Here is a 72,089-nt window from a genome sequence, read left to right on the forward strand (position 1 = left end):
CTGCCTGCTGCACCTGCATGCCTCCTTTTAATGACTGATGTACCATGACACCCAGGTCTCATTGCATCTCCCCCTTTCCTAATCAAAGTGAGTGTAATTGGTGACTGCTCACTGGATTTTAACCCAAACGAAGTATTTTCTGAGAGATGGCTTATCTGGAACATCTGAACTAACATCTGAAATGCTTGTTACAGGCACAGCAAAATAACATGGGGTTAATAGGTGACCCGAAGTCTAGTCAAAATAATGAGGCTTTGGGATGGCTTGGGTTATAAGGGCTGTTTGGAACACGTGCACTGGAAAGCCAATTATGTGAGTGCCAGCGGCAGGGATAAGGAAGAATGGACTCCAACAAAATCCAGAACAGTTTTCAGGACTGAAGGAGGTTCCAGACCTAAATGAGGTGGTGCAAAAAGAATTTAAGCACCCGATGGAAATTTTTGAATTTCAAGTTTTGGGTGAGAGAGATACATTCTGGGCAGTAGGAAACTCGGGTTTAGTTGCTGACTACATTTATGGGCCTTTCAAACTTACGCGACTTTTTCGGCGACTTGCCGGCACCCATCATAGTCGCTGCAGGTTGCCGAAATTTTTCAACATGTTGAAAATCCAGCGGCGACTAGAACAAGGTACGGCTCTTTGGGCGACTACTCACGACCATACAGGGTTCACCCAGGGTGTCACCTGTATGGTCGTGAGTATTCTCAGTCGCCAAAGAGTCGTAGAGTCTTTCTGGTCACTGCTGAATTTTCAACATGTTGAAAATATTCGCCGACCTGCAACAACCTACGACGGGTGCTGGCAGTCGCCGAAAAAGTCACGTATGTGGGACAGGCTCATAAGTGATACTGCCAGCTAGAAGCGAGCTGATCGGATAATTCCCCTATTGATCAAATTCCACCGTTGATCCAATTTGGTGATCATTTTGTTTAAAATGACAGAGTTTAATATCATGCACATAATTTATGTGCAACTCTTCCTCCATTCACTCTATATTTTTTTGATTATCCTCATTTAATTGGAGTTAGTTGCTGTAGTTGGTTTCATTACTTAGTTTGTTATGAATTTGAGAAGTAAATTCATTGGATAGGAATGGCTGGTTAAACATGAGGCGATATTTTATGGGACAGAGTATGAAGTGAGTACTTTCAGGATAGAAGCAGTAATGAGTTTGAAAAGAAAAGGACTGCATCTGAGAGTGAATCATTTATAACCCTAGCTATCACTCGGTCAGGAATGGATAATGGGCAGCTGATAGTTCAATGGAGACATAAGGAGCTGCAGAATTTGGAATCCACCTATATCCCTCCCACTGGCCTTACATTTCACAGCTCATCTCTCCTCATCTGACATCCTTTTGTCTCCTTTTCATTTCTTCCATTTGTCCACCCACCTGCCAATCAAACTCCCCTCACCTGTACCCACCTATCACTTGCAGGCAGAGGTGCGCTGCACTCCCTCAAGTGCTGGAGTAGCTCAGTAGGTCAGGCAGCATCTGTGGAGAAAAGGGATTGGTGAGCTTTCGGTTCGGAACCCTTCTTCAAAGTCGACCCGATCAGGTTCCGACCCGAAATGTCACCTAACTCTTTTCTCCAGAGATGCTGCCTGACCTGCTGAGTTACTTTCCAGAACTTTATGTCTATCTTCAGTATAAACCAGTATCTGCAGTTTTTTTCTATCACTTACAGGCTTTGTCCTGCCCCCCCTTCTACATTTAGTCTGAAGAAGGATTCTGACCAGAAACGTCGTCTAACCATTCCCTCCAGAGAAGCTGCCTGATACGTTGAGTTACCTCAGCACTTTGTAGTTTAATGGGATTGGGGGTTAAGGGAACTAGAAATGGATTTTCTGGAGGACATAAGCAAGCAATTTGAGAAAGGCACAGTGTAGGACCTAATACAAGGAACAAGGCGCAGAGGGAGAACCCCAGAGGGAGAATCCGGAAGTGGCGGCGCTGTGAAACGGCCGCGGCTCGCCTGCAGTCTGTCTGTTTTTGCTTTTTTGTGTTGTTTTTTTTTGGTCTTGTTCAGTTAAACATTTGGTTATTAGGTTGTGTTATGTGTGTGGGGGGGGGGGGGGGGTGGCTGAAACAGGGCTTTCTGTCTCTCCCTTCGGAAGAATGCGACTTTTTTGTCGTATCCCCCTTCTCTTCCCCGTCTGAGCTGAGGCCTAATGGCGGAGCTGGCGGCCTCCAACCTGCGACCGACCTCGAGGCTCCGGAGGTTGAGCCAGCCAGGACTTACCAACGCGAGGCTGGCTGTCTCCGAGCTGCGGCGGCGTTCAGGCAGTGGCACGACTCGGCGCTCTGGTGAGGGCGGACGGCGCGGGACTGAGACACTCCCGTGAGGGCGACCCGGCTCCTGGCTAGAAGGCGCTCCCGTGAGGGCGGCCCGGCTCCCAGCTAGAAGGCGCTCCCGTGAGGGCGGCCCGGTGCGGGGCCGAGACGCTCCCGTGTGGGCGGCCCGGTGCGGAGCTGAGACGCTCCCGTGAGGGTGGCCCGGTGCGGGGCTGAGACACTCCCGTGAGAGCGGCCCGGTGCGGGGCTGAGACGCTCCCGTGAGGGCGGCCCGGTGCGGGGCTGAGACGCTCCCGTGAGAGCGGCCCGGTGCGGGGCTGAGACGCTCCCGTGAGAGCGGCCCGGTGCGGGGCTGAGACACTCCCGTGAGGGCGGCCCGGTGCGGGGCTGAGACGCTCCCGTGAGGGCGGCCCGGTGCGGGGCTGAGACGCTCCCGTGAGGGCGGCCCGGTGCGGGGCTGAGACGCTCCCGTGAGAGCGGCCCGGTGCGGGGCTGAGACACTCCCGTGAGAGCGGCCCGGTGCGGGGCTGAGACGCTCCCGTGTGGGCGGCCCGGTGCGGGGCGGAGACGCTCCCGTGAGGGCGGCCCGGTGCGGGGCGGAGACGCTCCCGTGAGGGTGGCCCGGTGCGGGGCGGAGACGCTCCCGTGTGGGCGGCCCGGTGCGGGGCGGAGACGCTCCCGTGAGGGCGGCCCGGTGCGGGGCAGAGACGGTGCTCCGGTGGCTGAGGCGGCGTTCTGGCGGCGGCGACCTGAATCCGGGGCTTGGCTGCGGGCCAGTGGACGACATCGTCGGGAGCTCGCAGGTCACAGGCTGATGCCTGTTTTCCGGAGCTCCCGTGGCAACAACTGTGTCCGCTGGACTGGAGGGCGGCAGCTTCGACCACCCCCGGGCCGCGGAGCTTGAACCGCGGGACTGACTTACCATCGCCCGGTGGGGTATCGCCTCAGCGCAGAGGGAGAAGAGGAGGGAAGAGACAGTAACCCTAAGACTTTTGCCTCTATCACAGTGAGGAGGTGCTTGGTGAACTCACTGTAGTGGATGTTAATTTGTGTTTATTGTGTGTTGTTTATTATTACATGTATGGCTACAGGCAACGACATTTCGTTCAGACCGAAAGGTCTGAATGACAAATAAAGGATTCAATTCAATTCAATTCGATTCAAAAGATATGAATACTTAAAGAAGTCCACGATTCTTATAATTGATGGAGATATGGTGGAGAGTGTAAGAGAAGGCTATATGGGATTAATTAGTAGTGGAGAAAAGAAGCTGGTGTTGGTTACCCTAACATCCCAAGCTGATCCTGACATGGTGGCCACTTTTAGCAAAAGAAAGTGATAATTGATCATGTTTGCTTTGTTCTAGCCAGGCGAGTGTATCCGAAACATGCAATTCTGCATCCTCTGGATTCCGGGAGAGAAGATGGATCCACACTGAGGGTGAGCAGAAATGGAGACTATCCACGTTTAGGAACAATTGGTGATTAAACAAACCTAGCTGCACATGTTTGTGAATAGACAGTTGAGAATTTAAGGATTCTAGAATTTGCGTTCTTTATTTAATTGCTAGAATGGAAATTGGCCTTAAGAAAATTCCATAATTCGGCCACATGTTTGTAATGTTTCTATTATTTACCCAATGGAAAAGCTTACGAAAACCGTCATAAATTCAGTGAAAGGTACTAAGGGTAAAAATGAAAATTATTTAAAATTGCAAGACAAAAAAATGCTCTTAAGAGTTCCATGGTATTTATTTCTTGAGCTATTTAGCTGAAAAAAAAATCATTACATATCAATCAATATGTATCCAGGGGAATAACCCATCGTAACATTTTAAATTACTTAAAGATATGAAAAGACTCTCAACATTATTGTTGTATAGTGACATTTGCTTGTAACCACAGATACATAAAATTGAAACAAATCCATAAACTGACATCAGTATCTGCGCTCACGTCATCTTTTAATAGGCTTTATCTGCTGCTGCTGCTACTCTCCATTTGGGAGCATTTGTACAATACAAAGAAATTTCCAACATTACACTTTTATATATATATATATATATATATATATATATAAAGAGAATATATATATATAAAGATATATAGAGAGAAATATATATATAAACATTTCTCTCGTATATAAGCTAGGACAGGTTACAACTTTAATACGCTCTGTTATTCCTTTAAGTATCATTACAGTGGTCACACTCTATATATAAACTAAACTATCAGCGTTAATTGACAAGAACATTATTATAGGTTGATACCTACTTGTAAATCTTAGGTTGTGCTTTGGACAATAGACAATAGGTGCAGGAGAAGGCCATTTGGCCCTTTGAGCCAGCACCGCCATTCAATGTGATCATGGCTCATCATCCCCAATCAGTACCCCGTTCCTGCCTTCTTCCCATATCCCCTGACTCCGCTATTTTAAAGTCCTATCTAGCTCTCTCTTTAAAGCATCCAGAGAACCTACCTCCACTGCCCTCTGAGGCAGAGAATTCCACAGACTCACAACTCTCTGTCAGAAAAAGTGTCTCCTCATCTCCGTTCTAAATGGCTTACTCCTTATCCTTAAACTGTGGCCCCTGGTTCTGGACTCCCCCAACAGCGAGAACATGTTTCCTGCCTCTAGCGTGTCCAAATGTGCCACTATTTCATCTCTTATAATTGACTCCAGCATCTTCCCCACCACCGATGTCAGGCTAACTGGGTCTATAATTCCCTGTTTTCTCTCTCCCGCCTTTCTTAAAAAGTGGGATAACATTAGCTACCCTCCAATCCACAGGAACTGATCCTGAGTCTATAGAACATTGGAAAATTATCCACAATTTCTAGAGCCACTTCCTTAAGTACCCTGGGATGCAGACCACAGGCCCTGGGGAATTATCAGCCTTCAGTCCCATCAGTCTATCCAACACCATTTCCTGCCTAATGTAGTTTTCCTTCAGTTCCTCTGTCACCTCAGACCCTCTGGCCACTACTATATCAGGAAGATTGTTTCTGTCCTCCTTAGTGAAGGCAGATCCAAAGTGCCTGTTCAACTCATCTGCCATTTACTTGTTCCTCATAATAAATTCACCTTTTTCGGTCTTCAAGGGTCCAACTTTGGTCTTAACTAATTTTTTCCTCTTCACATACCTAAATAAGCTTTTACTATCCTGCTTTATATTCTTGGCTAGCTTACCTACGTACCTCATCTTCTCTCCCCGTATTGTCTTTTTGGTTATCTTCTGTTGTTCTTTAAACATTACCCAATCCTCTTGCTTCCCGCTCATTTTGCTACATTGTACTTCTTCGCTTTAATTTTTTTACTGTCCCTGACGTCCCTTGTCAGCCACGGTCGCCCCTTTCTCCCCTTGGAATCTTTCTTCCTCTTTTGAATAAACTAATCCTGCACCCTCTGTATTAGCTGTTCTAAGAATCCATCACAAAGGCACTCTTCAAAGACCCTTTCTTGGGGTCAAGTACCAACCTGATTTTCCCAGTTTACCTGCATGTTGAAATCTCCCATAACAACCACAGCATTACTTTTGCTACATGCCAATTTTAACTCCTGATTCAACGTGCCCTATATCCAGGCTACTGTTTGGGGGCCTGTAGATTAGTCCCATTAGGGTCTTTTTACCCTTACAATTCCTTAGTTCTATCCATACTGACTCCACATCTGCTGTTTCAATGTCAACCCTTGCAAGGGACTGAATTTCATGCCACACCAACAGAGCAACCCCACCCCCTCTGCCCACCTGTCTGTCTTTTCGTTAGGAGGTATACCCTTGAATATTCAGTTCCCAGCCCTGGCCCTCTTGCAGCCATGTCTCGGTAATTCCCACAACAACATACTTGGCAGTTTCTAACTGAACCTCAAGCTCGTCCACTTTATTCCTTATACTTTGCGCATTCATATACAGTACTTTCACCTCCGTATTCACTTCCCCCCTCGCAATTGGCCCTGACCTTACTCTGTTGTCCCTTCTCAAGCTTTCCTTCCCATTAATTCGAGAATCTTTTGTTATTTTTCCTGTAGCCACTTCCCCTTCAACTCCACCTTTATACTCCCAATTTGTCAATCCCTCCCCCCCAACTATTTAGTTTAAACCCACACTGTAGATGACATGTGCATGTACCTTTAACACAGTGACCTCACCACTACTAACCACTCCCCATATCACAAGTATAATTACAACCTTCCCACCCATTGATCTCTCTCTCTAGTTCCGGTGACAGACCACGAACAGCTAGGGCAGCAACGTATGTGTATCATGAATAAACAGTAGTAAAGACACAGTGTGTTATGAATACTCTTTACATGGTGTCAGCATCGTGCATTTGCGCCTCCTGTTTGTCGGGTTTTATTTACTTTTGACCCAGTTCCCTATCCTGTGTGTTTTTTTTGCATCTCCCGTGCCATGGCTACTTCTTGCCGCAAGCCCGATATGCTTGTCTTCGACTCAGACATTGCCCATCGGTGGGGTGTCTTTAGACGTGACTTCCAACACTACGTCACAATCGCCCATCCTGCTGCCACCCCTGCGACACAGGCTTCTCTGCTTCTCAACCTGGCTGGTCCCGATGCCCTGGAACGGTCTGAGTTGTTTGTCTATGGTGCAGATGAAGATGCTCGGGACCCGGTATGTCTTATGGCTAAGTTTACCGCTATGTGCGACATCCCCACTAACTGCATCTTAGAGCGTTTTAAAATGTTCACCCGGCGTCAGATCCCTGGAGAGTCAATCGATAACTATATCGCCGCATTGCGGCACCTGGCCAGGCGTTGCCGCCTGGACGCGCTGACCCCCGATCAACTGACCCGGGACATTCTAGTGTATGGCCTTCAGGATGCAAAGCTAAGGGCTGAACTTCTGCGGAAGCACGACCTGTCTTTGGACGAGGCTCTGCACGCCTCCCGCATGGCTGAGGCTGTCGCCTCGGCGGTGTCGCCTGCTGATCATGACATTAGCTTTACCAGTGTTGCTGGCCGCCGGCGGTACGCTGGCCCGCAACGGCAACGGGGTTCCCCTGCACCCGGGGGTAGCAGCCCACAGCGTTGCCCCAACTGCAACTTTGCCTCCCATCAATTTAATGTGTGCCCTGCATTGGGTAAGACGTGTAACTTTTGCAGGAAATTAAACCATTTCTCTGCCGCTTGCCGCTCCCGTGGGAAGCCAGTTCCTGCTCCACGGCGAATGTTAAACAACCTTGCTCAAGCTGATAGCGCGCTTGGTTCCCAGTACCAGCCTGACGAACTCCCTTTGTCTGATACTAGTTCCTCCCAGGGGGAGACCAGCATATTTTCACTGTTGGATGCACCTGCACTGATAACGGACCCTTCGGTTCGCGTTACTGTCAACGGCTCAACCTTCACCGCAAAAATCGACACGGGGGCCGTGGCAAATGTAATGTCAACAAGCCTCTTCAGGAAGATAAGGACTGATGAGAAAGTTACTCCCGACAACTCCCTTTTGCATGCCTACGGGGGAGGCGTGCTCGTTCCTGTGGGGAGGGCTACCCTGCACTGCAAGGTACTGCAGGCCTCTCGGCCCCTCACTTTTTATCTGCTGGATACAAACAACATCACCCTGTTGGGCGCCCGGGCGTGCCAGGACCTTGGCTTGGTCTCTTTCCACCGTGATATCCACCAGGTGCGGACCCTTATGGACCCCCTGCACGATTACCCTGACCGTATTTGACGGCAAACTGGGCAAGCTGCCCTGCAGCTACAAGATCGTTGTCGACCTCGGTGTTGAACCTGTGATCCGTCCACCACACCGCGTCTCCTTCGCCATGAAGGACAAGGTGGAGTCAACGCTGCTCAACATGGTTACCATGGGCATCCTGAAGGAGGTGAGCGATCCCACCCGGTGGGTCTCCACCATGGTTGTTGCTGCAAAAAAGGACAAAAGTGAAATTCACATTTGCATCAACCCCAAGGACCTGAACCTTGCCATCAAACGCCCGCACTACCCCATGCGAACAGTGGAGGACGTCACTGCACAGGTTGGCCCGGCCACTGTCTTCTCGGTTCTCGATGCCAAGAGCTCCTTCTGGCAGATACCGCTGGACGAGCGGTCCTCTTACCTGACTACCTTCAGCACGCCCTTCGGCAGGTTCCGATTCCTCCGCATGCCATTCGGGATCAACTCTGCCAGCGAGGTCTTCCAGCGGACGATGGAACAGCTGTTCGCCGGTCTGCCGTGTGCCATCATCGTTGACGACATCCTGGTCTACGGTAAGGACGTTGCTGAGCACGACCTCCACCTCCGTCAAGTCCTGGACCGGGCCCGTGAAATCAACCTCAAGCTCAACCCAAAGAAGTGCCGTTTCCACGTTCCGGAGGTCACCTATGTGGGCCACGTCTTTACTGCCTCGGGGCTGAAGCCTGACCCGCAAAAGACGGCTGCGGTCTCCGAGATGTCTTCACCCACCGACGTGCCCAGCAAGGACATGTTCGTGGCCGACACGCTGTCTTGCGCACCGCTAACATCCACCGATCGCCATCCATATGAATTGTCTGACCTGATGGTACTTAACGTTAACATTGTGCCTTCACAGCAGATGCAGTCCCTGGTCAGCAACACTGCCAAGGATCCTGCCCTACAGCAGCTTGCCGACGTCATCCGGCAGGGCTGGCCAGACCGTCGTTCATCCTTGCCGGCTGGTGCCATGCCCTACTTCCTGGTCCTTGACGAGCTCGTGCTGCACGATGGCGTGGTCGTGAAGGGACACAAGGTCGTTGTGCCTGCTGCGCTGCGAGACCACTACTTTCAGACCGCCCACCGCGGTCATCCTGGGGCCGAGGCCACTCTGTCTCAGGCCCAGAGTCAGTTCTACTGGCCCGGCATGGCCCAAGACATCCGGGAGAGGGTCTCCGCCTGCTCTACCTGCAATAGCCTCGCTCCCCATCAGCAACGGCAGCCGCTTCTGCAACAGCCTGCCCCCGAGCTGCCCTGGATGGCCGTCGCCACTGACCTTTTCGAGTGGCATGGCAAGCACTTCCTGGTCCTTGTTGACTCGTACTCCAGCTGGTTCGAGGTTGACCAGCTGCACTCCCTCACCTCTTCGGCCGTTATCGGGAAGCTGCGCCGCCACTTCGCAACCTTTGGCTCCCCGGCAAGCCTTCAATCGGACAATGGCAGCCAGTTCTCAAGTGCCGAATTTCGGAGTTTCGCTGCCAGCTGGAACTTCCGACACTATACCAGCAGCCCAGAGTACCCGCAAAGCAAAGGCCTGGCAGAGCGCGCTGTCCGCAGTGCTAAGGACTTGCTGGAACAATGTAGACTGTCCCATTCTGACTTTTACCTGGCCCTCCTCAACCTTCGAAACATCTCCCGCGACCCTGCCTTGGGCTCGCCAGCACAGCGGCTGATGTCTCGCACTACGAGACCTCCGATTCCGGTGACCCAGCGGTCCCTCGTGCCCTCTGTTCTCCAGCCCGCTGCCGTCCAGGAGCGCATTGCCCTCAAGCAAGAAATCCGAAAGCGCTCCCACGACAAGTCCTGCCGTCCCCTCCCGCGTCTGTTCCCTGGCCAAGTCGACCGGATGCAGTCCCCCTCCGGTCACTCCAGGCTTGCCATCGTCGTCGATACTGCTGGTAGCCGCGGTCCTATCTGGTCGACCATGACGGTACCATTTACCGCCGGTCCCGCCAACATCTGCGGCTTGTCAACGAGCCCCCACCACCGCCTTCCGACCCCTTTGCCCCCCCGCTGTCTGCCACGTTGCCTGCCGCTCCACGCATGCCTCGGTCCCTGCCTTCTCAGCTCTATCAGCCCCGCTCTCCAACAGCCAATCCTCCCTCGCCTGCCCGTCTTCCCGCTGCTGCGCCTGCATCCCCTCCTCCGTCTCCGTCTTCTCCTTCTCCTCCCGGGTCCCCGGTTCGCTCACCCGCACCTGCTCCTGCTCCTGTTCTTCCTGCAGAGGGGGGAGATGGCGAGCTGCGTACCCGGTCAGGGCGGGTGGTCAAGCCGCCTGTCCGTTATGGTGATTTTGCTTAACTGTTTGATTACCTGCTCATAGCGTATGAGACGTGGTCGCCCTGTCACTACTGTATTGCTTTTCATTTCCAAGGGGAAGGATGTAGATGACATGTGCATGTACCTTTAACATAGTGACCTCACCACTACTAACCACTCCCCATATCACAAGTATAATTACAACCTTCCCACCCATTGATCTCTCTCTCTAGTTCCGGTGACAGACCACGAACAGCTAGGGCAGCAACGTATGTGTATCATGAATAAACAGTAGTAAAGACACAGTGTGTTATGACTCCTCTTTACACACACGTGTAGCCCTAGCAAACCTGCCTGCCAGAATGTCGGTCCCCCTCCAGTTAAGGTGTAATCCATCCCTTTTGTACAGGTCACCCCTACCCCAGAAGAGATCCCGGTGGTCTACAAATCTAAATCCTTGCTCCCTGCTCCAGCCCCTCAGCCACACATTCAGATCCCCTATCTCCCTGTTCCTGTCCTCACTAGCACGGGGTACTGGAAGCAATCCAGACATAACCACCCTAGAAGTCCGGCATTCAGTCTTCTTCCCAACTCTCTGAACTGTTGGAGAACCTCCTTCCTCTTCTTCCCGATGTTGTTTGTGCCCTCGTGCACAACTACTGCCGGCTGTTCACCTTCTCTCTCTCGAGGATGTTCTGGATTTGGCTCGTGACATCCTGAACCCTGGCACCAGGGAGGAAACAGACCATCCTCGCATCTCGTCCGCCGCCATAGAATCTCCTGTCCGCTCCTCGGACCATGGGGTCACCCACCACTAGGGTGACTTTGAAACGAGAGCTATGATTGGGGAAAAAGAACAAGTTAAGAATTAACAAAAATATTTTTGTCACTTTGGCGAATGATATCCAGCATGAAATATTCAGCGGGTGAGGCAGCAGCTGTGGACACATAATGCTTTCTTGAAAGGTCATTTACCTGTACAATGGAACAAAGTGTTCACTTCTTTGCCATGGTTTGGAAGGTGCTTAACATGGGTTAGTTGACCCATGCCTCAGCACCGCAATTTGGACAAACCAGCATCTGCAGCTCCTTGTGTCTGCAAGTAAAAATGTAATTGTTGTAACACTTATAATGAATAAATACTCATAACAAATGTGCTAAATTAGGTTGAGGTTTGGATTTTGGTTTAAGTTTACTATTGTCACATGTACCAAGGTAGTTTGAAAAGCTTTGTTTTGCATGCTAACCAAACATGCATGCTTCACCGCACATAGATACAATGTTCAGAATCAAGTACAATAGATGGAGCAAAGGGGAAGATACAGAGTGCAGAATATAGTTCTTGGCATTGTAGCACATCAGTTCCTTAGACAATATCCAATGTCCTCAATGGGATAGTGGTGAATTGAACAGTACACTAGCTTATGTAAGGACCATTCGGAAGCCTGATAACGAAAGGAAAGAAGCTGTCCCTCAATCTGGTGTGGCAAGCTTTCAAGCTTCTGTAGCTTCTGCTGACTGTGATCAGTGAGAAGAAGGAATAACCATGATGGGACAAGTCTTTCATTATGTTGCCTGCTTTGCCAAGGTAGTGGGAAGTGTAAAGCGTCAATGATAGGATAGTGTGATGAACTTGGCTACATTCATAACTCTGCAATTTCTTGTGGTCTTGGACAGAACTGATCCAAACCAACCTGTTATGCTTTCTATGGTGCGTCAGTAGAAATTTGTAAGTCATCGGAGACATGCTGAATTTCCTCAGTCTCATCAGGATAGCATTGGTCGTTGCATCAGTGTGTTTGGTTCATGACTGATCATTGGTGATATTAACGCTCAGGAACATGAAGCTATCATCCATTTCCGCATCTGCACCATTGACGCTGACTGGGTCATGTACTCCACCATATTTCCTGAAGGGAATAACTAGCGTCTTCGTCTTGCTCACATCGAGTGAGAGGTTATTGTCCTTATACTGTGTCACTAAGTTCTGAATCAAGTACACAGGACAAGATGTTAAGAAGTCCCTTGTGCCAATAGGTGGGGAGCATTTCACGACATTCGTTAATTGTTGAGAGTGGTAGACGCTCAACATCGGTGGGGGGCGGGGGGGGATACGTATATCTTGGCCTGGGTAACCTTCAGGACAGTTGGGCACAGGACACATCATCAGTAGTGTACCCTTGCATCACTGGGTGTTTCGGCCTTTTAACACTATACACCCTCCACAAGGGCGGCCCGCTGCAGGATGATCAGCCCTCAGCGCGTGTCCCGTGTTAAACCGTCCCAAAGATTCACCCTGACGTACTTGGGGCCCAGCATGGGTCTTTCCGCTTGAGCCAAATCCACCGGCTGCTTCTTTCAGCCGCCTCTGAGAGTGATCTTATGGTCTTCCGCAGAGCCTGACCGTGGATTCCAAGCTCCTTCAGCAGTCTGATGGTAGATGACGCAACAAATCCTCTGCATCCCACTTCAACTGGATAGACTTTGGTGTTCCAGCCACGCTGCGTTGCCTCTGCTGCAAGCTCTTACGCTCATAGGCCTCCTCAACAGAGTTCTCCCATGGAACTGTGAGCTCTATGATGTAAGCAGTCTTCTGTGAAGGGGACCAGAACACCAAGTCTGGCCTGAGGTTGGTGGAAGCAATTTCAGGTGGAAAAATTAGTTGTTGGCCGATGTCCGCCAGCATCCTCCAGTCACGGGCCCTGCATAGGTTTCCTTTTTCTGATCTGGTGGAAGGATGTTTAGATGTTTTCTGTCCTTCTCGGACAAAGGCTGTTGCCCTTAGGGGGAGGGGGTTGCTTGCTCTCGGAGGCAAGGAGTTGGTCGCACACCGCCTGTTCTCAAGGGCTGATGCCAGGCTTTTTAGTACCTGATTATGCCGCCACGTGTATCTCCCTTGCGTGAGGCTGGTCTTGCAGCCTACCATGATGTGTTTGAGGGTCGCTGGAGTTGGGCAGAGGGCACAGGTTGGATCCTTGCCGTACCACTGATGGAGGTTCTTTGGTGATGGAAGCACGTCATAAGTCGCTCTGATGATGAAGCTGATCTTGCTTGCTTCCATTTCCCATAGTTCTTTCCAGCTGATCTTCCTCCGCTCCACACCTTCCCACTGCATCCATTGCCCCTGTTTGGCAAGAGAGACCGCCTTTGCACTTCTTGCGGCCTCCTCCTGTCGCCGCACCTCCTCGACCACCAATGTCCTCCGCTCTGATGTGGCCTTTCGCCAAGTTGGTTTACTTGTCGTAAGGCCAAAGCCTCCTCTTCCCTGCTGGACTTGCCCCACGATGTCTTTGTGCCTCAGGGCTGATGAAGCTTGCTGTACTGCATCAGATGGTGTCCACTTCCGGCCAGTTACTAGGGGCGGCGCAACAGCACTGATGGTCTTGTCTCTAGAGTCCCTCAGTGTCATCTGGAGTCTTACTTTAGAACACTTGTATTCCTCTGTTAGACTAGTGAAAGGTAGTTCCAAGACCCCTTTGCCATAAAGGCCGATGTTAGTTAGACATCGTGGGACCCCGAGCCATTTCTTCGCGTATGAAGTTATGGTTCGCTCCATCTTCTCCACAGTTGTTATTGGGGCTTCATAAATGGTCAGTGGCCACATTGTCCGAGGAAGGAGTCCAAACTGTAGGCACCAGAGCTTCAGTTTCCCAGGCAGTAGGGTCTGATTGATGTTCTCCATTGACAATTTCTTGCCTTAGTTGTTGCACCTGCTCTTTGTCCTTGAGACTTGCGTTGTACCATCTGCCCAGGCTTTTAACTGGCTGCTCAGATACTGTTGGTATTGGGTCGTCACCGATGCAGAACCTTGTGTCTCTAAGCACCCCCTTGACTATGGAGATGCTTCGAGATTTACTTGGTTTGATTTTCATTCGGGCCCACTTGATGTTCTCCTGCAGCTTTCCAAGTAGCCGCTTGGTGCATGCTGCAGTCGTGGTTAGTGTTGTCATGTCGTCCATGTATGCCCTGATGGGTGGCAGACGGAGCCCAGCCCTGGTTCGTTCACCGCCCACCACCCATTTTGAGGCCCTGATGATGACTTCCATGGCCATTGTAAAGGCCAAGGGTGAGACTGTGCAGCCTGCCATGATGCCTACTTCCAAGCGCTGCCATGTTGTACTGAAGTCAGCTGTTGTGAAGCACAGCTGCAGGTCTTGGAAATAGCTCTTGACCAGTGTGGTGATGAGCTCTGGTACATGGAAAAAGGCAAAAGATTCCCAAAGGAGTTCATGGGGAACTGAACCAAATGCATTGGCCAGATCGAGGAAGATCACATGTAGGTCTCTCTTGTCCTTCTTAGCTGCTTGGATCTGGTGCCAGATCATGCTTGTATGCTCCAAGCAGCCCGAAAATCCTGGAATTCCTGCTTTCTGTACAGATGTATCAATGTACTTGTTTGTTACCAGATAGGTGGACAACCTTTGTGATACAATGCTGAAAAAGATTTTCCCCTCGACGTTGAGGAGACATATTGGCCGGAATTGGCTGATGTCTGACGCATCCTTTTCTTTAGGTATTAGCACGCCGCCGGCCCTTCGCCACGCCTTAGGTATTGTTTGCTTCTTCCACACCACCCTCATGAGCTTCCATAGAAAGCGTAACACATCCGGTGCGTTCTTGTAGAGCTTGTATGGTACTCCGTTTGGCCCCGGAGCTGATGCTGCTCTTGCTCACCAGAAAGTGTTCTCTACCTCTTTCCATCTCGGAGGGCTGGTGTCCAGGTTGAATTCAGGTGGTTGAATAGGCGGGATGTCATGTGGGATGACTAACTGCTCATGCCTTTTCGTGTCTTGGTGGGCCTTTTCCAGGTGTTCCTCCAATTCCCGTTTTGATGTTTTCAAAGTTCCACTTTTTTCCTTTGCGAAGAGGTCTTTTGTGAACTTGAAAGGGTCTTTGTAGAACCGTGTCCTTGTGTGTTCTTTCTTCTTGAGAAGTTTCCTCAAATTCTCTGCTTTTCGCAAGGTTGCCAATCGGCTCTTGATGTCCTCTTGGAGTAGCATGAGACCTTCTCTCTCTGCGTCAGTTGCTTTTTTCCATTGCTTTTTCAACTGTCTCCTCTCTCTGATTAGCCTCTCGATCTCCTGCTGCCTCCTGGACTTGATTGGTGTTGGTAATTTCTTTCCACCTCTCCCTTTACTCACCCCAAACCGTTCTTCTCCGTAGCTGTAGATTGTGTTGCCCATCCTTTCAAGCTTTTCCACTGCTGTGCCCGCTTGTTGCTCCAAGATATGTATAAGGTCACTGTTGACCGTCTCCCACTCTTTCTTTTCAACAGCTTTGGGCCATTTCACTCCAGGTTTGTGCCCTTTGATCTTTCCCTCCAATGGAGGTCTTTGTAGTTGTTGCGTGGGCTCCTCCACCGGCATTCTGTGCTTGTATCACCCTCTTCAGTGACATGGGTGCTGATGCTCTGCGAACTTTGGTTTGAGTCCCGTCGCTGCGCTTCACTCGACTGATTTGACTGGTTGCTTCGTAAGAAGTGCTGGTCAATGCGAGGCCCATGTCTCTGCTCTCTCAAGCACTCAAGTACTCTACCTCATCATTGTTTATGACTTGGCCCACCACAACACCTGGGAGTGGACCTTTTGCCTCATGCATTGTTTCCATTTGGGAAATACACATCTCGTCTTCTTTGATCCACAGTCCTTTAAATGCTATAAAGTCTGTGACAGCAGTGGGGGCGTGTTTATTTAGGTTAGCCGCAGATTCCTTGAATGCGGACCAGTCCACTGACCAAGCAGTCACGGAGGGCCAGCACATTCAGCTTTTTTTCGGACTATCTGCATGGTTTTCTGCACCGGATCCTCCCACCTCAATTTTTGCTTATAAGCAGGGAGTAGAAGCATAGCCAGGTGATCAGATTTACCAAAGTGCGGTCTGTGAAATGGAGCAGCATACGTTTATTATGGTTGTGTAGCATTGATCGAGGGTGTTTAGGTCTCTAGTTGGGCAGGTGATGTCCTGATGTATTTTGGCAGCACGTTTTTGAGCTTTGGACAAGGCCTTGGGGTGCTTTGGGGTAAATAGCAGCAGCAACACATTTACTCTGCCTTGGAAGTTCATTCTAATATAGGAATATAATGTATATAGCACAACCAGATGTGAATGAATTTCTAGACCTTTCTGGTCAATGGTTACATTGTGAATACTTTAAGGATTTGCTTTGTGTACTATTTTTATTGATTTATAGATATGTCTTATTTTGAGCATATTTATGTCCGTTATTGAGACAGGCTATTGTTTAACAACATCCGTCATTCATCAAAAATTAAAGCAATCAGTTTTACAGATCTCTTTTAAGAATTAATACTTAAAAATGTATAGTTTGAACAGTATAGGGCCTGAACATTTACTCGCAGTGATGTAACCAAATGTTATTGTCCCACGAGGATTAACATCAACACAAGATAAATAATTACTATAAATAATAGGGATGAAACATGCTTGCTGTATTGTAAACAGATTGCTCCTCGGTATGAATCCCAAGGCATTATCAGAATATTACTGTGTAGATTATAATTAGTTTGGTAACCCTTAATGATCCAGTCATGGAAATCTCCTGTACGGTATCATGAGATCTGGCAACTGCAATCCTCTCATTTAAAATAGTCAGGCTAAACAAATGTCAACATATCTCACTGATTAACAAAGAGACTATGGCGCTGTTGGTGCGTTATGGAAGGTCTTTCCAATTGGACACTTGAAAGTGAGGTCACATTAAATAGTTTATTATCTAAGCATTTTCTTATAACTAACTGCATGAAATGCAAATCAATTCTGCTATTTCCCAAATCTCATTCACTGTATTTGTATTTCTCAAGAAACCTTTCATTATTGAACTTACTCACATTTTACTCATATGTTTATGATGGATCACTGGAGATTTCTGAAGTGAAAGTAACTATTTTTTCTATGCAAGGTTTTTCAGTGATATTCTCTCCCTTGTCGTTGTGTGTACATTGTGATATGTTAAACCTCGGTGATTTCAGTTGTAATGCTAAATGTGTTCATTTTCTTAAGGGAAGTTCAAGACAGTGCATTTTATACATGATGACTTGAAAGATCAGCCTTTTCTCATTCCATTTTTTCAATGTTATTATATGGAGTTATTGTCCATTCAAGCCGACATAATTAAATGTTGTTTTCAAAGCTATGAAAACCTGCAGAGTGTGTGATTCCTTTTAGTGTACAAATGGGACTTTTTTTTAAATGGGTTGGAGGCATTCCTGCAAAGACAGGCTTTTATTGGTACCTTAATTCTCATTGAGATGTTAGTAAGTCACCTTCTAAAATCTTAACAATTGTTTAAGGACGTACATAACTGCTTTGGGGTACAAATGACCAGGAATTAGATCCAGCAGCAATGGAAACCAAAAATATTTGTAAGACAAGGTAGCGTGCTAGCCAGAGAGGGAACAGTAGGTGGTGGTGATGTCTTGTATTTCCTGTCTATGGTGATTACAGGTCTGAAGGTGCTCTCAATGCAGCCTTGGAAAGTAATTGCAGTACATTTTGTAGATAGTACACACAGCAGCCCCTGCATCAACAACAGAAGGAATGAATGCTTAGGGTGATGGATGGCGTATTAATCAACTAAGCTTGCGTGGTACAGAGTGTTGTTGGAGCGGTACTCACCTAGCCAAGCACACTTCTGATCAGTTCTAAAGAAAAACAGACGCAAGGTTCTGGAGGAACAGGCAACATCACTGGAAGATGAGGATGAACAATATTTTGGGTTGGCACTCTTCTTCAGACAAGTGATGAAGCAGCTAATTCAGAAAATTGATAATTAGTCTGAAGTAGGGTCCCAACCGAAAAAACAATTTGGAGTATTTGCAGGACTGGGCTCCCCATTAGAGGAGGCTTTGGAAAGGATGCAGATGAGGTTTACCGGAATGATACCTGTAGTAGGGGACATTAGGTACAGGGAGCGATTAGGGATATTTTCTCTGAAACGCAGGAGATTGCGGTCAGAATTTTTTTTTCCAGGATGGAAATAACAAATACTACAGGCCATTGCTTCAGGTGAGAGGGACAAAGTGTTCTTAGTGTTCTAAATTTTGAATTTAAATTTAAAATAATTTAAAGATGAAGTGAATGAGAAAACAAAATTGGTGCCATTCACAGATTCCTATTCCGTGTGCAAAAATATAGAGTTATGTGTTAATCAACATCCAGAAGATTTTTTTCCCAATGTACGTCAGAGACAGGCTTAAGTTCATGGATATATTTGGAGATCTGGTCGTAAATCACAATGTAATTGACAAAGGGGAGAGAGAAAAAGAACACAAAATCCTCAAACAATAAAAACAATTGGAGAATGTGAAACACAATTAAAGTAATCCAAAACCATTTCTTGAATCTGCAGGCTACAAACAATTCAATTTCTCATGAACAGCTGACTTTATCTCTCGCTCACAGTCTACGCTAGCCAGACAACTGTCTGGATGGATTGACACACGGAGAGATGCTAGTGGGTTGATTCTCCGAGTCGTTCACCATGCTTTAAGATTGGTCACCATGGTACTGGTGATTATGTTATGTTTTGCACAGAAAAGCTTCCGAAATTCAAGTTGTTTTGTATCTCTGAGAACACATCTTAACCTTAATGATACAAAACTATATTTGAAAACTAGCTGAAAACCTGATTTAAAAAAAATATTTTATTAAAATATATAAAAGATTACAGTAGCTATACTAGATATTCATATGAAATTGGTGAAAGGAGTCTTAAAGTCTTAACAACATATGATTTTTTAACAAATATAATGCCTGCATTATTTAAAAAAAACTGGCTAGCATTTCATTGGGCTGGTGTACCATTAAAACAGTTATTTGATCATTTCTTAAAGATGTGAAACTTGCACATCCTCCACCAGAGGGCAGTAGCACGGTGTTCAATGTACTGCATTGTTCACGATAACTTGCTCCCACTCCAGTTCTGAAGTGATTGCTCAGGCCAACATGAGATTCACAGATGCGAATATAGGTAGCATTGGTGCTGATTAATGGCATTTGTGAACAGATAGATAATTTCTGCCTGTTGTGTATGGAAAGATAATGGGATCTGCTACAGATGGTAGTTCTGGGTAAAATTAAAATGCTGCAATGCTTAATTTGAAAATAAGAAATAGGAAAATTCCATTTGCTCTTCTGTTATGCTATGCTATTTAATAAGATTATGGCTGATCTCTGCACCACTTTCATGCACTAACTCCATAATACCTTGGCGATATAAGGATCAGCAGGTGCTCGAGTCTCAAAAACACAAAGTGCTGGAGTAACTCAGTGGATCAGGCAGCATCTGTGGAAGGAATGGCTCGGCGATTGTAAGTACCTCACTCTCACACTGGCTAGGGTATAAGCATCTTTAATGTTCAGGTCATCATCACATAAGCAGTACATCATACGTTCACTTTACTGCAGCTACTGAAGACAGTGGGCGAGTTCTTACACTATAAAGCGTGCATTAGGCGGAGTTATAACTACTAAGCATTCTGATTGGCTAACATGCAATAGCCAATCTACATCTCCTCTTGTTGAAATGAAAAAGCAACTAAGGGACTTTAAACGGTAAGCTGAGGGAATAATAGTGGGGTTAAACAAAATTGCCGTATCTAATGGGTGGTCTACTAATCCGCCCGGTCCTTGTGCGGTAGGGGGCTGCCTCATCACCCTTTCCTTACGAAAAGTTGGGGGCTGGGGTTGGCAATACCGCGGGAGACTCAATGGGCCTGTGGGAAGAGACCGGCGCGGGGGAACCGGGGGTGAACCGACATGGGGAGCCAGGGGTACCGGTTACAACAAGAGACGCAGCGGCAGACCGACGCGGGGAGTGGGCGGACTTGGTCGCGGCAGGTGACGGAACAGCTGCAACAGGCATTAGTGTGAACACGAGCGGTGGGGTATCAGGACCCGGGGGCGCCGGATGATGTTCCTTCACAGGAAGGTGTTGACGGTTGCGTCTGTAGAGGACACCATCCACTTCGACCAGTTAGGAACGTGGTTCCTTCGAGGGGCCATGAATGTGTCCCAGTTTGGTATGTCCTTTGTCAGTTTGTAGGCGCACCACTTGTCCTTGTATAAGTGGTTTAAGTGGCTTGCTGGTTTTGTCATAGAAACGCTTCTGTGTGTCTCGTTTAAACGGCTGCAGCTGTTGCTGGGAGACAGGCAGTAGTGGACGCGTCTGGCGTGACATTAGTCATTGGGCGGGGAAGCCAAGTATACTGTCTCTTGAAATGTTCCGTAAGTTTAGCAGGTCCAGGTAGATGTCGGATTTTGCTGGGTTGGAGCGTTCCATTAGTTGTTTAGCACTGCGAACAGCGCATTCAGCAAGTCCGTTAGACTGTGGGTACTCGGGGCTGCTAGTGACATGTTGAAAGTTCCACCGTTTGGCAAAGTTCTTGAACTTTTGGCTGGTGAATTGTGTTCCGTTATCAGTTTGAAGGCGAATGGGGGCACTATGCACAGACAGATGGATTGACAGTTTCTGGATCACGATTTCTGAGGTTATCATGGGCAGTAGGTAGATTTCAAACCAGCCTGAGTAGGAGTCTACCAGGACGAGGTAGTGCTTCCCATGCCATTCAAAGATGTCGGCGGCCAGTGATGACCATGGAAAGGAGGGAGCTGGCTGAGGCAAGAGGGGCTGCTTCTGTTGGTGTGGTGTTAAACTGTTGCAGATGGCGCACAATTCGGTCTAATCGCGTATGTACCTTGTCATCCCGGGCCAGTAGATCATATTCTGGGCCCGTTTTAGAGTGGCCTCTGTACCGGGGTAGCCTCCATGGATGACATCGTAGTACTCACTCCGCAGAGTGGAGGGGATGACAGCTTTGTGGTCTTTGACGATTATTCCGTCCTGTAGCACTAGTTCGTCACGGACCAGGAAGTAGGGTCGTATTTCCAACGGGGTGCTAGACTGTTTGTTAGGCCATCCGTTTTTTATAACGGAGGTCAGCAGCTGTGAAGTTTTATCCACAGCTGTGTGTTCAGCAAGGCGGCGTAAACGGTGGGTAGGCATGAACGAGATCTTCAGGACTGAGAATTCGTCCTGTTCGATGGGGTGACGTTCGCTGCTAGTACGCAGGGGTCTGGAGAGCGTGTCTGCGATGTGCATGTCTTTAACTTTCTTGTATACGATGCGGAAGTCAAACCACTGCTGCTGCATCATCATTCATTGTAGACGAGCCGGGGCAGCGTGGATGGGCTTGTTTAGGATGGTGACTAGTGGCTGGTGGTCAGTCACAACAGTGAAGGTTTTGCCAAAGATAAAGTCTTTGAATTTTGAGCAGGCGAAGATGACGGCGAGTAGTTCCTTCTCGATCTGGGCATAGCGTTATTCAGTTTCTGTCAAGGTGTGTGATGCATAGGAGACAGGCATCACGTCGCTGTCGGTAGTTGTTTGTAGGCAAGCCGCGCCTAATCCGTACTGGGATGCATCGCAGGTGACGTGATTGGCAGCTTGAGGTTGAAGTCTGCCAGTGTTGGTGCGCTGGCTAGCTGGAGCTTTAATGTCTCGAAAGCTCTTTGGTGCTGGGGATACCAAGACTATGCATTGTCCTTGTGGGTCAGTTGTCGCAGAGCAGCAGACAGTTCACTGAGGTTGGGAATGAATTTACCCAGGTACTTGACCATGCCGAGGAACCGTTGTAAGCTGGTGACGTCGGTTGGGACCGGCAGTTCGTTGATGGCAGCAGTCTTTAACGGATCAGGTTTTAATCCATTGCTGGTGAATACATGACCGACGTAGGTGACTTCTGGAACCCGGAATTTGCAGTTAAGAGGGTTGAGTTTAAGGTTGATATCTCTGGCACAGTTTCGTATCTTCTTCAGGTTAGCATCATGCTCGGCCACATCACGGCCGTAGACTAGGATATCGTCAACAATAATGGCACATGGATATTCTGCAAACAGTTGTTCCATGGCGCGTTGGAAGACTTCGCTGGCAGAGTTGATGCCGAATGGCATCCTTAAAAATCTGTAGCGGCCAAATGGCGTGGCAAAAGTTGATAGGGCAGCCGATGCCCGGTCCAGTGGTATTTGCCAGAAAGAGCTTTTGGCGTCAAGGACCGAGAACACTGTTGCATTTCCAATTTGTGCAGTTACGTCCTCAGTGATTCTCATCGGGTAATGTGTGCATTTGATTGCTGTTGATACAGACCCGTCTTCTTTGTTTTTCTTGGTGGTTACGACCATGGTGGAGAGCCAGTCAGAGGGTTCGCTGACTTCGGCAATGACTCCAATGGAGACCATGCGTTTAAGTTTGGTGTGCATTTTATTCCGCATGCCATGGGTAATGCGGTGGGGCGCTAATCTATTGGTGTGACTGAATGATCTACAGTGATCTTGTATATCGTGGGCAGCTTGCCAAGTTTGTCATCGAGCAGGTCCTTGTAATGGGATAGCGTCTGCTGTGTTGGTTCCTCTGTAAGACAGAGCTTGTGGACAGCATGTCCGAAATAAACCAGTCCCAGGTCATGGCATGCATTGATGCCAAGCAGGGTTTCAGAGTTAGGTTGGACAATGTAAAACATTAGGTTTTTCGTTTGCTCATTGACGGTGCATTTCAAATCAGCTTTACCCAATGGGTGAAGAACATCCCCTCCGTAGGCATGTAGGGTGGAGGAGTCCTTTCTCATTAGTTCAGTGCTCCTTATCTTGATGAACTCTCTGAGTGACATTATGTACACCTTTGCACCCGTGTCGACCTTGGCGGTAAGGGCCTTGTTGTTTATTACCATGGTCACCGCAGGATCCAGCAGCTTGCCTGAGGAGCGCTGGCGGGACAGCATGGCTGAGTCGTTGTCTGTGTTATCGGAATCATCCCGGAGCTCCCGCAACGCGCCTTCTCCAGCCCGTGTCGCGGGGTTGGAATGACCCGGAGCGGGGCCGTACATCGCCCGGCACGGCTTCATGGCCGTGGGACATTCCAGCGCCCGCCGGGGGCTCCAACATTGTGACTTTTAGACCGGGAGCGGGGCCGTAAATCGCCCTGCACTTAGCATCGCCCGCCTGGGGCTTGGACATCGGGAGAGAAATGGAGAACAGGGGAGAGAAAAGACTTTGCCTTCCATCACAGTGAACCCACTGTGATGGAAGGCAAAGTCTTTTCTCTCCCCTGTTTGTGTGAATTAAATTGTGTGTATGTCTGTAGGAAATTGTCTTTGTTTGTATGGCTGTGGAAACGGAATTTCGTTTGAGCCTCACTGAGGCTCAAATGACAATAAATGGTATTGTATTTTATTGTATTGTATTCCCATGGGAACCATCGTCTTGTTCTTGGGAATCGGAATCAGACAGCTCTTGTTGAAGCAGGTGCAGATTTGTCCTTGAAGCAGTGTTCCCACGAGATCGACAACATGTGGCAAAATGATTGAGCATCTTGCAGTTGTGACAAACTTTCCCATGGGCGACGCAAAAGTGGCACTCTCTGGAGTGGAAATAATTGCAGTTGGGGCATCTCGTGGCAGGCACATTGGGATCTTTGGGGGACGCGTTTAAACATTTCTGTGGAGAATAGTTGGCTAGATTTACGTTATGTTGCTGTTGAGGGCTGGCAGGGCCAAAATCAGCTAGTGGGGCCACGACCTCAGCCATTCGACACGAATGAATGGCTTGTTCTAAAGTCAGTTCAGCATTCCGAAGCAGTTCAGCTCTTAGCTTGTGGCCGCTCATTCCTCCCACAATTTTATTGCGTACTAACTTGTTAGTCAACTCACCGAAGCGGCACTGTGTAGCCATGTGTTGTAAATCGCTGATAAATCATTGGACAGGTTCATCGACCAGCTGCTGTCAGGCGAAGAAGCGTGTTCTCTCGAGGATACGGTTCGAGGGCAGGTCGCCCTCACTATGCTCACTATATCCGCATCGCCCTTACTTTCTAAGTAAGACCTTAGGGTTGTCGATAGTTTCTGCTGGCATCAGGACCTGACCATCCGCATTGTGGTGTGCTGGGGTGAATTCAAAGTTGTCTGCGCAGATCATTGCTTCCGGACCCGCTAGATTGAGTAGTAGCGATGCCTTCAGATGGTCGGGGTGTTCCGGTGAACGATGCGGATATAGTGAGCATAGTCGCGCTCAAACATTCGCCAGCGCTCGGCTATGTCAGAATCAAACACGAGGGGACTCGGCTTTCGGAAGGAGTTAGCCACGTCATCAAAATCAATCACAAATAAAAACCGATAAAGAAAATAAATTGCGGTTAACAGACGTGGGCTGAAACCCAGTTTTCTGACAACATGTAAATACCTCACTCTCACACTGGCTAGGGTATAAGCATCTTTAATGCTCAGGTCATCATCATATAAGCAGTGCATCATACATTCAGTCTACTGCAGCTACTGAAGACAGTGGGCGAGTTCTTACACTATAAAGCATGCATTAGGCGGAGTTATAACTACTAAGCATTCTGATTGGCTAACATGCAATAGCCAATCTACAGCGATGATTCATTTGCCTATCCATTTGTTACACAGATGCTGCCTGACTTTCTGAGATACTCCAGAACTTTGTGTTTTACTCCACAATACTTTGGTTTCTTGTAATTACTAAAAATCTGTTATTTCTTTGTAAAATATCTTCAACAGCTGAATTTCTCTATACAATCCTCATGGGTAGAGAGTTCCAAACATTCACTGCATCTCATGTACCCTTGCCACCAAAAACGTCAATCTTGCACTTAACTGTAAGAATGTTCTATCTTTCAATATGATCACTTCTTGCACTTGTAAATTCAAGAGTCTGGGCCCAATCTGCTTAATTTGTTTTGTGCAACAAATCCCTCATCCCTGGAATCAATGTTTGTTGTGGTCCCTGAATCACGAGTATATCCTCGGGTAGGGAGATCAGACTGGTATAAAATATTCCAGATGTGGTTTCACTAGGGCCTTTATATTATCAGAGGAACATGCCTCTATTCCAATAGTCTTCATAACAAGGCCAACATTCCATTTGCCTTTTTAATTGCTTGATGTGCATGTACAGTAATTTCCAGTGATTAGTATATAATGTTCGTCATTAAAAAATGCTCAGTTTCTATATTTTTCAATAAAATCGACGGTCTTACATTTTACCACATTGTTCGCCATCTACCATGTCCTTCCCCATTCACTTAACCTATCTATATCTCGCTGTCTCCTTTCTGCACTGCAAGCGGATTGTGAACCCGAGGCACAAAATGCTGGAGTAACTCAGCGGGAATGGCAGCAACTCTGGATAGAGGGAATGGGTGCTACTACAGGTCAAGACCATTCTTCAGACAAAACTTAGGCAACCTTAGGCAAACTTGTAAATGTTACACATGATCCAAAAGGTTTAAGGAATGTAAACAGCTCTGATCCTTGTGGCACCACAATCATGTTTCCCAGCCTAATGAGTGAACTATTCCTAATCTATGCAATTTTGATTAGTACGGGTGTCAGGGGTTATGGGGAGAAGGCAGGAGAATGGGATTAGGAGGAAGAGGTAGATCAGCCATGATTGAATGGCGGAGTAAACTTGATAGGCCGATTGGCCTAATTCTGCTCCTATCACATGACCACATGACCTTTCTGCTCATTAACCAATCCTCAGTCCATGTCAATGTATTAACCTCAATACTGTGCACTTTTTTTCTTTTGGTATCTCTTGCATACATCTCTTGTATGGAAGGCCTTTATACATCACATCAACCCATTTATTTATTTTGTTTCTTACAAGCTAAAAAGATTCCAACAGACTTGTCAAACAAGATTTACATTTCATGAATTAATGTTTATGGCCAGTTCTCACGGTGCGACCTGAAGCAAGATGTCACCCGAGTGAAGTGGTCGTGGTCCAGCACGAGTTCCGTACGATAAAGAGTTCCCACGATAAAGAGTTCCCACGGTACTCGGCATTTCTGTTATTTGTGCGAGTGACTTGTCTGTCTCCCGATCTTTCCCGTTAATCTTGAATGAACATCGTGGACTGTAGTGTTGTTAATCACGTGGCACAAATGATGTTACTTTTTTTCACACACTATATTGTTTTTTTTCACCCGAGCTCTTTAATGAGCTGAAGAATAATCTGTTTTTTTTTAGACAAATGTTGTTTGGTGTGATGCACCTTCTCTCAATATGTGCAAGAAGTCGTCTTTTTATTTTGTCAAATAGGAATAAAGGCTGTGTCTCACATTGACCGTGATGATTGTCTTATTTTATTATCTACTGAGAGGTGAAACTTTCAGTCTGAAGAAGGCTCTCGACCCGAAACGCCACCCGTTCCTTCTCTCCAGAGATGCTGCCTGTCCCGCTGAGTTGCTCCAAGCAACTGGTGTCTATCTTCAAAGGACTGACCACCGGGCTGGATGTCGGGGCTGGCGTGTTGCGTTCACAGACCGAACAGTCCAATTAATAGTAACAGATGGGCACTCCCTCTCAACCACATTCTCTTGCCTTCTCCCCATAATCTCCTGACAGCCGCACTAATCAGGAATGTATCTATCTCTGCCCCTATTCTTCACCCTTTTGACAGTAGTTTTGTTTTATTGGAGACGCGGGAGACAGCGGATGCTGGAATACTGAGCAAAACACGAAGTGCTGGAGGAACTCGGTGCATTTGTGTTTAAGAAGGAACTGCAGATGCTGGAAAATCGAAAATCCATAGATGCTGCTGCACCCGCCGAGTTTCTCCAGCATTTGTGTGTGGGGGTGGGAGTTGGGGGGAGGGGGGAGAGAGATAAGGCAGCCTGAAGAAAGGGTCGCATGTCCATTTCCCTCCGTAGATGCTGCCTGGCCTACAGTCTTAGAAACTGCTTTAGACAAAAATAGACACAAACTGCTGGAGTAAAATAGCTCAGCAAGTGAGGTACCTGAACACTCAAAAATGAAAAAGAATGAAAATGTGATTATTTCACCTCCCTTCAACTATTTTATGTTTCAGCATGAGAGGGATTATAACATTAGAGACATTCATCTTGTAGTGATGTGTTAATGAAGAATTGCAGACATCAATCTGTTACCTCGGATGTTCAACCAAGACTCAAGTTCTGGTATCCATAGAAACATAGAAAATAGGTGCAGGAGGAGGCCATTCGGCCCTTCGAGCCAGCACCGCCATTCATTGTGATCATGGCTGATCGTCCCCTATCAATAACCCGTGCCTGCCTTCTCCCCATATCCCTTGACTCCACTAGCCCCTAGACCTCCATCTAACTCTCTCTTAAATCCATCCAGCGACTTGGCCTCCACTGCCCTCTGTGGCACGGAATTCCATAAATTCACAACTCTCTGGGTGAAAAAGAGTTATGTAGCTTTAACTGTCCTTCTTTATATTCCTGGTCAGCTTCCCTTCGATCTTTTCAGCCCGTATTGCCCATTAGATTATGTAGGGGGCGCTGCTCTGTGCAGCAGCCATGTCAGCCGCGCGTCAGGTTTTTCAACCTTTTTTTATTTTTTTCGTATGTTTTAAAGTCTGCATTTAATGTTCCTTCGTGTGTTTTGTGTGGGGGGTGGTGTGGGGGGGTAAGGGGGAAACCGCTTCGGTCGCCTCCTCCATGGAGAGGCGACTTTTTCCAGGTCGCCTCCCCCGTGGCCTAACATCAAGGATCGACGCGGCCTTTCCCGGAGACGCGCCCGGGGCTTCAGCGGCGGGCGCAGCGTAGACTCTCGTCGTGGAGCGGGTTAGCCCTCGTTGGGGCTCGCTGGAGGGGAGCGCTCCGTTTCGCTGGCCTGGGGCAGCCGGCAGCCTGAAGTCGCAGCCTGAAGCAGCGGTCTGCAGAGCTCCAGCTGGTGCGGCGTCTACAGCCTCGCGGGGGACCCGGGGGAAGAAGAAGCCATCACTGCCGGCCCGCGGCCAACTTCTACCGCGGGTGCGGCATGGACTTACCATCACCCTGGGAGGGGAGCTTCGACCGCCGGCCCTGCAGTTTACGGTGCTTCTGGCTGCGGCGGGGACTTTAAATCTCGACCGCCGGCCTGCGGCCTACACCATCTTAAAGCCGCGGTCTCCGGTGAGGAAGAGCCGATCCTGGACTGACTCTGGACTCTGGTCCTGTACACGGGGGGGAAATGGAGGAGGACTGGCCAAATTTTTGTGCCTTCCACCACAGTGATGAATGCTGTGGTGGATGTTTGTGTTACAGTTTTATTGTGTGTTCTTTATTATTGTACCGCTGCTGACAACCCAAATTTCCACCGACCCTGGTTGTGTGGCAATAAATTATATCTATCTATCTATCTTAAGGGAAAAAGAGTAGCAAAGTCAAATGTGGGTCCCTTGAAGTTGGACACGGGTGAAATTATTATGGGCAACAAGGAAATGGCAGAAGAGTTGAATAGGTACTTTGGATCTGTCTTCATTAAGGAAGACACAAACAATCTCCCAGATGTACTGGAGGACAGAGGATCTAAGGGGGTAGAGGAACTGAAATAAATTTTCATTAGGCGAGAAATAGTATTGGGTAGGCTAATGGGACTGAAGGATGATAAATCCCCTGGACCTGATGGTCTGCATCCCAGGGTCCTCAGGGAATGGCTCTAGAGTGAACGGGTCCTTTTCAGAATGGCAGGCAGTGGCGAGTGGAGTGCCGCAAGGCTCGGTGTTGGGGCCGCAACTGTTTACCATATATATTAATGATTTGGAAGAGGGAATTAGGAGCAACACTAGCAAGTTTGTGGATGACACAAAGCTGGGTGGCAGTGTGAGCTGTGAAGAGGATGTTAGGAGGTTGCAGGGTGACCTGGATAGGTTGAGTGAGTGGGCAGATGCGTGGCAGATGCAGTATAATATAGATAAATGTGAGGTTATCCACTTTGGCGGCAAAAACAAGGGGGCAGATTATTATCTCAATGGGGTTAGGTTAGGTAAGGGGGAGGTGCAGCGAGACCTGGGCGTCCTTGTACACCGGTCACTGAAAGTTGGATTACAGGTACAGCAGGCAGTGAAGAAAGCTAATGGAATGTTGGCCTTCATAACAAGAGGATTTCAGTATAGGAGTAAAGAGGTTCTTCTGCAGTTGTATAGGGCTCTGGTGAGACCACATCTGGAGTATTGTGTACAGTTTTGGTCTCCTAATTTGAGGAAAGACATCCTTGTGATTGAGGCAGTGCTGCATAGGTTCACAAGATTGATCCCTGGGATGGCGGAACTGTCATACGAGGAAAGATTGAAAAGACTAGGCTTGTATTCACTGGAGTTTAGAAGGATGAGGGGGTATCTTATAGAAACATATAAAATTATAAAAGGACTGGACAAGCTGGATGCAGGAAAAATGTTCCCAATGTTGGGCGAGTCCAGAACCAGGGGCCGCAGTCTTAGAATAAAGGGGAGGTCATTTAAGACTGAGATGAGAAAAAACTTTTTCACCCAGAGAGTTGTGAATTTATGGAATTCCGTGCCACAGAGGGCAGTGGAGGCCAAGTCGCTGGATGGATTTAAGAGAGAGTTAGATGGAGGTCTAGGGGCTAGTGGAGTCAAGGGATATGGGGAGAAGGCAGGCACGGGTTATTGATAGGGGACGATCAGCCATGATCACAATGAATGGCGGCGCTGGCTCGAAGGGCCGAATGGCCTCCTCCTGCACCTATTTTCTATGTTTCTATGGATACCAGAACATGAGTCTTGGTTGAACATCCGAGGTCAAAATGTTGATACGCAGAACACCAAAAGGTACAATCATTGGATCACTGCCAGAATTATATCCAAATATGATGGGTAGGGATTTAAACTAAAATGCAGAAAGAGAATGGGGAGGTTTGAGGTTCTAGGCTTTTGGTGAGGGAAAACATTTATAGCTATAAAGAAAAGGTTAGACATTTTGGGTATTGAGCATGACAAGATGGTGCTGGATATTTAATAGTAAGAGTGTTCCAGAGAATAAAGACAAATTGGAGAATTATAGTGCAGAATTGAAATTAAAGATGGCTTTAACTCCATGAAGCATTCATACCAAGTTAAACCAAATAAATGGCATTAAAAACATAAATTAATTTAGTCAAGCAGCTGTCTATAAAGATGTGCTGGTATCACAGATATGGTGGGGAATTAAATAATCATGGGAAGTTGAAATATTGATTGACTTTAATTAGTTTAGTTTAGAGATAAATCCTGGAAACAGGTCCTTTAGCCCACCGAGTCTGTGCCGACCAGCGATCCCCGTACACTAGCACTATCATACACACTCAGGACAATTTACAATTCTTACCAAAGCCACTTAACTGACAAACCTGTACATCTTAGGAATGTGGAAGGAAACAGGAGCTCCCAGAGAAAACCTATGGGGAGAATGTACAAACGCCATACAGACGGCACCTGTAGTCAGGATTGAATCAGAGTCTCTGGCGCTGTAAGGCAGTAACTCTACCACTGCGCCACCATGCCACCCATAGTTATTTTCTCCTAATTTCATGGGATGGGATAGTTTTGATCATGCCATACCATGTTGTTCCTAACTCTTACAAACACAAACACTCAACACAGAGTGCAGCACAGTGGTGCAGTTAGTAGAGCAACTGCTTCATAGTTCCAGAGACCCAGGCCCTCAGGTGCTGTCCACATGAAGTTTGCATGTTCTCCCTGTGACCGCATGGGTTTCCTCTCTCTTGGTGCTCTAGGTTTCTTCTTTCACCCAAAGATGTGTGGGTTTATAGGTTAATTGGCCTCTGTAAATTGTTCTTAGTGTGTAGAGAGTGGGGGAGAAAATGGGATAACATAGAAAAAGTATGAACAGGTGACTGATGGTTAGTGTGGACATGGTGAGCCAAAGGGCCTGTTTCCATGCTGCTTCTCTGAACTATCTCGAAACTAGACAGAGAGTCCTCCTGGCATTCTCTTCAAGTTCCCCCTAAACATGTCATATTTGTGGGTTACATTTCAAGAGATAATATTTGGTGTAAATCTTTGAGCTGGTGGAGCAGCTTGTTTTTATAACGTAAAGACCCATCCAGCTAAACAACTGATGAATGATGTAATGAAGTTGGGATGAGTATAGAAGTTGGGATGTAATGTTAAAATTGTACAAGGCATTGGTGAGGCCAATTCTGGAGTATGGTGTACAATTTTGGTCACCTAATTATAGGAAGGATGTCAACAAAATAGAGAGAGTACAGAGGAGATTTACTAGAATGTTGCCTGGGTTTCAGCAACTAAGTTACAGAGAAAGGTTGAACAAGTTAGGGCTTTATTCTTTGGAGCACAGAAGGTTAAGGGGGGACTTGATAGAGGTTTTTAAAATGATGAGAGGGATAGACAGAGTTGACGTGGAAAAGCTTTTCCCACTGAGAGTAGGGAAGATTCAAACAAGGGGACATGACTTGAGAATTAAGGGACTGAAGTTTAGGGGTAACATGAGGGGGAACTTCTTTACTCAGAGAGTGGTGGCTGTGTGGAATGAGCTTCCAGTGAAGGTGGTGGAGGCAGGTTCGTTTTTATCATTTAAAAATAAATTGGATAGTTATATGGATGGGAAAGGAATGGAGGGTTATGGTCTGAGCGCAGGTATATGGGACTAGGGGAGATTATGTGTTCGGCACGGACTAGAGGGGTCGAGATGGCCTGTTTCCGTGCTGTAATTGTTATATGGTAATGATGTGATGAATGTAGAATCAAGGCTGATATTATTGCCTGGAACTGACCAGAAACCAACGACAGGCATTGATTTTGCACTTGCACAATGCTGTGAAATCGATGCATTTCTTGCAAAAAATCGCCTTCTCGATACTCCTTCATTCTTATAGATAGCAAGAATAAACACTTGCGCAAATAAAATACATATCACGTGTCATTGTGCAGATGAGATACATTTATAACACTATAAGGGTACAAAGCTGATAATTATCTGAATGAAGAAGCAATAATTATTCTAAGATGATTAGTTGGATTTTCCTGCTGACAGTTGGCAGAGTAGTTACACTGAACATCCATGTAATTACTGCTGCCAATGTGATGATGTGCAATTTCACACTGTGAATGGAGGGATAAAATTAGCTGATCATTCAGATTCACGTTGAAATCAAGCTGCATCAACTATCTGCATCAATTATCTGATCAGAAAGCACTGGTCTGATTTGCTGCTGCTTAGCTTACCTGAGTCAACACCTGACAGGAGGTTGAGTTTGTCCTCAATGCCAGTAATTCTCTGGAGGAGGAAACCAGCCAGGTGTCTCATCCCGGATCATTGATCAATGACTTTACTCTGGTTTTGGACACTGCATTAACTCCCCATCAAACTGCCTGACATTCTGTTATGGCTTCTCTGATATGATGTAAATACATATTCTCTTGCAGTGTCCCCTAATAGGCAATTGAACCATATAAACCTGTCTAGTTCCAGGTCCATGCTGAGTTAACTGTGGTAGAGCTGTCAAGAGATAATTGTCAGGATTGCTGTGATTTACCTTATTTGCCTCATATACCAAGATTAACAAGATCACTCTTGTCATTACATTATTAGAAGAGAGCACAATTTGGAATCTGAGGGTCGACTACATGCATGAAATCATTTGACACAAAGCTTTCAGGAGTGGGGAAAAAAGAGGCCTTTGAAAATTGTAGGAATGTGCAACAGATTCTGTCATCCATTTCACCACTAACTTCCATCTGGCACTCAAATTCACCGGGACCATTTCCGACATTTCCCTACCATTTCTTGACCTCACTATCTCCATCGCAGGTGATAGACTACTGACCGTCACTATAAACCTACTGACTCCCATGGCTATCTGGACTACACTTCTTCCCACCCTGCTTCCTCCATCCTAAGGAATCCATCCCCTACTCCCAATTCCTCCGTCTACGCCGCATCTGCACCCAGGATGAGGTGTTCCACACCAGGGCATCGGAGATGTCCTAATTCTTCAGGGAACGGGGGGTTCCCCTCTTCTACTATAGATGAGGCTCTCACCAGGGTCTCTTATATACGCCGTGACTCTGCTCTCACTCCCCATCCCCCCACTTGTAACAAGGGCAGAGTCCCCCTAGTCCTCACCTCCCACCCTACCAGCCGTCACATACAACAAATTATCCTCCGACATTTTTGCCACATCCAACGTGATCCCACCACTTGCCACATCTTCCCATTGGGATTGAGTATAAAAACACGGAGGTCTTGCTGCAGCTGTACACAGTATTAGTGAGACCACATTTGGAATACTGTGTACAGTTCTGGGGTCCATACTTAAGAAAGGATGTACTAGCCCTGGAGGCAGTGCAGCGAAGGTTTACAAGATTAATTCCTGCGATGAGGGGATTGACATATGAGGAAAGGTTAAGTAAGCTGGAACTCTACTCTTTGGAGTTTAGAAGAATGAGAGGCGATCTCATTGAAACATATAAGATCGTGAGGGGCCTTGATCGGGTGGATGCACCGAGGATGTTCCCAATGATCGGGGAAACTAGAACTAGGGGACATAGTTGCAGAATAAGGGGGGGCTCTTTTAAAACTGAGATGAGGAAGAACTTCTTCACCCAGAGGGTGGTTAATTTATGGAATTCACTGCCCCAGGGAGCAGTGGAAGCAGAAACGTTAAATATATTTAAGTCTAAAATAGATGTTTTTTTAGCTGCCAAGGGGATAAGGGGCTACGGGGAGAGGGCAGGGATATGGACCTAGGTATGGTTAGTATAGTAAGACCTGAGTGATCTCCTGGACAAGTGTCGATCGCCTGGATTGGGGTCGGAGAGGAATTTCCCGGATTTTTTTCCCGAATTGGACCTGGGTTTTTATCCGGTTTTTTGCCTCCCCCAGGAGATCACGCGGTTCTTGGGGTGGAGAGGGGTGATAGCGGTATAAAGGGGAGGGTAGTGTCTTGTGTTCTGTGTCTTGTGTCTACTGTTTGTGGGTAAGTGTGTCTGTTTAGTGTTCAGCCATGAGCGAATGGCGGTGCGGGCTCGACGGACCTGGTGGTCTACTCTCGCACCTACTTTCTATGTTTCTATGTTTCTATCTCCTCCCCTGTCTGCTTTCTGCAGAGACCGCTCCCTCCGTAACTCCCTAGTCAATTCGTCAGGAAATGCTGCACTTGTTGCTTTACCTCCCCCCTTGACTCCATTCAAGGACCCAAGCAGTCTTTCCAGGTGCGGCAGAGGTTCACCTGCACCTCCTCCAACCTCATCTATTGCATCCTCTGCTCTAGATGTCAGCTGCTCTACATTGGTGAGACCACGCGTAGGCTTGGCGATCGCTTCGTCGAACACCTCCGCTCGGTTCGCAATAACCAACCTGATCTCCTGGTGGCTCAGCACTTCAACTCCCCCTCCCATTCCGAATCCTACCTTTCTGCTTTCTGTCTTGGGCCTCCTCCATGGCCAGAGAGAGGATCACTGTAAATTGAGGGAACAGCACCTCATATTTCGCTTGGGCAGTTTGCACCCCAGTGGTATAAACGTTGACATCTAATTTCAGATAGTCCCTACTTTCTCCTCCCCTTCTCAGCTCTCCCTCAGCCCATTGGCTCCACCTCTTCCTTTCTTCTTCCCGCCCCCACCCTCACATCAGTCTGAAGAAGGGTTTCGACCCTATTTCCTTCGCTTCATAGATGCTGCCTCACCCGCTGAGTTTCTCCAGCATTTTTGTCTACCTTCGATTTTCCAGCATCTGCAGTTCCTTCTTAAAGACTGTCATCAGTTTGCCTCTTTTCCACAAGAGTCAAGACACAAGAGACATTTATTTGTCACATGTACCAATTGGTACAGTGAAATGTGTGGTCACCATACAGCCATACGAGCACAGAACACGATACTCTTTAACACAGACATCCCCACACAGCGGAATCAAAGTTTCCCACTGTGAGGGAAGGCACCAAAGTGCAGTCATCCTCCTCTGTTGTCCTCTGTTGTTCACCCATGGTTGGGGGGCTCCCGAACTGCTCGTTGTCGCCACTACGGGTGGCCCGATGTTCAGGCCTGCTCGCCGGATGATGGAACTCTGACGTCGGAACGGGAGAACAGGTTTTCCTGCTTCTGAGTTACAAATGTGTGTGATCACAGCTTGGTACAGAACTTGAGCATGGACACCACAGGATGGTATTAATCATATGCAGCCTTTGAGATTAGATAATTTTGGTAAGTTTAGTTTAAAGATACAGTGTGGAAACGCCCATTAGCCCACCGAGTCTGCGCCAACCAGCGACCCTGGCACACTTACACTATCCTACACACACTAAGAACAATTTACAATTATACCAAACCAATTAACTTACAAACCTGTATGTCTTTGGAGTGTAGGAGGAAACCTGAGCACCTGGAGAAAACCCACACGGTCATGGGGAGAATGTACAAATCCATTCAGACAGCACCCGTAATCAGGATTGAACCTGGGTCTCTGGCGCTGTAAGGCAGCAGCTCTACCAGTACGCCATTGTGCTGTGCTATCTGTAAGAGAAAAAGTTTTACAAGATTTTTAAAATAGTTTTCCTGAATATCTACGTATATTACGAAAAGTCTGATCTTAACCAATTCCTGTTGTTCTGTATATTGATTTTAGAAAAAATGCTGCCACTTACGGCTGTGATTTTTGGCCATCTTACTCAGAGTCCCCCTCCACTGTGCAGGACAAGTGGATTTTTCCCATCGATGAAAAATAAAAGAGTTATTAGTGTTTAAAATATTTTGGATTCTCTCTCCTGAAGGCCACGCCCATCCAGAGAGACTATAAAACCCGGAAGTGTTGAGTGCCTTAGTCTATCTCTGCAAGATGGGGGAAGCGAGAGGGTGACGTCTCTCAGTCTGAGCTGTGAATAACACTGAACACATGTCTACTGACCTGTGAGTGGTTTTACTGACCTGTCAGTGCCCTTAATGTGGTTTGGTAATGCTAAAGCTGTGTTGCCTCTGGTTGGAAATGCTAAAGCTGTGTTGTCTCTGGTTTGGAAATGCTAAAGCTGTGTTGCCTCTGATTTGGAAATGCTAAAGCTGTGTTGCCTTTGGTTTGGAAATGCTAAAGCTGTGTTGCCTTTGGTTTGGAAATGCTAAAGCTGTGTTGCCTAATTAAAGTTGCATTGCCTAATTAAATTTGCCTTGCCTAATTAAATTTGCCGTACCTAATTAAAGTTGCCTAGCCTAATTACAGTTGCCTTGCCTAATTAAAGTTGCCATGCCTAATTAAAGTTGCCGTAACTAATTAAAGTTGCCGTGCATAATTAAAGTTGCCTTGCCTAATTAAAGTTGCCTTGCCTTCTATATAATTAAAAGTCTAATCTTGACCACTTCCTGTTTGCGTTTTATATTGATTTTAGAAAAAATGCTACCACGTACAGCTGTGATTTTTGGTCATCTTACTCAGTCCCCCTCCGTTCATCAGGTGCTGAGGATTTTGCACATCGATGAAAAATAAAAGAGTTATTAGTGTTTAAAAAATGTTGAGAATCTCTCTCCTGTCAATCATGCCATGAAGGCCACGCCCCTTCTGGTTGGAAGGGGGAGGGACTATAAAACCCAGGTGTGGGTGTGACTCAGTCTCTGCAAGATGGAGGAGGGAGAGGTCACGACTCACTGTCTTTAGTGGCCTGGCACCCTGCTTGAAATGGTATGAAACTGCACTTGAATTTGGTGGCCTTGCACCCCGCTTGAAATGGAATTTCAAGGAATAGCCGTGAGTTAACTGCCCACCCACCAGCCATGTATGAGTGAGCTACAGGCTTGAGTGACTGAGCCGCCAGCCCAAGAATCCATTCGGCCCACAATGTCCATACTAGCCCTCTGGAAACCAGTCCCTTCAGCCCACAACACCCATACTAGCGCTCCAGAAAGCCCCCCCCCCAACTGGCCACGGTGGAATATTGCATTGGGGGACCAGCCCTCCCGTGTGATGCTGGGACCCAACGGGTCCCACTTAGTCTAGTAGTATATATATTTGGATTCAGTTTAATATCTAAATGAATGAACATCTACAAATGCAATACTTCCTCTATAGTGTTGTTATGATTATGAGTACTCATGTTAGAATGCAAAACATCATTGTAAATTTCAATTAGAATTGGAGAGCAAAGTCACTCTCGATTTGTATTAATTATCTAAAATAATCAGCTGCAAAATAAACTTTAGAAGCTTCCAGACAGCTCAATTAAAATGAATAATTTAAGGCAAGCATAAACAGATCTTTCCAAACAACCTTTCACTTGTCCTGAAAACTTCAGCCAGCATGTACGATAATCAGTATTTAACCATTGGGTACACTTGCACATGTCTATAAGCATTTGGTAGAGCTGCTGCCTCTCAATTCCAGAGATCATGTTTTAATCTTGACCTTGCGTGCTGTCTCTGTGGAATTTGTACGTTCTCCCTATGACTGCGTGGGTTTCCTCCAGCTGCTCCAATTTCCTTCCACATCCCAAAGACGTGCAGGTTTGTAGGTTAATTGGCCTCTGTAAATTGCCCCTAGTTTGTAGGGATATGGGATAACATGGAACTAGGGTGATCAATAGTCAGCGTAGACTTAGTGGTGCAAATGGCCTGTTTCCATGCTGTATCTCTAACCTAAACTAAACACAGGCATACATGGTTTATGGTGCTGCAAAACCAACAAGATAATCTCGCTTTGAGCCCTGTGTATTAATTAAAAGCAGGTAGTTACATTTATGTCAAAATAAAAAATACTGCAAAAAGGACTCATTACAGATTAAAGCAGAATAGAAATAAAAAGAATAGAAAGTGAAAAAGTGATGGGCAACGTGCCTCTGAATCTGAAAAATAGGTTAATATATTAAAGATAGACACACATTGCTGGAGTAACTCAGCGGGTCAGGCAGCATCTCTGGAGAGAATTTCGGGTCGATACTCTTCTTCAGGAGAGAGGGAGACTAGAGATATGGAAGGGTAAGGTGTGAAAATGACAGATAAAAGCAGATGTTGCCAAGGAAATGTAGAATGTTTCATTGTTATCTGAGGGGACAGCAAGGCATACAGTAAAATTAATCAGGAGGGCAGTGAAACTAGTCAGAGAACTAGTGGGGGCAGGATGGACAGAGAGTGAAAGCAAGGGTTACTTGAAGTAGGGAAATCAATATTCATACCGCTTTATAAGCTGTCCAAGCAAAATAAGGGTATTGTTGACATATCGGGCCTCACTCTGACAGTGGAGTAGGAATGAGAGGGGGAGTTAAATTGTTTAGCCACTGGGAAATCCCGCAGGCCTAGGCAGACTGAGCGGAGATCGCCGACTTTGTGCTTGGTCTCACCGATATATAGGAGTCCACACCTGGAACAGCAGATACAGTAGATGAGGTTATAGGAGGTGTAAGTGAACCTCTGCCTCACCTGAAAGGACTGTTGGGGTATATTAGTTAGACATTTGATTAAAACAGAGAATGCTAGTTTAGACATATGTAACTGAATTACTATAAAACAGGGAAGTTACACTGGAATGATCACATAGTTAGTGAAGTCTGTAATTTATCTCTGTGCAATATTAGTGCTTTTGTTACAATTGATTCTAAATCTAGTATATGGTCAAATTAACCTAATGAGCTATTTTGTCAAATTCCGTAAGACAGCACCCGTAGTCAAGATTGAACCTGGATCTGCACCGCAAGACAGCAACTCGACCGCTGTGCCACTGTGCCAGCCATAGATGGAAAATCAAATAAGTTTCATTGCAGGCGTTGATTTATTTCTTTGCATTTATCTCCAGTAATTCCAAAAGGGTGTAAAGGCAAACATCTACATGTATACATAGTATTCATAACTAAATAAATTAAGCATCCACGGCTATTGTCTATTATTTACAAATCTTGAAAAAGTATTATTGCTTTGGTTTCCTTATAACCTATAAAAGGTAATTTGTAATGAAGGCAATGGACTCTACAATGCTGAAGAATAAACCCACAAGGTGCCAATACTAAAATATCAATACTATAATACATCCTGGATTGGGCTGTATATTTTCCAGAAAAGAAGAGTTTGGTAACAATATTGAGTGCTACTTGGATATTAAGAATCTGGCAGACTGAATTAAAACTAATTTTAACACAAAATTGATTGTTTTAATATAGACCTTACATTAAATCAATGACAACCATAGCTCGTATTTTGAAACGTTTGCATTTGTATCTGTTTACTTTTCTTTCAAATCATTCCCTATTTCACTGTCCTACCAATGGACTCCAAAGAAATGTATTTGTTTATTTCCCTTTGTGTGATGCGTCCCCCCTCTTTCCTGCAGGAATCAACATATCAGTGTGCAAGTTATGTAGGTGTCAATTGCGTCAAATACTCCCCCAGTGCAACAGTTGTTCGACATACCGACATCGCACATAATCATATGTATATTCATGTGCACCTTCATGCAGCTCATCAGTTTATTTTTCCTCTTTGCCACAGGCTAAGATGCCCTGATATAGTATTGCCACTTTCAAGATGAAGACCAATATGCACAGGTGGCGCAGCTGTAGAGTTGCTGTCTTACAGCGAATGGTATACCGGAGACCCGGGTTTGATCCTGACTACGGGTGCTGTCTGTGTGGGTTTTCTCCGAGATCTTCGGTATCCTTCCACACTCCAAAGACGTAAAGGTTTGTGGGTTAATTTTTTTGGTAAATGTAAAAATTGTCTCCAGTGGGTGTAGGATAGTGTTAATATGCGGGGATCGCTGGTCAGCGCGGACCCAGTGGGCTGAAGGGCCTGTTTCCATGCTGTATCTCTACACCAAACTGAATGAGAAATTCACAAGTGAAGATGTGCCTTTGTCTTTCAAGGAAGAAGTGACATGGAGGAATAAAATACTGCAGCTGAGTTTAATTAAATATTAAAAAAGTAAGGCACAAGAACTCCAAATGTAGCTCCCATCTGGGATGCTTTGGGGGTTTAATTTGTCAACTTTGTTTTAAGTAGTAATGTGGATACAAGATGCTGGATATAGGCATACATTTCTAATTAGAGTCTACAGCAAACAGAAGACAAATCAACTACATTTAAACAAAGCTTTAAAAAAATATTCCACTAAAATTGTTAAAAAAGCCACTAATTTTAAACATTACATTTTTTGATGCTTTATTAGGAGTTTTTTGCTTCACACTTAATAAGCAACGTTTTAAAGATTTAAAAATATATATTTTAATTTACTCATTGTATGGATAAAGGTAATCATTATTTTTTTAATTACTGAATGAGTCAAAGAGCTATATAAGTATCCAGTTTAGAAGGGAATTGATGGTTAGTTGAAAGCAGACAGAATGACAAGCTTTGCAATTCAGCTTGTGAAAAAATGGTCCTTTGGCTGAGATTATAAAAATATGCCAAGGAGGGTGCCGAATGCACATCTTTCATTCCAAGCATCTTATCAAAACTTTGTTTAATGTTGGTGCCCAGCCTACGATGCGTATTGCAAAAACAATCTATGTTTATGGATAAATCTGGTGGTTTTGACTGCAGGCTTTGATTCTTGAGAGCATCATAGCTGACACTGTACACTTCCAAAGTCAATATGTACACACTTTCCTGCATGAGCAAAACTAGATTATAAACTTGAACTTAGTTTATTTTCCCTTGCCCTAATGCAGTGGAGCAGAAATCAAATACAGTGCTCCAGCTGTGATCAACTAATTCATCAAAGAATAGGCAGCTTATTTTGTGGTTTTGTTCACTGCTACACCAGTTCATTCCTTTACATGCTTGATTATCTGGGGAGCACTCGATGTCTACTATTTTATTAATATTGCTGCCTTTGCTCTTTTTTTCTCTCTAAGCTGCAAGTAGTCTGTGAGTTTATGCTCTGATCCACACCCCACTATATTGAAACAGCATTCCCCAAAGGTTTAAAAAAAAATGTTCCTGGAATGCAGAGCCATGGAATTATATTATGTAGGAAGGAACTGCAGATGTTGGTTATACAACAAAGATAGACACAAAATGTTGGAGTAAGTCAGCAGGACAGGCAGCATCTCTGGAAAAGGAATGGGTGACGTTTCAGGTTGAGATCCTTCATGGAATTCTATTGATTTCCTTCACCCTATAATCCTTACTGATTCCTACATCCTTCAGCTTTCAAGGGCATGTTTGAGATCACCCGTTGATGAGTCTGATGCAAAATGTGCAATCAAAGGCAAGGTTATGACCCCAGGCATTCACTACGATGACAGCTGCCCACAGAGTTTATGTTATCTTTTGAGTTGTGCCTTGCTGTCATTGTGTGTTTGATCTGCTGATGTGCCATCTTCAGGGGAGTTGTGAACAAATAGCTTCCTGAATCAAACAGTATGAATTAATCTCACCAAGGTGCGCATAGCATAAACCAGATCATAAATTAGATTTAAACCACAAGTAGAAATGAATTAAGAATCAACCAGATTCTAAAAGATGTACGAGACAAGCAAGAAAAAGTAAAATGGAAAAATATTTTTTACACATTAGGTATTAAGCACCATTTTCAAGGCAATGCAGGTATTTTACAGTAATCATTTATTGTGTTAAACATTCACACAGTTAAACACCAGGCTTAATACTCTTTGGAGTGTTGAGTTACCAATGGGTAAGTAATGCAACTTTACACATTTATCTGGTTGTCAGTGTTGAAGGGACGCATGAAGAAAGGAAAGCGGGCCACAAGGTTTATCAAATTTAAAGGAGGTGCAAGGACATTATACAACTTCTGGAATTTCTTATGTGTCTATATAACTTGTTCCAAATCCATCGAGTTTAGATTTGGGATACACCTTCGGCCCACCGGGTCCCGCCGACCAGCGATCCCCGCACATTAACACTATCCTACACCCACTAGGGACAATTTTTACATTTATCAAGCCAATTAACCTACAAACCTGTAAGTCTTTGGAATGTGGGAGGAAAGCGAAGATCTCGGAGAAAACCAACGCAGGTCACGGGGAGAACGTCCAAACTCCGTACAGACAGCACGCATAGTCGGGATCGAACACGGGTCTCCTGCCGCTGCATTCACTGTAAGGCAGCAACTCTACTCCTGTGCCACCTAGGAGTAAATATTACCTAAGGTCGGTGGGGGCGCTGCAAGCCAGCAGCCCTGCCAAAAGCGTGTTTGTTTTTTCTACTATTTTTGTGTGTCTTAATGTGTGTTTTTAATGTTTCTTTTTGTGTCTTGTGTGGGGGGTTAAGGGGGAAACTGTTTCGGCCGCCTCCTCCACGGAGAGGCAGCTTTTTCCATGTCGCCTCCCCCGTGGCCTAACATCGAGAATCGGTGCGGCCTTTCCCGGAGACGTGCCCGGGGCTTCAGCAGCGGGTGCAGCGCGGACTCTCGTCGCGGAGCGGGCGAGCCCTCGCCGGTTGTCACTGGCGCGCTCCGTTCGCTGGCCCGCGGCAGCCTGAAGCTGCGGTCTGCGGACCTCCAGCTGGTGGCGTCTGGAACCTGAGATCCCTCGTTGGGAACCCCGGAGGAGAAGAGCTCCGACCGCCGGCCCGCAACTTACTTCTACCGTGGGCGCGGCGGGGACTTACCATCCGGAGCGGGGTCCCTCGCCAGGGATCCCTGGAGAGGAGCTCCGACCGCCGGCCCGGCGGTCTGCGGTGCGGCGGGGACTTTAAATCTTCGACCGCCGGCCTGCGGCCTACACCAACTTGAAGCCGCGGTCTCCGGTGGGGAAGCATCGATTCATGACTTACCTTGCCTGTACATCTGGACGCCCACAATGGCGACTGCGGAGGGTTGAGGTCCCGACCTCGGGGGAAAATGGAGGAGGACTGGCCAAATTTTGTGCCTTCCACCACAGTGATGAATGCTGTGGTGGATGTGTTAAATTTTTAATATACATTTTTATAATATTAATTATAATATTAATATAATTAATATTATCTTTATTAAGCCTGGTGTTTAACTTATAACAAGTTAAAGTTATGTGCAACTTTAACTTGCATATAAAGTTTTATTCGTCACTTTATGTGCGTGAATAAAACTTGACTAATACCAACAACTTGTCCTTGACCACCCATATTGAAGCAACAGCCAAGAAAGCACACCAAAGTCTCTACTTCTTTAGAAGGCCTAAGAAGTTCAGTATGTCCACGACAGCTCTGACCAACTTCTACAAATGCACCATAGAGAGCATTTTAGCGGGATACATCACAGCATGGTTTGGTAACAGCTCCGTCCAAGACCACAAAAAATTGCAGAGAATTGTGGACGCCGCCCTGACCATCACACAAACCAACCTCTCTTCCATTGACTCCATTTACACCTCACGCCTCAGCAAGGCCACCAGCATAAGGATGAGTCATAGCTGTCATCAGGCAACTGAAACATCCTACAAACAACTAGAGAGCTGTCCATATCTACTATCTATCTGATTGGAGATCCTCGGACTATCTTTGATCGGACTTTACCTTGCACTAAACGTTATTCACATTATTCCCTTTATCGTGTATCTCTACACTGTGGATGGCTCAATTGTAATCATGTATTGGCTTTCCACTGACTGGTTAGCACACAACAAAAGCTTTTCACTGTACTTTGGTACACGTGACAATAAACTAAACTAAAGCACACCATTTTGACAGTAGCAACGGTGCTTCCTCTCGATAACCAGAAATATATTGGGCATCAGATGTGAGGAGCTCTAGGGACTGCTGTACTTCGCGTAGGTGTGACCCCTGCTCCTTTGCCTCGACGATCACCTGGGCCCGTCATCCAGTTCATCTGGGGATCAAAGATGGAGCAGGTCTGAGGGGTCATGATGCACGTCGGCAGACAACGCGTGCCTAATATCGCCCTCATCCTGATGGCCACCTTTGTGTGTGACTGCATCAGGCTGTACATAGATAAGAAGCACCTGGGTGCCAAGTGTCATTCCCAGGTGAGGTTCTGCCTGTCGTGAAGGATGGGCCTCGCATTGCTGCCACAGATGAACATTGCCGCACCACCTGGCCTTTGTGGAAAAGTTCCTCCTGCCCTACTTCTTTGACCACGAGTCCATGAGGCAGTGGTCAGCACAGTACACCATGCAGATCCTGTAGAGTGGTTTCCCAAGCACACTGCCCAGTTTGTCTGGCAAAATGCCTCACCAGATCTCACCAACAAGCACCAAGCCCTCGCTTGGTTGGTGGTGAGAGGGGAGGGATCTCTAGTACCATAGGAATCTTACGACCAATGCACACTGCCCTTTGGGATGATTGCAACGGAGAGAATACGGTCGCCCACCTCTTCACAAAGTATGGATTTGCAAAGAGTGGCTGGAGAATGCTGCAAGGGTCCTTGTCACAGTTCACCCCAAGCAGCTCCATTACTGAGGGCTCCGATTTACGGCTGTTCCCAGGGACAGATTCGGGGAATATTATTATAGGAGTTACTTAGCCAGTGCTTTCATTTTCTATATAATAGTTTTATCGAGTTTCGACAAGGGGTGGGGGAAGGGACGTCACGTTCACCACTGCTTTAACTTATCTTAAGGTTAAGGCAAAGTTTGAAAAATGCTGATTGTTATTTTGGGAACAACGGTCACAATGCCTAAATTACTTTGTCAGATTTCAAACATGTCCCAAATATCCTACCCATGAGCTGATCGATTTGAATGTAAAAGATGAATTTTAACCCATTGCATTGCTAATAATTTTGCTATTGTCGATAATATGACCGATTCCTTAATGTTTATTACATGCCGGCTTCTGATGTCGATTTTTCCTGAAATGCTTGTCGTCACCACAGATTACCAAGCTGTAGAGTTGCGTTTAATTAGAAAAAAAAAAGCACTATTTTAAATTGTAAAGGCGAGTCGGGGACGCGGAGTGTGGGGATTGACGGTCGAGTGACCTTTGTGGACTTGTGGCTATCTCTCTGGCACACTTGCCCTTTCAAGCGTCCGGTGGAGCACGAATCCATTCAAATAAAATAGCAGAGAGGAACAAAGCGCAGAGAGGCGCCGGCATCAGTTTCGGCGCTGACAAGAACGGGCAGCATTTGATCGCCTGGGAAATGCTGCGCAAACCGTATTGTCCACATTGCTCCCTCCCCCCTCCACATCTACCCTCCCACTCGCTGTGTGTGTGTGTGTGTGCTTTACAGGAAGGGGGGGTTAGTGTTCATCTTGTCTGGCACCGGTGGGAAGCGCTACTGCTTTAGTGCACAGGCGATGAAGCCGGCGACAGCTCGGCAGCCCGACAGCTCCAGCCGCCCGCTGTCGCTCGCTTAAAGCGGAGAGCAGCCGGTGTCTACCCACCCACCCTCCCGCCCGCCATGAGCGGCCAGTCGGCCCGTCTGCTTGCACCTCGCCGCTTGTCGCTCAGTGCCCCGGCGCTGGGCACACACCGGCTCCAGCCCCCAACCCAGCGCTCGCTGCTCGCCACCGCCGCCGCCACCGCCACCGCCGGACAGCGCTGACTCCGTTGTTTGTGGGGAAGAGCAGACCCAGACCGTGGATCGCGGCTGGGGGAGGCAGGAGGAAAGGTCGAGAGGATGTCTTCGGGCAGCTCGCAGCCGGCAGGTGCCGCTCAGCCCCGCGGCCCGGAGCCCGTCTCCGGACAGTCCCGAAGTTTGCCCGAGTTGAACGATGCGTGTGACTGGATCCCGGGAGCCGAGGCAGCGGAGCCGGCAGCAGATGCCAGGGGCGCCCGTCTGGCCGCCTTCACCGGCGGCTGGACATCACCGGGGGCGGTGGGGCCGGAGGAAAGCCGGTGTCGGTGGCCGGTGTTCGGCGATTCTCGCTGCTTCCTGGCGTGCATGTGTAGCCTGACCTTCATCCAGTCGCTCATGGTGTCCGGCTACCTCAGCAGCGTCATCACCACCATAGAGAAACGCTACAACCTGAAGAGCTCCGAGTCCGGGCTCCTCGTCAGCTGCTTCGACATCGGCAGCCTGCTGGTGGTGGTCTTCATCAGCTACTTCGGGGGTCGGGGCCGTAGACCCCGATGGCTGGCGGTGGGCGGCTTTCTCATCGCGATCGGAGCCGCTCTCTTCACCCTCCCTCACTTCATCTCTCCTCCTTACGAGGTCCAGGAGCTGAACACGACCTCGTCCGGACAAGGGTTGTGCAGCGCCAGCAACAGCACCAGAGACTCTGAGTCCGGCTGTGCGGGGAGAGACTCCTCTGGCCAGCAGCACTCGCTCTATGTGGCTCTATTCGTCTGCGCTCAGCTGCTCATCGGGGTGGGCTCGACCCCTATCTACACGCTGGGCCCCACATATCTGGACGACAACGTGAAAGCCGAGAACGCATCCCTCTACTTGGGTAAGTGACATTTCACAGCAGACACCGGTCATCTCCAGTGGTAAGAATGGACCTGTTACTGGTGGGATGTGGCCAACCTCGTGTTTTAAAACGTGAACTAAACTTGTTAGATACAGCTCTTAAAGATAGCGGAGTGAGGGGATATGTTGTGATACACACGATTCAAGTAAATCGGGTTCACATTGCATACTTGCAGTAAATTTGCTCTGCTTCATCATTGTATTCTCTATTCATCAATTGATCAAAATTGATCAATGCTTGTACGTGCGGCTCCTCTCGCAAGCTCAATGATATTATTGGTTGGGGAAATTCTACACGATTGTTACTAATGCGGCACCTACTTGCTAATAAAGCCAAGATTATTATCAGATTTTCAAAACGGGAATTATAAATCAGTCTGAAGGGTTTCGGCCCGAAACGTTGCCTATTTCCTTCACTCCATAGATGCTGCCTCACCCGTTGAGTTTCTCCAGCATTTTTGTCTACCTTCGATTTTCCAGCATCTGCAGTTCCTTCTTAAAGATTACAAATAACCACTTACTTTCAACGAATAAATTGTAAGGAGTAATCGTTGAAGAAATCCATGCCCATTGATCATTTCATACGATACGACACAACTTTTTTTATTCCGGAGGGAAATTGGTCTGCCACCAGTCAATCGATACAGTTACAAGGCATTGAAAGTGTTGTGTATTATAATGAAATTTAAGCGACCAGTTATTACACAACACATATGTAATATTGCACAAACATGAAGTTGAATTATTTAGTGTAAAAGTCCAGGATGAGGTATGTGCAAAGATTTGGGGGGGGGGGGGGGGGGGGGGGGGGGGTGTTAGTCTACCCCACGACAGAAGTGGGAGGAGTTGTACAGTTTGATAGCCATAAGGAAAAGGGGTCTCCTGTGGCATTCTGTGCTGCACCTTGGAGGGACCTGTTGCTGAAGGTGCCCCTCAGGTTGACCAATGTGTCATGGAGGGGGTGAGATGTATTGTCCAAGATGCTCTGCAGTTTGAGGAACATCCTCCCTGAATTATATATTAAACAGCAGGCTATTGGCTCTGTTTTGTTCATCAGCAATAGATTGTATAACCAAACACATAAATATGGCATCTTGGAGTATAGACTACAGTTAAATGACAACTTTAATTTTGGAAAGTTTAAAAAACACGACAAAATTATGCATAACAAAAAATACATAATTGACCAGCTACCACACTGAAAATGAAACCACCAGGCATGTCCAGTAGAAAAATATGTGAAATACTTAAATAGTTAAAGTGCCTCCCTGTTGTCTAATACTGAATATAACTAAAGTTTGAACTACTCATTCACTTGACTAACTGTGGTGCAATATTGTGCTGGTGATTCTGGAATAAAACGAATGATAATAATTGTTACTCTGATATCTTCAATATCAAAAGTTACACATTGTCCAGAATGTTGCGGAAATGACCTTGATTATATTACATGCCAAAAGAATTTTTCTCCACATATTGTAACATAATTTGGACAAATTCTGCAATACTGAGGGACTTTAGGATGCAAATTAATAACGTCAACAAGATGCATTTTGAGGGTTAAAATGGTTGGATAACGTGACCCATTGGCGTAACAGTAGTTTTTTTGTTCACCTAGAAGCAGCATTAAGGGGTTAAAAGTTGCCTGTTAGCTGAGCAATGATATATAGCTTCAGAAGAAAAAGTGAACTGAAAGATAATTTAAAGAATTAAAGAACTAAAGCAATTGGAAATTTGTAATGTTCGGGTGCAAAATACAAAGTGTGTTTTTTGAAACTTAAAGTTTGAAAATGTTCCAGAAATCTAATTGTCATTCACCAGCATAATTAAAGGAATTTATGAAGCTGGTGAGGGCTGCCTTTCCTTATTTGCTCGTCAGAACTAGAAACATAGAAAATAGGTGCAGGAGTAGGCCATTTGGCCCTTCGAGCCTGCACTGCCATTCAATATGATCATGGCTGATCATCCAACTCAGTATCCTGTACCTGCCTTCTCTCCATGCCCCCTGATCCCTTTAGCCACAAGGGCCACATCTAACTCCCTCTTAAATAGAGCCAATGAACTGGCCTCAACTACCTGCTGTGGCAGAGAATTCCAGAGATTCGCCACTCTCTGTGTGAATGGTTCATGAGTGATAAATGTTACATTCGCCTTGTTGAAACTGATTATGAAACCATTTAATAATAGATGTTTTATGTAGAAACTCCATTGGTTCCATATTTCATACGGTAGTTTTTACATGTGGATTGTTGTATGGCATATGAGAAATTAAGCGTTAATAGACGTTATCCTTTTATGCAGGTCAGGGGAATCCAACCGGTTGGATTTAAGGACAGCAATAATACATGTTGTACTGATTTCAAATGTTGTATGGTTATGATTTTTTTCCTGTTTAAAGTATTTAATTTCTATCAGTATTTGTGCTTATAATACCAAGAAAGTACACCGCTGTTGATCATTGTGAAATAAATAAGCAATCATCAGTAAAACCACTGAGAAGTGATTAATTCCATAATGCAATACTTTTACGTCTAAGCAAATTATTATGTGTTTCAACACAATCTACTTTGCATCTTTTCCCCTGAATTAAGAGCTGTGACTGAAAAAAAATGCCATTCTTCTTTAATTTGCAAAAAAATCCCCCATCTTTTCTTTGTTCTTTGTGAGGGACTGAACAGCTGCAGGTGTAAGTCTTTGTGAAACATAGATGCTTGTAGCAGCTGAGAAATTTCCCAAGCCTGAATAGGCAAAGCTATGTGAATTGAAAATCATGACTCAGAGAGTCCTGTACTGCTGTTGGTACAAACCCTGCAGCACCGAGACATCCTTTTTGTGCCAAGGAAAAGGCTGGGTATGACCAGCACAGTAATAAAACATACATTGGGGCACAAAAACAATTGTTATAAATGATAGAATGGTTAGACAAAATCTAAAATGGCCATTAGTAAAAGCAGCTTAGATTTACATATATTTAATTTGTAATTATGGTGTGCACTGTGGCCAATTATGAGAAAAGCTCTGTTGCCTAGGTATGTGCTAAATACATATTTGTAGTGACAAGATTTTCTATTAGGGATTTCCCATGCTATTGTTTGGCTCAAGAGTTGCTTGTTTCACAACTCCATGAGTATAAAATAATTGTTTGATTTTATTGATATATGTAAGGAAGTCATAGCTAACTGATTCTTAAATAAAAAGTGGTATAAACATTTTACCCTTTCAGGATAGTGGATGCTGTATTTGGTATATTATCTTTAACACTTTCCTGGTGAAAGCAGGAAGTGAGCTTCAACAGACGTACACGTTTGTAGGTTAATTGGCTTGGTGTACATGTAAATTGTTCCTAGTGTGTAGGATAGCGCTAGTGTGTGGGGATTGCTGGTCGGCGTGGACTCGGTAGGCCGAAGGGACTGTTTCCATACTGTATCTCTAAACTAAACTATCTCCAAACTCTAATCTAAACTAAAACTATTAAGGGATTATGGAGCACTGGCGGATATATGGAATTAGATGTCAAATTAGTCACAATCACACTGAGTGACAGATCATGAATGAGGGAAGAGTACACATGTTTGTGTGTTTCATTGAAATCACACCAGGAAATGCTGTGGCATTCAGAGGTTATACTAAACTTTAATTCTTAACTTGCCAATGTGGTGAGAAATAATATTTTGCAGGTTTGTGTGTTGAATTTTGTTTAAGCATTTTGTTTAATCAGTAAAGCAGCGGAGACCATTTATTGTTCCAGAACCCCACACAGACTGGTTTTACTTTCTTCCCAAAATCCATAAAAACAACTGCCCTGGCAGACCCATTGTTTCTGCCTGCTCTCGTCCCACTGAATTCATTTCCATGAATCTTGACTCCAACCTATCCCCTCTGGTCCAATTCCTTCTGACCTATGTCCAGGACACCTCACACGCCCTTCATCTCTTCAATAACTTTTTTTTCCAGGCCCCCGCTCCCTCATCTTTACTATGGACAGTCAGTCACTCTACACCTCCGCCCTCAACCTGGAAGGCCTTAAAGCCCTCACTTTCTTTCTCAACCAGAACCAGACAATTTCCCTGCACTAATACTCTCCATTGCCTAGCGGAGCTGGTTCTCACTCTCAACAATTTCTCCTTCGACTCCTACCATTCTGCCAAATCAAAGGCACAGCTTTGGGCACTCGCATGGGCCCCAGCTATGCCTACCTCTTTGTATGGTACGTCGAACAATTCCTGTTCCAGGAGCACATTGGGCCTATCTCTGAACTCTATCTCCACTACATTGACAACTGCATCAGGGCTATCTCCTGCACCCATGCAGAACTCATGGACTTCATTAACTTCACAGCTAAGTTCCATCCAGCACTCAAGTTCACTTGGACCATCTCTGACATCTCCATTCCGTTTCTTGATCTCATCGTCTCAATAGACAATAGGTGCAGGAGTAGGCCATTTGGCCCTTCGAGCCAGCACCGCCATTCAATGTGATCATGGCTGATCATCCCCAATCAGTACCCCATTCCTGCCTTCTCCCCATATCTCCTGACTCCTGATAGTCGATCTCCATGACAGGAGATCGACTATCGACCGACATCGATTATAAACCTACTGACTCCTTCAGCTATCTATACTACACTTTCCACCCTGCCTCCTGCAAAGGCTATCCCCTACTCCCAATTCCTCCATCAATGTCGCATCCGCGCCCAAGATGAGGTGTTCTACACCAAGACATCTGAGATGTTCTCATTTTTTAGGGAATGGGGGTTCCCTCTTCCATCACAGATGAGGCCCTCACACACGTCTCGTCGGTAACCCCCCTCCCCCACAATCGCAACAGGGACTGAGTTTTCCAAGTCCTTACTTTTCACCCCATCAGCTGTCGCATACAGCACATAATCGTCCGACACCTTTGCCACCTCCAACAGGATCCCACCACTAGAGATATCTTCCCATTTCCACCCCTTTCCGCTTTCTGCAGAGATGGTTCCCTTTGCAACTCCCTGGTTAACTCATCCCGTCCCACGCAAACCACCCCCTCCCCAGGTACATACCCCTGCAATCACAGTGGACGCACCACTTGTCCCTATACCTGCTCCAAGGACACAGACAGTTCTTTCAGGTGCGGCTGAGGTTCACTTGCACCTCCTCCAACCTCATCTACTGTATCCGCTGTTCCAGGTGTGGACTCCTATATATTGGCGACACCAAGCGTAGACTGGGTGATTGTTTCGCTGAACACCTTCCCTCAGCCCACCTAGGCTGATGTGATTTCCCGGTTGCTAAACATTTTAACTCCCCCTCCCATTCCCATCCTGACCTTTCTGTTCTGGGCCTCCTCCACTGTCAGAGTGAGGCCAAATGCAAATTGGAGAAACAGCACCTCATATTTCACTTGGGCAGCCACAACTCAGCAGTGTGAATATTAATATTTCTATCTTCAAGTAACCCTTAAATCTCTCTGTTCCTCCCCCACACCCCTCCACCCTATTCTCAGTCTGAGGAAGGAACTGGACCCAAGATGTCACCCATTCCTTCTCTCCAGAGATGCTGCCTGTCCCGCTGAGTTACTCCAGCATTTTGTTTCAATCAGATAGTTGTGTTGTTTGAAACCCAGAAAGGCTCTGGTGGGAAAGGAGTTAGTTTGCAACTTCCCTTTGTCTGTATCCAAAAGCGTAGATGGTGCTTCAGTGACCTTTGGGAATGCTGATTTGCATCAGAAATGCAACAACGTAAATTTATGTCTTTTGTTTCACATTCATCATAAAATAGAACTAAAGGGGACAGTGGGACCATTGTTAACATCAAAAGCCATAAACACGTTTCATAAGCTATTTTGATTTTATAATGATTCAGATTATATAACTTGCCTCAGTGGAATATAATTTGTACATTCCAAAAAACTAGTGACCTAGAAATTCTATCACATAATGCAATTTTTGTATGTGCTACATGATTGAACGTCATTATAACGCTGCCCACTTGTTTAGTTTAGTTTAGAGATACAGAGCAGAAACAGGCCCTTCGGCCCACTGAGTCTACCCCAGCCAGCGGTTCCCACACACTAGCACTATCCTACACACAGTAAGTAAGTTTATTGGCCAAGTATTCACATACTAGGAATTTGCCTTGGTGCTCCGCCCACAAGTAACAACACGACATACAGTGACAGTTATGAATGACTCAGAAAACACTAAACATTAATAATAATGAAACATTAATGATAAACCACCATTGATCAAGCATGGGAACCAACAAAATACCAGATCAAAGGGAGGCTACAGATTTTTGGCTGTTGAGTAGAGCAACTACTCGTGGATAAAAACTGTTTTTGTGTCTGGCTGTGGCAGCTTTGACAATCCGGAGTCGCCTTCCAGAGGGAGTTTGTGGCCAGGGTGAGAGGGGTCAGAGATGATCTTGCCTGCTCGCTTCCTGGCCCTTGCAGTGTACAGTTCATCAATGGAGGGAAGGTTGCAGCCAATAATCTTCTCTGCTGATCGGACGATTCGCTGCAGCCTCCAGGTGTCGTGCTTGGTGGCTGAGCCAAACCAGACAATGTAGGGACAATTTATATATCTTTGGAGTGTGGGAGGAAACCGAAGTTCCTGGAGAAAACCCAGGCAGGTCACGGGAGAACATAGATAACGCACAGAAAGCACCTGTCATAGACAATAGACAATAGGTGCAGGAGTAGGTCATTCGGCCCTTCGAGCCAGCACCGCCATTCAATGTGATCATGTCTGATCATCCCCAATCAGTACCCCGTTCCTGCCTTCTTCCCATATCCCCTGACTCCGCTATCTTTAAGAGCCCTATCTAGCTCTCTTGAAAGTATCCAGAGAACCGGCCTCCACCGCCCTATGAGGCAGAGAATTCCACAGTCTCACAGCTCTCTGTGAGAAAAAGTGTTTCCTCGTCTCCTTTCTAAATAGCTTACCCCTTATTCTTAAACTGTGGTCCCTGGTTCTGGACTCTCCCAACATCAGGAACATATTTCCTGCCTCTAGCGTGTCCAAACCCTTAACAATCTTATATGTTTCAATAAGAAGCCCTCTCATCCTTCTAAACTCCAGAGTGTACAAGCCCAGCCGCTCCATTCTCTCAGCATATGACAGTCCCGCTATCCCGGGAATTAACCTTGTAAACCTGCACTCCCTCAATAGCAAGAATGTCCTTTCTCAAATTAGGGGACCAAAACTGCGCACAATACTCCAGGTGTGGTCTCACCAGGGCTCAGTACAACAGCAAAAGGACCTCTTTGCTCCTATACTCGACTCCTCTTGTTATAAAGGCCAACATGCCATTTGATCTCTTCACTGCCTGCGGTATCTGCATGCTTACTTTCATAGGTAGACAAAATTGCTGGAGAAACTCAGCGGGTGCGGCAGCATCTAGGGAACAAAGGAAATAGGCAACCTTTCAGACTGAAGGAGGGTTTCGGCCCAAAACGTTGCCTATTTCCTTCGATCCCAAACTGCTGCCGCACCCGCTGAGTTTCTCCAGCAATTTTGTCTACCTTCGATTTTCCAGCATTTGCAGTTCCTTCTTGAACTGTGTACTTTCATTGACTGATGAACAAGGACCCCCAGATCCCGTTGTACTTCCCCTTTTCCAAACTTGGTGCCATTTAGATAGTAATCTGCCTTCCTGTTTTTGATATCAAAGTGGATAACCTCACATTTATCCACATTAAACTTCATCTGCCATGCATCTCCCCCACTCCCCCAACCTGTCCAAGTCACCCTGCATTCTCATAGCATCCTCCTCACAGTTCCCACTGCCACCAAGTTTTGTTTCATCTGCAAATTTGCTAATGTTACTTTGAATCCCGTCAAACAAATCATTGATGTATATTGTAAATAGTTGCGGTCCCAGCACCGAGCCTTGCGGTACCCCACTAGTCACTGCCTGCCATTCTGAAAGGGACCCGTTAATCCCTACTCTTTGTTTCCTATCTGCCAACCAATTTTCTATCCATGTCAGCACTCTACCCTCAATACCATGTGCCCTAATTTTGCCCACTAATCTCATATGTGGGACCTTATCAAATGCTTTCTGAAAGTCCAAGTACACTACATCCACTGTCTCACCCTGGTCCATTTTCCGAGTTACATCCTCATAAAATTCCAGAAGATTAGTCAAGCATAATTTCCCCTTGGTAAATCCATGCTGACTTGGACCGATCCTGTTACTGCTATCCAAATGTGCGGCTATTTCATTTTTAATAATTGACTCCAGCAACTTCCCCACCACCGATGTCAGGCTAACTGGTCTCTCCCGTTTTCTCTCCTGTTTTCTCTCTCCCGCCTTTCTTAAAAAGTGGGATAACATTAGCTACCCTCCAATCCACAGGAACTGATCCTGAGTCTATAGAACATTGGAAAATGATCACCAATGCATCCATGATTTCTAGAGCCACTTCCTTAAGTACCCTGGGATGCAGACTATCAGGCCCTGGGGATTTATCAGCCTTCAGTCCCATTAGTCTACCCAACACCATTTCCTGCCTAATGTGGATTTCCTTCAGTTCCTCCGTCACCCCAAATCCTCTGGCCACTACTATATCAGGAAGATTGTTTGTGTCCTCCTTAGTGAAGACGGATCCAAAATTACCTGTTCAACACATCTGCCATTTCCTTGTTCCCCATAATAAATTCACATTTTTCGGTCTTCAATGGTCCAACTTTGGTATTAACTAATTTTTTCTTCTTCACATACCTAAAGAAGCTTTTACTATCCTCTTTTATATTCTTGGCTAGCTTACCTACGTACCTCATTTTTTCTCCCCATATTGTCTTTATAGTTATCTTCTGTTGCTCTTTAAACATTATCCAATCCTCTTGCTTCCCGCTCATCTTTGCTACGTTGTACTTCTCTTTTCGATCCACGTCAGCACTTGGCTAATACTATGTTTTGCCGTTCTTTTTAAACTGTTTTTCACCTCTGACTCACCTTTCCCACGGGTTTCAGCCAATAAGCTCTTCTCCCTGTTTCTCTTTGATTGCTGCTAGTCCAAGATCCACATCACACTGTAGTCAGGATTGAATTTGTCTTTCATGAAGTTTGTGAATTTGCTTCTGGGTGCTTCATCCCTATGAAGTGTTTCATTGGAGGCACCTTCTTGTGGGGAATATACAATAGCATGCAACACACATCAGGACAGCACTTCCAGGAGAATCTGTTGCAGCTAATTCCACTTTAAATTTATACAGTGCCCTCCATAATGTTTGGGACAAAGACCCATCATTTATTTATTTGCCTCTGTACTGCACAATTTCAGATTTATAATAGAAAAAATCACATGTGGTTAAAGTGCACATTGTCAGATTTTAATAAAGGCCATTAGTATACATTTTTTTCACTATGTAGAAATTACAGCAGAAACTTTGCATCTTCTCCAAGGTAAGAAACTGAAAAAAAGACGAAAAACAGACAGACTGTTGGCAGGGCTGCCAATCCTGCAGCGCCCCTGGTGGTATAAATTGTGGAGTACAGAGGCAAATAAATAAATGATGGATCTTTGTCCCAAACATTATGGAGGGCACTGTAGTACTCAACACGACATTCCCAGTACTATTGATTAAAATTGTCAAGAATTAGAATTTGCATGGTGCAGAACCGCAAGAGAACAGTGAAGATGTCTTGCGGAGAATTTTTTAATTGTACTAGATTGGGCAGCTGAGATGCACGAAGTTTAGTCATGAGTGGTGGTATAACGTAAGATTATTAAGGGAAGAGTAGGTGAGGTTTGGTGATATGGGATATAGCCACAGTAACGGCGTGGGCAGGACAAGTGATAGAAGGTGCAACCAGACAGGGAAGTGTCATTTCAGCACTCCAGCACTTTTGTAAAACATCACCTGTTGTTCCTTGTTTCTACCTCTCCTGCCATCTTTCTTCACTCTCTATATCGTTATCTGCTTGATTCTCTGGTTGTTCTCTTCTAATGATGGTGTCTAATTATGCCCTTCCTTACAAATTAGTTCATTCCCTTTGCATCCATTGTATCAAAGCACTGCATAATTTCAGAGACCTGTATTAGGTTACCCTACCCCTTCTTTTTCAAGTGAAGGTGATATTAAGAATGTTTAAGAAGGAACTGCAGATGCTGGAAAATCGAAGGTAGACAAAAATGCTGGAGAAACTCAGCGGGTGAGGCAGCATCTACGGGGCGAAGGAAATAGGCAATGTTTTGGGCCGAAACCCTTCTTCAGACCTTAAGAACCTTGTGTCCAAGCACATGGGTGAGAAAGTGAGATAACATAGAACTGGTGTGAAGGGGTGATTGATGATCGGCATGGATCTGTGGGCTGAAGGACCTGATTCCATGCTGTATCTCTAAGCTAAGTTAATACTAAGATTGTCCATGCATTGGGAACACACAGAAGCTCCTTATAATGGCAGAAGTGTCTACAATGTTCTGACAAGATATTTCTTTTGTATCCCTTGGAATGTTTCTGTTTGAATTTGGAAGTCAATTTCCGAGCTCCTGCATAAATTGAGCAGTAAATTTGGTGATTAAACTGCAGTGATTATCTGCATTCTGGAAACAGGGGTTTTGGTTTCACCCGTTTGTCTGTGCTAGCCATGTGATCAGTGCCATTTCATTGCTGTCTTTTCATTCAGTAACCGGAGTTCAGGCCTAAAATTGACCAGGGGCAGTATACTTATACAAATCAATCCTGCTATGGCTTTCCATTTTGAACTACTGTAGACTATAATAGACCTGGAGATCATATGTGGGAGCGGGGGTGTCCAGAACCAGAGGTCACAGTCATGAGGGGCAGGCCATTTAGGAGTGAGATGAGGAAATACGTTTTCAGCCAGAGAGTTGTGAATCTGTGGAATTCTCTGCCACAGAAGGCAGTGGAGGCCAATTCACTGGATGTATTCAAGAGAGAGTTAGATATAGCTCTTGGGGCTAACGGAATCAAGGGATATGGGGAGGAAGCATGATTCTGGATGTCAGCCATGATCATATTGAATGGGATGCAGGCTCAAAGGTCCAAATGGCCTACTCCTGCACCTATTTTCTATCTTTCTATAAGGTGGCTACTATCTGTAGTACTTATTAAATAAATCATCATCTTCTCTCTGGTAAATGATTGGACTGTTGATTGTCAAAATGGACCATGATTGAAATGCTGTGAATTCTTATGTACAGTTTGGTAAGATGCATCATCCCAGCTGATCCCCTTCTCTGCTCTGCATCCATCCATACTTGACTCATGACTCCACCTGGTGCAAGTTTATCTTTGCTTAACTTATGCACTGAGTTTATTTGCAATGGAACTACCAATGAACCTGTTAGCTTTGTTTCCTGCATTACTTACATTCCTAACAGTTTAAACATCCTTGGCAGAACATTGCCAAAGATCTTAAGAAGAATTGTCAAGGCTTGAAACATTCGTCAAGGAGTGTTGTGATCAGAAGAACAGGTTCTTTTACTTAGGCATTCTGTTGGATTGAGAATTACTTGCTTCCAGTCTAGTCCTGTGGTTGCTTAGTTCATTAGAATTGTACACACCATGCAGTTAGAGCAGGGGAGGTTTGGTCTCATGTGGCTGGGTGCATTGAGAAGAGGTGGTGCTTCACTGTTTTCACTCGGTTTCCACATGTTCCCAATGAAGAAATTTGACAAATGGAAATCAGATCATTAATTAGGGAGAAATAAAACAACATTACTGTGGGTGCAGTCATTATAATAATCCATTGTTTCCATTGACTTTTAACAAGGTCTGAAGTGAAAGTGGGATTCAGTACTCGTGAAAGCCTATTTTTTTTAACTGAAAATAATGAAAGTTAAAAAAAAGTCTGAAGTATAAATCCATTTCATTCTCCTCAGAGGAAATGGACATCAGTACATTCTTACTATTGAGCCCTTACTATCTCTTCGAGAGATAAAAACAAGTTTGAGAAGGGGAGTTGTATAACGTGAGCCTTGTTTTGGTGGAAGGAAGCAAATGTTGTCCTTTGAACTGCAATAGCTAGAACTAAATCAAAGAAGGAACAGTGTCATGATATGGCATTTCACTTCCTATGGTAACAATTTAGGAGGTGCACTGATGTTGTGCCTGAAGCACATTGGAGGCATATTTCCCTTGACTTTTTGACATATCAGGATTGGGGATGCAGAGCTGCCAAAATACATATAAGTGTAAGGCAGGACTTTCATGCTGTACAAGTTCTTGTGTGTTGCTGCATAAATGCAACCAATTAATGTGTGCCTGTAAAAACGTTGTGACTTTGAGAGTGCCCTTGTTATAGATGTATCATTTTCAAAGACATGTGGTCCTTGAGGAACTCTCTTGTTCCAGTGGATAATTTGGGGGAATTTCTTAATCTAATGCGCCCTGCAATGAATTGATGTGATTGAGCACAATGCTTGTCCTTACTCAATCCGACTTCAGATCCCATTGAACTTGTGGAGTCTAATATTGGATTGGCCCAACAATGATCCATCTGAGACTTCAGTTTCCAGGCAGATGAGATGGGTTATGAGAAAATTGGCTATAACATTTAAACCCCCCCCCAAAAAAAACCTCTTCTTATTTTTTGAGCACATGAAGATAATAAGGAAATTTCATCTAATCTCCACCCCTATGATTTTGTCCTCGTCCATCACGTAACTTATTCTCAATTAGGTAGTGGCCTGGTTGTCATGACTTTGCAAAACAGAAAGTGATGAAGTACCTAATTAGGTTGGGCAGCATCTGTGGAGGACATGCATATGTGATATTTTGGGTCAGGACTCTTCTTTTGAAGAACAAAGAAGAATTCTGAAACTGAATCTGAAGAAGGGTCCTGACCAAAAGAATGGCCATATCAGGGCTGCCAACATTGGGTGAGAGTTGGGAATGAGAAATTGCGAGAGACCAAGCCCGAGGGAGTGTAGCGACTGAGGGTGGGGGGGTGGTGGGGGGGGGGGGGGGAGGGGAGAATGTTGGAGAGGGGGGGTGGTACAGTTGCATTTATCAGCTTGAAATTGTGCAATCTGGTGCATACTGTAGCGAGCCTTTTAACTTACACTTGGATTAGCTATGACCAAGGTTAGGCCAAATTACATTCCTAATTACATTCCACAGTAGAGCCAGGCTGTGATCAACAGGTGCAGCACATAAATGATCTTAATATATTCATGTATGGAAGTCAGATTATAATCAAACACTTGGCCCATGTTGACCAACCTGGTCAACACTGCACACCTGGTACTACTACTGACCCTGACTCCAGTTGCATACCTTCTCTCATTCCTGACCCTGAGTCCAGCCTTACACCTAGCCATTCTACCCTGATCGTAGCTGTTTACCTGCTTAGGTTCCCAGTGCTGAACGCTCCCATTGTCCCAGCTTTGACTGCACACCTAGTACTATTCCAGACCTTGACTCTGGATGCACACTTGGCCTTGCTCCTAGCCCCTCTGCACTGACAATATATCTGGCCCACACATAAAGCCCCATATCTGACCCCCTGGCCTTAAACATTAAGTCCACAGGTGCTTATCTAATGTGGTAATCTTTTATGGGGCACTTCACAGACCACATTTTGTATAACAAAATTTGCTACATCCATTGGCTTCCTTGTTATCTAACATGCTAGTTACTTTATCAAATAAGTCATCAATTGGTTGAACACAATTTCTCATCCATAAAATTATACTCACTCAGCTGTATAAGTATTCTGTTACCATCTCCTTCATTTTCCTAACAAACTGTCCTGAAGTCATTTTTACCCCCAATATTTTCACTATTTTGCTGTCTTCCTCTCAGCTGGGAATTTTCCAAAATGCCAGTCCAATAACTTTATATTTAAGCAATATTATTCTATTAAATGTGATTTTGAGAGTACATAATATTTTCTGTGGTATTCATTAGACAACAATGATAAAAATATCTTTGTTTTGTTGCACCTACCAACATGCATACATTATTATATTACAGTTAATATGTATCGAGGCCATTTTTGTTCCAATGCTCCCCATTCCCAATTACTTATACATTGAAGTGATTGAAATCCAAGTGAAGTTTAAATGGCATCAGAAAAATAAAACCTCCGGAATGGGTGATATTTATTACGTGGTTGGTTGGAGTCAGTATCAGCACAATTACTATATTAAACTTTGAATCTTCAGATGTCCTGGTTCAAGCTAAAATTAAAGCAAATAATATTCTCCTCACATATTCCCCTGCAAGTACAGTGGCTTGCAAAAGTTTTCATCCCCCTTGAACTTTTCCACATTTTGTCACGTTACAACCACAAACGTAAATGTATTTTATTGGGATTTTATGTGATAGACCATTTGAAAAAAATTTGAAAACCATGTATAATTTTCCTTCCACTTCACAATTATGCGCCACTTTGTGTTGGTCTATCACATAAAATCCCAATAAAATACATTTACGTTTGTGGTTGTAACATGACAAAATGTGGAAAAGTACAAGGGGTATGAATACTTTTGCAAGCCACTGTATCTGTCACTCCTTTAAAATATGCCCCTTCTTTGAACAAGCTCTTAAACATCGCATCTGAATCAGTTTCCATTTGATTACACTCCTTGAGGATGTTCATCCACGTGTTCAATTAATAAAACAACGAGATTGGGGACATTTCTATTCAACCTGTCAAAGTAATTTGGGGAGGGGGGGGGGTTTAGAAATAGTCAGTGAGGTAAACAAACATAATAGTTGAGTGGTAAATGACAATAGTGCTACCTTCCCAATATTTAACTGAAGGAAAGAATGGGTTATCGGGGCTGTATGTTGTGACAGACACCTTGCATGCCATTTTAATATTTTACTTATTCCATCCCCCTGGATATTTCGGATTAATAAATTAAGGTTTTGTCAACTAATTACAAATCAGACTAATTACAAATCAATAACATTAGCAAACTCCAAAACACGAAGCGATGAGCATTGGGATCCAGACATCACGGACAATCAGGAGGAGGAGCCATCTTGGGGAACGGCTGCTAACCAGCAGCCGTCCGTTTAATTCCCTTTCTTTTTGCAGTTTTAGTGAGTCCTGTGCCTTGTTTGTGGGAGAGATAGACTTTTTAATGTGGGGGATAGGGGGTAACAACATTTCTAGGTCCGTACCTGGTCGGTGAGGCAGCTTTTTCTCCGGGCTGCCCCATCGACCCGTCCTCGTGGCCTACCAGCGGGCGTGGAGCGCCGTTTCCTGGCGGGGACCGCCCAGCACCTCGGCTTCGGTGGCGGCACAGCGCTGGAGCGCTATCGCGGAGCGGGCGATGCCTTGCCTGGGTCGCCGCGCTGGATTGACGCACTGGAGCTCCGGTGAGCTATGACCGCCGAGTTCAACACCTCCGGGCTGCGGGTCTGCGGAGCGGAGCGGGCGGCGCCAACTTTAACATCGGGAGCCTGGGAGCTCCAAACCGGCGCGGCCTGGTCGGCTTCGGAAGCCGCGGTTCCCAGTTAGGAAGCGGCCGTTCCAGGTGGCCCAGCCGCTGAAAGGACTCTCCTGACGCTGGGGCAATAGCACCCGGCCAGAACGGCCAGGAACATCGGGCCTCCATAGAGGCAATAGCGGTGGCCTCAATAGGCCTGACTTTGGGAGAACTGGGGATGGGGACTGGACATTGTGCCTTCCCCCACAGTGGTAACCATTGTGGGGGTATGTTTTTTTGTGTGTAAGTGAATATGTTAGTTTGTGTCCAAGATGGCTGTCGGAAGGGAGAGTGGACGCTGGCGCGGTTTAGCTGCCGCTGCTCTCTCTTCACATTGTGTTTTTGATTTTTTGTCTTTGGAGCAAATTCTGTCTTTAATTTGTGTATTGGTGATGTCCTTATTATTTATTTTACTCCGACTCTATGTTTTTTCTCTCTTGTTAATTTCTGTAAGGTGTCCTTGAGACTTTGAAAGGCGCCCGCAAATAAGATTTATTATTATTATTATTATTAACTGCTCACATCTGGCAGTGCTCTCTGTCTGAATCAGGGGCCACGGAGTGTTTTTGAAAGTGGGAAGGCTGAACGATCACTGATCACTGTCCTTAGGGGTACCCGGTGAGGGAGTGAAGCAACCGAGTGGGGTGAGTGCGGGAGGGACTTTTTGAAATTTGATGTATTAAATTCATTAAAGTGCATTGTAGAAGTATGATTTCATTGTTTTTTGTTTGAAGTATTTTTAAGAGGTAACCTTTTAAGGGGTAACATTTTCCACACAATAGGTGGTGGGTGTATGGAACAAGCTGCCAGAGGAGGTAGTTGAGGCAGGGACTATCCCAACATTTAAGAAACAGTTAGATTAATACATGGATAGGAGAGGTGTGGAGAGATATGGACCAAAAACAGGTAGTGTAGCTGGGACATGTTGGCAGGTGTGGGCAAGTTGTGCCGAAGGGCCTGTTTTCACACTGTATCACTCTATGACTACATTGTACCTCCACCATGCATGAATGCTTCAAAATCAAGTGGAGTTTTATTGCCATATACACAGGCATAGAAACATAGAACCATAGAAAATAGGTGCAGGAGTAGGTCATTCGGCCCTTCGAGCCTGCACCGCCATTATTATTATTATTTTATTATTTTATTATTTATTTCGAACAGAATAAAAGAATAAAAAGCAAGTGTGAAACAGCATACAAAAAACAAAACAAAAATATTTATAAAGTGTCATAAATAATATCTATAAATAAATGAAATCATATGTGTCCGAAAAGGAGCAGGAAGAAGCCAAAGCTTATTAATTCCCACCCCTTATTCAACTGCTTGTAATTATCTTATACAAATGTAGCAGCTATATGTACACCATATGTACACCAGCCACTATATGTACACCAAATTATTTACATTTGAACACTAATCAAATATTTACAAAGCCATACAAAAAAGAAAAAAAGAAAAAGAAAAGAAAAAACCCTCATATACTATACAGTATCTTAGTCATATATACAACCCATCACTCTATAATCACCCTTCCCAATACAATCAGTATAACAAATATCCCACTCAGAATCACCTATCCTCATCCCAATATCCTTTTAAACAAGTGTTTTTGTACATCTTTTTAAACTGAATTATGCTTGTGCTAAGTTTTATCTCCTGTTCCAGACCATTCCACAAATTCACACCACAGATTGCTATGCACATACTTTTAAGAGTTGTTCTGACATTGAGTTTTTTAACATGATCATCCAACTCAGTATCCCGTACCTGCCTTCTCTCCATACCCCCTGATCCCTTTAGCCACAAGGGCCACATCTAACTCCCTCTTAAATATAGCCAATGAACTGGCCTCAACTACCTTCTGTGGCAGAGAATTCCAGAGATTCACCACTCTCTGTGTGAAAAATGTTTTTCTCATCTCGGTCCTAAAAGATTTCCCCCTTATCCTTAAACTGTGACCCCTTGTTCTGGACTTCCCCAACATCGGGAACAATCTTCCTGCATCTAGCCTGTCCAACCCCTTAAGAATTTTGTAAGTTTCTATAAGATCCCCCCTCAATCTTCTAAATTCTAGCGAGTACAAGCCGAGTCTATCCAGTCTTTCTTCATATGAAAGTCCTGACATCCCAGGAATCAGTCTGGTGAACCTTCTCTGTACTCCCTCTATGGCAAGAATGTCTTTCCTCAGATTAGGAGACCAAAACGGTACGCAATACTCCAGGCGTGGTCTCACCAAGACCATGTACAACTGCAATAGAACCTCCCTTCTCCTATACTCAAATCCTTTTGCTATGAATGCTAACATACCATTCGCAAACATAGTAAATAGGTGCAGCAATAGGCCATTCGGCCCTTCGAGCTAGCATTATCATTCAACATGATTATGGCTGTTCATCTAAAATCAGTACCTCTTTCCTGTTTATTCCCCATATCCCTTGATTTCAAAAGCCCCAAGAGCTAAATGCAACTCTCTCTTGAAAACATCCAGTGAATTGGCCTCCATGGCTTTCTGTGGCAGAGAATTCCACAAATCCACAACTCTCTGCGTGAAGAAAGTTTGTCCTCATCTCAGTCCTAACTGGCCTACCCTTTATTCTTAAACTGTGACCACTGGTTCTGAACTCCCCCAACATCGGGAACTTTTTTCCTGCAGTTACAGTAAGTGAAAATCTAGCAGGCAAGCAGGATGCTTTCTCCAACCACCCCCATTTGAAGGCCACTATCTTCCACCGTTTCTACCCACTGCTTGGTACTTACTTCCAGCAGCCACTGGTTGTCTTCCAGGATGTACCGAGCCGCAGCCTGATCCATGCCGGTCACCTGGGCGAATTCGGCACAGAGACTCTCACGGCAGCAGCGAAACGCTTCTGACGGCCCGGGACTCTTGCACTCGCCAGCCCCGGCTCCCCATCTGCATCTGTCCCTGCCGCTGCTTCTGCTTCCATCCCTCCCTCAGCCCCGGCTATGCAACACCATGCAGTTATATGAGTTTTGAAATTTTCGTTGATTACAGAATTTCTCACGACAGAGCGTGAGAAATTTGTGATTAGCGTGAGAGCGTGAGAATTTGGAGAAATGTGTTATTCTCACCCTCAATGCGTGAGAGTTGGCAACCCAGCCATGTTGACCATCCATGTTCTTCACAGATGCTGTCTGACCCACTGAGAGTTACTCTAGCACTTTCTGTTTTGCTCAAGGTTCAAGCATCAGCAGTTCCTTGTGTCTCTGACTTGACATTGCACTGGGTTGAATGAGAATGCAGTTCTATTGAAGTGAGACCCAACTGTAAAGAATGGCTCCAGGTTCCTTGTTGCCAAAACAGGAAGGCTGCCAGTGCAATCAGTTGATCAGTCACTCAAAGGTTAGGATTGATTGACCCTGTGCCTTCTTTTGTGGCTGGAAGTTCTTCAGTGAGTAACTGTCTCAATATGGTGCATTGTTGTATCATTGTGGGAAGCTTTCCCCCACACTTCTGTGTGAGAGCAGAGATGGCTGCAAGTCAATCATTGACATTTGCTGAATGCTGGCACAAACCCTTCAAAATAAAGAGTGCAATTTGATTCCCTTTGCCTCAGGCTGTAGACTGCAGCTACTGGAAAATGGTTCAAAGCAGTTTCATTCTTGTTTAGACGGAGAAACCAAAACACATAATCCACATGTTTTATCTCATCCCTAACCTGTATGACTTCCCCATGTTTTGAGATTATGCCACCTAATGTTAGTGATTTTGCACATGGATAACATAGGGTCACGGAAGCATGCAGCGTGAGAATAGACCCTTAGACCCATGGAGTTTATACCAACCATCAGCAACCCATTACGATACGATGGAACTTTATTCATCCCAGGAGGGAAATTGGTCTGCCAATAGTCATAACACACAAGGTACACGAAAACTTGAAATTAAAATTAAATTAAAAGTGAAAAAACAAAAAGGCAAGCGACTGTTGCCTGGTTCCCCTGTAACCGGAAAGAACAAACAAACAAACGCAGGGTTATCCCCTGGGCAGAGGATTCTAAAACTAGAGTGCCCCACCCTCCCCCACCCTACATTAACTTGTTCAGTGCCATGCCCGAGTATACTCAGGTCATGGCCAATAGTGGGGAAAATGTGGCAGTGAACAGGTTAATCCAATATTCTCATCATTCCTCCCCCACATTCTACAACTCATCTACATGGTGCTGGCAATTTACAATAGTTAATTAACTTACCAAACAGCATTTCTTTGGGATGTGGGAGGAAATTAGAGCACCTGTGGAAAACCTAAGAAGTCACAGGGAGAACGTGCAAACTTCACACAAATGGCTCCTAAGGTCAAGATTGAACCACGGTCTCTGGTACTGTGATGCAGTGGCTCTAGTAGCTCTAGTAGCTGTGTAACTGTTCATCTGTTGGAATCAATATGGTGTACCTTTGCTGCATGCCAGTATTGCTACAATATTTTTCTTCAGATTTGGAGAGCTGACCTATACACAATATTCCAGGTGCAATTTCATCAGCACATCTCTAATCTTGTACACAAATCCTCTGTCATTCGAGGCAATCGTATAGTTTACCTTTAGGTTTAGATTTTAATACAAAGTGTGCTGGTAAAGTGCATTTGCTAGCACTCTATCCATCAGAGTACTTGGATTTGCAAGTAAATGTTTTGTTTTTATGAAGGTTATTGAGGGTTTATTGGAGACGTGATGAAGCATATGTGGTACAGTGGGTAGATACTGAGATCAAAGTCTGCAACATGTCGACTCGTAAACAAAATCATAAATGTCATTATAATTCAGGGCAATAATTCTTCTGACCACCCACAAATAGCTTGGTACTTCATTTAAACCGTAGCTGCATAATAATGACCAATTGTTTTTTGACATCTACTGCTGCATAAGTGCATAAGTAATGTGAAATGCTTCATTTTTATGGTGGGAATGGACGGAAAGGTGATATAGTTCTCAAAGGGGAAAATGATGCAAGATTCATGAGTAGAAATTTGCCTTGCGTGTGGGCTGCACTCATCTTTGTAAATATATTTCCGTTAACTTCAGTGCCCAAATGTTTCAACTTGAAAGGTCATTCTGAGATAGTGGGCCAAAATTGTTCCGCAAACATATGCTTATTTGCTGTTACTTGAACTAAATTTTCACCCATGGCAACACTGAAGGGGATCTTAAATGGTGGGCTACCTCTATTTTCCCCCATCTGCAGGGCCGGCCTTAAGCCGAATAGTCCGATTGCTTCCAATTGGGCCCCGCGAGTAAGGGGGCCCCGCGCCATAATAATCTACTCTCGGCTCGGGTAGATCTACCCCGGGTGGAGGGGGGAGAGAGGGGCGGAGAGAGAGTAGAGAGGTGGAGGGGGAAGAAAGGGGTAGACAGGGAGGGTGGTGTGAGGGGGAATGGAGAAGGTGGAGAGAGGGAGGTGGGTCATTCCCTCATGGTCCCGGTGCAGCGCTCCCGCCTCTCCAGTCGCCATGCTTCATGCACACAGCCCCGGCTCCACCCCTCTCTCTCCCGGGGGAGACGCGGTGAACAATACACGGAGGGCCGGGCCGGGGGTTGGAGCAACGTTTACAAACATCGGCCTCAGCTCACACCTGTCCGCCCGGACCCCGGAATCCGCTCCCGCCGCCAGCCCTCTCCTTCCCTTCTTCACTCTCTCCCTTCTCCCCTTCCCTCCCTCCTTCCTCTCTCTCTCTTTTCCTTTCTCTCAGTCGCTCCATTCCTTCTTTCTCTCCCTTCTCTCCCTTCTCTCCCTTCTCTCCCTTCTCTCCCTTCCCTCCCTCCCTCCCTCCCTCCCTCCCTCCCTCCCTCCCTCCCTCCCTCCCTTCTCTCCTTCCCTCCCACACACACATAACGCACAGACAACTAACACACACACACATCACGCACAGACAACTAACACACACAACTAAGTTAGGATGGGGTAGAAGCCCAAAGGATAGGATGGGGCTGAAGCCCAAAATTTAATGCCTGGACTGGTTTTTCACCAATGGTTATTGGTTTTCCAGGATCTATTTAATTAAATAACTTTTTTTTTTTCATATCACAGTCACTAAAACAAATGGTATTGTAACTAGGTACTCTTCAGAGGTGATCCACACATTTTGTTTGTTACTTGTAGGCTTACATGTATGCGATTTTACATTAAAATGTAGCTTAGATCTGTTTAGTCCATTGTCGCAGGCACTTTTTAAGCACACATTTTGATTACTTTCCATTCTACCATAGAGATATAAAGTCTATAATAGACTAATTATATTTCTATGAATCTACAGACCTTGGCTGGGAACCTGGGGCTCACCAAAATTGTTCCCAATTGGGCCCTGCAACTCCTAACGCCGGCCCTGCCTAAGTGGTTTAACTCTTTTTTTATTTATTTTTGCCCAGCAACGTCATGCCTCTTAACTGCACCCGAGTGCAACAGCTGCCTCATTTCCTTACATTAATTGGCACAAAGCCCTCCTCTCTCCCCTTTCCCCCATTCCCTCCACCTCTCCTCCCCTCTCTCCCTTTCCCTCCTTCTCCTTCCTCTCCAAGGACTAGTCCCGTCCAATTACCGCTGGATTCCTGTCCGCCGCATCCACATGAACCAACGGCCATCAGCGCCACCATCTTTGAAGAGGGCGGCCCTGGTCTTGACCCTCCCCCGGGTGAAACGCTTGGACAGATGGTTCTGGGGTGCGCTGAGCATCAGGCACCGCAGCTGCTGCAACTGCAACTGCACTTTTACATCAGTGGAACCGTGTCCACCAATCCAACTAACCTTTTGCCCAGTTCATGGGATTATATCAGTTCCGATTTTTGTATCAGCAAAAAGGATTGCTCGGAGCATTAAAGCGAGTCTTTATGTCGCTGGCCAACAGTTTGAAACAGTCTAAAGAAGTGTAGATGACCGAAAGAAAATACGCCTGCGGGCCGGATGATTTCGGGTTACGGGCCGGATTCGGCCCGTGGGCCGTAGGTTGCCGACCCCTAATCTAATATGTGAACCTTTTGTTTTTTTTTAATTAAAAAGGCTTTCCTTAATGGGACTATCTGCAATTCTGAGATGGGAACAAGGAGTGAATGTTCTTTCTAACTGCAAATCAAAAAACTGAAAACCTGAAATGAGATCAGAAAATGCTGGCAATACTTAACAGATCAAGCAGCGTATGTGAAAAGAGTAACAGTTAACATTCCTGATCAAAGACCCTTTGACAGATCTGGGAATGTGAGAAAACAATTTAGTGCCGGAGGGTGATGATCAATGTACACTCTAAAATAGCAAGGCCTATGTTTATGGGGTGGTTTGGTTCATTAGAGGGAGGAAGTCAAGAGTCTAGAGATGTCAGGTATGTTTGATTTTCATATGTGTTGGCTCTGGAACCATGAAATTCTTATTTGCTGCAGCTTTACGGGCCCATTGATGCAATAACACATAATAACGTGCAATAATCAATAATACAATCAAGTAATAATCAGTAATGTCAGACTATAATAGTGCAGAACCAATGCACATAGTGCTACCAAAACAAACTGCATTTAAAAAAATGGCGGATGTGCAGGAGTGGGGCGCCATTGTGTATGGCTGTTCTGCCTGCAGTCCGTCTTTTCGCCCTTTTTAGTGTTTAAAAAACTTTTACTTTGGAGCGCAGAAGGTTAAGGGGGACGATAGAGGTCTTTAAAATGATGAGAGGGATAGACAGAGTTGATGTGGATAAGCTTTTCCCTTTGAGAGTAGGGAAGATTCAAACAAGAGGACATGACTTGAGAATTAAGGGACAGAAGTTTAGGGGTAACATGAGGGGGAACTTCTTTACTCAGAGAGTGGTAGCTGTGTGGAATGAGCTTCCAGTGGTGGAGGCAGGTTCGATTTTATCATTTAAAAATAAATTGGATAGGTATATGGACGGGAAAGGAATGGAGGGTTATGGTCTGAGTGTGGGTAGATGGGACTAGGGGGGAAAAAAAAAAGTGTTCGGCACGGACTTGAAGGGCCGAGATGGCCTGTTTCCGTGCTGTAATTATTATATGGTTATATAGGTCTAGTCGTTTTATGTGGGGTGGGGGGGGGAAGGGGGAAACTGTATTTTCTCAGTCCTAGCTGGTCGGAGATGCGGCTTTCCTCCAAGTCGCATTTTCGTCCTCTCCATACGGCCTGCCAGCGGGACTGTAGCAGCGTTTCGTGCCGGGACCGGCCGGGACTGCAGCTTTGGCGGCGGAACAGCACTGAGGCACCGTCGTGGAGCGGGCTATGCCTTGCCCGGGTTGCCGTGTGGGGCTCCGGAGGGCTGAAGACTGCCGATGGGAACATCGCGGAGCTGTGGGAGTCCACGCGGGTAGCGCTGGTTTCAAACACCGCAGGGCCTGGGATCTTGTCGTGGTTTTCAATACTCAAAATTAATTCAGGCCACGCGGAGAATTCTTCAAGAAGTTTAAACATTTATTCGCAAATAAAAGGTTCATCAGTCCACGTGAAGATCTCTGAGTCACAAACAAAGGATCATCTCTTTTTATACCATTTTCAACTCTTCATGCCCCACCCCTGTTACATTTCCATATCCAATTATTTGCTGACATTCCCTCATCATCAGCCAATCACTTGCTCCCACTTATCTCCTCCTTCCCAGCACATTTCCATATTTGCAACTGATGTCGTCACATGACTCCCTTTTTATGGCCTCTGCCAGCCATGTGCTTCTTTGTTCAGAGTCGTTTCATTTTAACAAAGTGATATCCAAGAAAAGTGGACACAATTCCCAAAACCCACTTCTCAAAATATAAGAGATACAGTGGTCACTCAATTTATATAAACAAGACATTTTTCCTATTAAATTCTATATGTCTTGGGGAAGAATGTTACCTCTTAAACTACAGATCTGACAGACTACAAAACACAGGGGTCTGATGTTTATAATCCTAATTAAAGCACAATATATTTCCCAGATGGTCTCATTATAAATCACATATTTAAACTAACATTACCTTGTATTATAAACCTTAAAAGTATGAATTTGCTCTATCTTTGCAAACACACACCTCCTATCTCCAAGCACACAGGGTTGTATAAATGTCGTTTTTGTAATTTTGTTGGAGCTTTTGTGGTGACTCTTTTGTGTACTTTGTATGCAAAATAGAAGAATTTCACCCCACCAAGCTAGGTACAAGTGACAATAAAGTATTATCATCAACATTCTGGCTGTTAAATGGCTGCTAAATTGGTTCCAGTATGGTGACTGTAATGCTCATATGCGCATTTCCTGCACAAATTATTACATTGGTAAGGGTGATGGTTCATGTGACCTTAATGTCAGACAGATATAAAGACTAGGCCGATCACAATGCTGATCAATGTGCAATTTGGTGTTGGTCCTGCCAAATTTCAGCTCAATTAACCATGTTTCATTGAATATGTGTTAAGGAGTAGGCACTCCCACCAGTGTTTAAAGGACTATTCATGAGATGTACGCTCATCCTTGAGCAAGGGTTTGGTGCTAACCAGTTAAAGTTTACAGTGACATGTGCGAAGGTGATGAATGATTTTGTCTTCATTTCAAGTTTCATGGAAATTAAATACTCTAGAAATTAGTACATTGCTCGGCATATCCTGTGGAATGCATTATGACAGAGAGAATGGGCAGAGAATAAGCAGGTAAGGAGAAAATGATGTAGGTCAAGTGAAAATAGTGGAAAGTGAACACAACATGGTCTTAGTGATGGTTTGGATATATCGTTGGAAACTATTCTTAGGGTTCAATATGATATCAAGTTTGTGCACAGCTAAATTCAGTCTCAAGTGGTTGACAGGGCAATGGATGGATGGGCAAAGGAACAGAATTGTGTTTTAGGACCAATGACGATGTGCGGCACGGTGTCGTAGCGGTGGAGCTACAGCCTTACAGCGCCAGAAACCCGGGATCCATCCTGACTACCGATGCTTGTCTGTATGGAGTGTGCACTTTCTCCCCGTGACCTGCGTGGGTTTTCTCTGAGATCTTCGGTCTCTTCCCACACTCCAAAGAGGTACTGGGTTGTAGGTTAATTAGATTGGTGTAAATGTAAAATTGTCCCAACTGTGTGTCGGGTAGTGTTGGTCTGTGTGGATTGCTGCTCCATGCGGACTTGGTGGGCATAAGGGGCTGTTTCTGTGCTGTATCTCTAAAGCAAAAATAAAGAACTTCTTTCTTCCGGTTTTTTCGCCGGAATGGTTTTGGTAATCCAGTCCTGAAAAGAAACCGAACAATTTAGGAAATATGGAGAACTAGTAACAAAGCCTGTCAAACTGCTTGATTTTGCTTTCAGGGAAGTCCTCATACTTGCCTATTATCTTGTAGACTGTGAGTAGGCATTGGAGGAAGATCAGCATATTGCCT

The 72,089-nt window shown here is 45.6% G+C and overlaps 1 protein-coding gene and 1 long non-coding RNA gene across 3 annotated transcripts in view; one reads left to right on the forward strand and one right to left on the reverse strand.

Moving 5' to 3' along the window:
• Positions 1–31,554: 31,554 nt before the first annotated feature.
• Positions 31,555–35,756, reverse strand: LOC116971714. The gene is made up of 3 exons (XR_004411580.1): positions 35,634–35,756; positions 32,798–32,800; positions 31,555–31,566 (listed from the first exon to the last, which is right to left on the reverse strand). It is a non-coding gene; the product is annotated as an uncharacterized LOC116971714 (long non-coding RNA).
• Positions 35,757–45,069: 9,313 nt separating this feature from the next.
• slco5a1 (solute carrier organic anion transporter family member 5A1) overlaps positions 45,070–72,089 on the forward strand; it is a 157,171-nt gene continuing 130,151 nt past the window's right edge. The window contains exon 1 of one of the 2 annotated variants that reach the window (XM_033019344.1): positions 45,070–46,327. In XM_033019344.1, the coding sequence (XP_032875235.1) occupies positions 45,556–46,327 (772 nt within the window). In that variant the 5' untranslated portion in view covers positions 45,070–45,555. The remainder of the gene's footprint in view (positions 46,328–72,089) is intronic. The other variant, XM_033019342.1, reaches the window with a different exon arrangement.

The sequence above is a fragment of the Amblyraja radiata genome, chromosome 4 (assembly GCF_010909765.2).
Source record: "Amblyraja radiata isolate CabotCenter1 chromosome 4, sAmbRad1.1.pri, whole genome shotgun sequence".
Classification (NCBI taxonomy): domain Eukaryota; kingdom Metazoa; phylum Chordata; class Chondrichthyes; order Rajiformes; family Rajidae; genus Amblyraja; species Amblyraja radiata.